Below are 70,936 nucleotides of genomic sequence, written 5' to 3'. Positions count from 1 at the left end.
ACAGATGGGGAAACTGAGATTCAATTTGCCCCAGGCTTTAGCCTTAGCATGAGAAGGAGACAGAACCAGAACTCAAGTCCCAACTGTCTGAACTCAGAGCCACGGTGAACTGTTTCCACTGGTCCCCACAGCTGTCTCCATGGTGCCAGCACCAGCTCGGGAGCCTCTGGAGCCTAGCATGTGCTCAGGAGATATTGAACCACCAGATGCTTTGCATGAATGCCCTGATAAAAGCTCTGAATTACTTGTTTTTTTGGAACCAAATAAATGGTGAGACCTTGGAACACTTGCCCAAGTCCTCCGGATGCCTATCCCTACCCTAGCTGGGTTCACCCTCCCCTGAATCCTGCAGGTTCCAGACGAAGCCGGCATCTGGCTCCTTGGTCTCCGTGTGTCCATCTTGGCTCTGGGGGAAAAGAGTTGGGGAGAAGGATGAGGTCTGGCCCAGACTCTGGGGCATCTGTAAAGGTAGCAGACCAAGGTCAGCATCTGGTGGCCTTCCCCTCACCTCCTGGGTTTTTGGGGGAACTTGACCCTACCCTGGAACATACCCAGGAGGACAGATCATCTAGGAACAGAGCCCTGAGAGATGGAACCAGTTGCACCCAGCCTAGCTGACCCAACGGCATCAGAAAGACAACCATGGCCACAGGTCTGCTCATGGAGTTGGACTAAACCCTTTCTTACTTCATTGAGTCCTCCCTGTGTGGCCCCAGGTGGGACCTGGACCAGCCCTGGCCTGACACTCGACCCAGAGGACCGAGGAACGAGAGCCCCAGGATGGGTAGTGGCTCATCCCCTGTTAGTCCCCTTGTCCCTGGGCTGCTAATCCACCTTGGGCCCTGAATGGGGCTTCTGGAATCCCACTGGAGCTGGGGGCGATGGGCTTGGCTTCAGGGCAAAGTGGGAAATAAGGGGGAGGCGATGGGCACGCTGCCAGACCCCACACCAGCCTCTTCTCTTCCTTCCCCCCCCTTTTTCATTCTTCCTTTGTTTCTGTCCTCCACCCACATCGCCTTCCTCTGAGTGAGATCCTTCTCTCCTGCTCTTGCCAAATCCTGCCCCTCAATCCCTGTGAGTCTGCCACTTGAGCTCAGGACCTGAGAGAGCTCAGGGAGGGGGCTGGGTCCCTTTGGGACAGTCGGAGAGGTCATCTGGGAGGAGACTATGGGTTCTAGGCTTCTGGAGTTAAGGAGGTATCTGTCAGATGCAAAACGGGGAGAAGATCTGAAAGGCAGGAATAGGGTGTGGGCCACCTGGGGGGACATCTGTGGGAAACAAGAATAGGAAGCTGAGAAAGAGGCTCCAGAAATGGAAGCCTTGAGTGCCAGAGTAAGGGGCTTGGCTCCCTTCCCCTGGAAGGTGGCTCTCAAACTAGATGGAACCCAGAGGGTGTAAGAAGGAACCCTGGAATTCCTTGATGGGGCAAATAAAAGGGTGGGAAGAAGAGACCCAAGAGTGGAATTCTGGGCCTCTGGTGCTGCTCCAGCAGAATGACTCTAATCTCACATTTATGGACCATGCTGCCATAAACTGTGGGTGAGCAATGGGGAACCGGGAAGGGTATTCAGTAGGGACAAGGGAATGGCCCAAATCGGGCTTTGGGAACCAGGCTGACTGCGGGAGAGGGAGAACTGAACTCCGGGAGTCAAGTGACCCACCAGGCCTTTGTGCAGAGGTCCTCTGGCCCCCTGATCTTTTTTCCTCAGGCCATCAGGAGGCAATGATAATGGTCACAACCCAACCATCACAGCGCGAGCAGGCGCCATGCTCTGCAGACCACATTACATTTTCACACCAGGCAAATGCGTCTGCAGCCGGGGACATCGAGGGCCTGGCAGAGGAAGAGACTCAAAACCAGTATCACCAACCAGCCTCAGTGGCAGAGTCAGGATGCCACCCCAGGGGCTGGTCGGCCACAGAGCATCGGGCCCCTTGGGCAGCCTGGAGCAGCTGCTGTGGTGTCCAGTCCGGCTACAGCCCTCTCTGCCCACCTGCCCTCCCAGCTGTCTCAGCCACACCTGGCACCCACATGCCCCGTGGCAATCTGACCGGCCTTGTGCTGCCTTCCGGGGAGACAGCTGGGAGATGGGGGATGGGAGACAGGGGTAGGGTGGGAAACAGAGCCCCTGCCAGCAAGCAGGAGCCAGCAGGGCAAGGAAAGACCAGCGGCCCCCATTCGCTGTGTGACCGTGAGCTCCTTGGGCTAGGGCTGCTCTGAGCCACCTGGAGCTAGGGCTCTAGTGTTGACTATAGGCAGCTTGTGGCCTCCTGGGCTCGTCTCTTCGTGCCTGGAACAGCGAGCGCACCGACCCTCATGGGGCAACCACCCAGCCCTCCGCCCCCCTCCAGAGTGAAGCAGTGGAACTGACCAGCCGTGTGATCCCAGGCCAGTGTCTTAGCTTCCTTGTCCTCCAGTTGAGAGGGCTGGTGACTGGGATGCCCTGCAGGCAGCCCCTCCCTCCTCCACTTGGGAGCTGGTCACAGCAGCCCCACCCCTCCCCCAGGCCCCCGATCTTCCTCAATGGCCATTTTGTGTCGTTGCCAGGGGACTGCTGTTTGCTCAGCTGCCCCAACCCTGAGACCTCACGATAATGGACGCCTGTCAGCCTTGGGGCCCCTGTGTCTGGGGCCTGGGGGGTGAGAAGCCCTCTCCTTCAGTCTGTCTGGGGCATTGTCCTTCCCTTCCTGTCTGGGTGGGGGTGGGAGGCATTTGTGGTCATTTCCTCTCAGACTTGTTTCCCTTTCTAGAAGCTCAGGCCTGAATCTCAGCCTCCTGCCACCCCCATCTGTGTGTTCCCATTCAAGTCCCAGCAGCCCTCAGCCTCAGTTTCCCACTCTGTAAAGTCTTGACACTCTAGACCTGTGCTCTAATCCCCAGTTTAAATCTATCCCTTATTGGCCTTGTGCCATATGCCTCTGTTTAGTCATCTGAAAAATGGGGTTTTAATTCTACCAGCCTCAGAGGTAATTAAAATCATGGAATCTTACAGCCCTGGGCTGCTTTATACTTGGGTGATTTTGGGCAAGTCGCTTGAGCTCTCTAACCCCAACTTTGTCCTCTATGGAGTGGAGATGATAACGGGACCTACCACATTCTGGAGGGAAGTCACAAGAGAGCGCACAGACCTGGCACACAGGAGATGCTCAAAAAATGCTGGCTTTGAAAAACAACTCAGCAACAATGAGGCAAGATGGCCACACATCCCATTGTTCCCACAACCAAGACTGATGGGGTGCCTGGGCGGCTGCCCTCCCCCAGGCCCCGAGTGGGTCTCTTTATTTCCAGATTGAATGCATGTGGTCACACCACACTCAGAATGATTTCACCCCCTTGCTTTATTTCCCAGTATGTGGTCACTTGTTGCAAACGCTGCACTGTCCTTGGAATGGCTGTGCCTTCTGCAAATGTGGGCTGCAGGGTCCTGGATTTGTGTTATACCGTAGATCCCTTATCTGAGGTTTTGCTTTCCCGGTGATCAACGCAGTCTGGAAGCTGATGATTCTCCTTCCGATCTACCATCAGAAGGTCAGTAGAAGTCCAATGCAGTGTCACAATACCTATGTCTTTTTACATAGGCATTTTATCAGCTCACATCAGGGTTCCTGCAGCTGGAGATCACGGTCCCAGTGCTAGGAAAGGAATATGCTTTAATACCGGCAGATTTTAATACTGGCAGAACTCCCAGCACTGCAGACCTGGAGTCTGGATCCTGAGGAGGAGCCTGTGATAATCCTGATGCTAGCTGGATGGACGAAGGGCCCATGGCAAGTCTCAGGAAGAAGTAGTTTGCAGAGCCTGGGGGTGGGGGTCCAGAAAGCACCTGGGAAGGCAGCCTCACCCACCGAGTCCCTCGCCAGTGCCCACTGGCATCACCAGGCCCACCCGTAGCCAGGAGTATCTGCCACCAGCTTCTCCTCCACACGGGTCTAGGCTTCCAGGTTGTATTAACAGCCCTGTTATGGAGCACCTACCATGCACCTGGCCTGGGGGCACATATGTTCTTTGAGTCATGGAATGCATCCTTGGCCCCACTTAACAGATGAGGAAAGTGCCGCTCACAGGGGCAGGGACTCGTCTGAGCTCCCAGCCAGTTTGGAATCCTGCTCCTTGTCCCACCCATAGGCTTAGATTCCAGGCTGCCCCACCCCGCCCCACCCTTGGCCTCAGCATTCTGCCCTCCCCCAGCCCAGTCCCCCAGCCCCACAGCTGACATCCTCCCCCACTCAACCCCCACCCCCACTTCCGCTCCCAGAATTCCCTGCTGCCAGCTGCCAGCCTCTGCATCAGGACACGTTGCTTTCCAGCCTCTTCACGTCCCACATCCCTGTGCCCACCGTGTTCCACTTGCCAAGGGGCTTACAGCACCTCAGGGCTGCTAGAAATTGTTCAACGGCATGGCTTTGCCTCTCTTCTCACTAATTGAATCCTTTAATCTTCTTGGGCAGCTTTTCCAGAGTGTGCACTTCCCAGAAGGGCTTTGGGAGAATAAAAATAATTGCTAGTAATTTGTTGAACATTCACTAGTTGCCAGGTACCGTGCTAAATGTTTAATTTACATCTTGTCATCCGATCGTTTTATTAGTGTTCTGAGGGAGGGGCAGGTATCATTCCCATTTTCCCGTGGGGAAACTGAGGCTCAGGTAGCTGAAGGAGACACTGCTCAAAGGCACAGTAACAGTAGTATCCCCACATTTACTGGGCACTTTGTGTCAGACACTGTTCCAAGCACTTTTATACATACTGGGTCACTGAATGTTCTCCATAAGCCTGTGAGGTCATTAGTATTCTACTCCCCTGTGTGAGGAGAGGAAACAATGAGTTGCCCAAGTCTGGGAAGTGGGCAAATCTGGGTTCTAATCCAGAGTCTGGGTCCATAGGCCACAGTCAGGTCTTGTGGACCTCTAGGAGGTAGCAGCGAGATTGGAACTCAGGACTCGCTGCCTACAAGCCCCAGTTCTCCCCCAGCCTCCCCTGGGAGGCAAGCAATTAGCCAAAGCCAGGCCTTAGACCGTGGGACAGCTCCCAGTACAAACCACAAGCTGGGAAGCAGGCCAGCTTCCAGGCGGGCTGAGCTGGGGCCTGGTCCACGGAAGTGGCTTTGGCCGGGACCCCTGAGGGGGTGGGGGGGGGGATCCCTAAGGGCTGCTCTGGGGCAGGGCCTGGGCTCCCCAGATGGCCCAGGAATTGGCAGGCATTTGTGCCAACTGAGTGCTTTGCAGTAATTACAGTTTCCTGCCTCTAAAGGCTTCCAAATTCTTACTTTAAATATTTTTAGCAGATGAGCCTTGAAACCTCCTTCAAAACAAAACAAAAACAAAACACATTTCTTAACCATAAAATCCAGAAATACATGTTAAGAGATGACCTCTCTTTACATAATTGCCATGCTCTCTAGAAGTTACTGTCAAAGGCTGATGTGGATTGCCCAAGTCCACTTTGAGGGAAACCTGGAATGTCAGAGCTCTTAAGAGCATGGACTCCAGGGTGTGACAGAACCATGTGACCCTCTAGACAAGGCCCTTCACCTCTCTGAGCCTGGGAGACATGTAACACCTGGGTAGCAGTCACTCTTAGTATCACCAAGAGTGAAAGCCCAATGTGCCCAAGCCAACTGTGACTTGGGCTGGGCCAGCTGCAAGGTGACATATCCAAGGTGACATACGACACACAAGTTGTATCCTGGTGACCAGACTGTTTTCCCGGAAGGATGGGCGCCCTTGGCCCTATCTCTGAGGCCTGTGCCTCAGCTGGCCCGCCCTTCCTTCCCCTTCTGCAAGCTGAGGCAAGGCCCAGCTGGCAGCACCCCACCCAGGCTGCGCTAGGGCTGAGTGTGACAGCATCTGTCACCACTGTGTGGACCTGGCAAGCCCAGAGCATCTGGTAGAGCTGTTAGAGCCATGGCAGGCCTGGGGCCAGGATACCCAGAGCCCAAGATGCGCGGGGCCCCGGCCCGCATTTCCTTCCCCGGCATATTTCATTTCGTGGCTGTCTCTCACAAGCATGAAACACAATTCACCCCTTTTGCCCTCTCCCCTGTCCCATCTCAGTGACAGCACCTCCTTCTACCTCTTGTGTCAGCCGGAATCCACAGGCTGTCTCCTCTGTCCCTTAGCTCCCGCATCTAGTCAACACCCGAATCCCTCCACTGCGCCGTTGGACTCTGTATTGGTCTGGTAGAGCAGTCATAACAAAGTACCACCACAGACTGGGTGGCTTGAACTGCAGAAATCTGTTTTCTTACAGTTCTGGCGACTGGGAGTTGGAGAGAAGGGTGTTGTTCGGTTGATTCCTTCTGAGGCGTCTCTCCTCAGCTTGTAGACAGCCACTGTCTCCCTGGCCCTCCTGTGCTCCTGCCTGTGAGCATATCTTGTCCTAATCTCTTCTTATGGGGACACCCGTCAAACTGGACTAGGGCCCATTCTAATGACCTCATTTTACCTTAGTTGCCTCTTTAAAGGCCCTGTCTCCAAATGCAGTCACTTTCTAAGGCACTGGGGATTAGGACTTCAGCATATGAACTTTGAGGGGACAGAAATTCAGCCCCTAAGAGACTCTGTCTTGCGTGCTCCACCTTCCCTGTGCACACAGCGCCTGCCAGGTCCCGCATGACCATTGTTCTCTGACCACTGTGTTGACCCTCTCTACTCACGCCGCCAGCCCAACCTCCCCCTGCAGGCACCCTGATCTGATCATGTCATTCTCTGGTTGAAAACTTGCCCAGGCCCCCACCAGCTTCCCCAGCATCAGAGCAAAGTTGCCTAAGACCCATCGCACCAAAACCAGGAGCTAGCGATGTTACCAAAGTCTTCCCTGCACAGGAGGAAGGTCTTTCAGTGGTTTGTCTGAGTTAGTCCTCATCAACTCTATGGGGTAGGTCCTGTCATTAGTTCTATTTAATAGAAGAAGAAACTGAGGCACAAAGAGAGTGAAAAGCTTGCTCAAGATCACACAGCTAAGAGATGGGGAACCCAGGCGTTTGCATGCATACCCTTGACCACTGCACTCAGTGCTTTGGTTTGGCTGTTCCCTCTGCCTGAAATGCTTTCCATCCCTTCTCTTGCTGACAAACTTCCATATGTTCTTCAAAACCCATTTCAAATGCCCGTTCCCTGGGATGATAGCCTCTGCTATATGTCCTGCCCATTCAGTAATCATTCATTAAAGCTCCAGCCACACTTTGAAGTGATTGTGTGACAGTCTCCCTGGGGACAGGCACCAGATCTGATCCATCTCTCTGTTCCCCCCACACTTAGGATGGGTCAGGCAAGGAGGCAGACACCAGACATCACATACAAATTATTAACATGGGTGTAACTTTAAGAGTAAATTCCAGTTCTTTATTAAAAGAGCCAAGTGTTTCAGACCCCCCAAATTCCTGCTTTTGGAGAAAAAGAAAAGTAAAACACAAACACCTATATCATTTTTCTCATGCAAATTTACCTTTTTGCCTCATTTTAATCCTGAGCCTGGCACAGCCTTTGTGCCTTTGTTGCAGCTCACACCTACCCCCTGGAGGCAGGCGGAGGTCATCTAAAACTCCAGGAGGGTTTTCCCGCTGGGGGATTGGGAAGGAAGGGAAAATAAAACAAGGGAAGGAAGAAATTCTTAGCGCCCCATGGGTTCCTTCTACATCCCCAAATAGTTGAAAATGACATTTTCTTTGTTTAAAATAATAATAATAATAAAGGCTTTGTTTTTGTAAAAATGACTCAGTCCCTTGTAAGATTGAAAAGGTTGGAAACCTCCCAGGAAAGGACAGAGAGGAAAATAAAATGACTCCGTGTCATACCTCCCAGCTGCTTACACATTTATATAGTCATCGAGCTGCGAGCTACGCCTAAGATGTGAGCACTCTGCCGTGTGTTATATTTTAATAAAAAATCTCACCACCCAGAGAAAGCCCTTGATAGCATCTTCCAGACTTCACATCTGCCTCTTGAAACATACAACGCATTTGTCTAACCAATAGCTGTTTATTGAGTACCTACTCTGTGCAGGCTTTGACCGGGTCCTGGGGGTAAAGGGTATATCTGCCTCCATGGGACAGACTTTCATCAAAGAATGACGTATGTAATTATTTAGTTGCACCAGTGGCCAGGGCTGTGAAGAAGGTACTGGTTCAGTGAGGACAGGGAGGGCTTTCTGGAGGAGGTGACAGGTTGCTGTAAGGGTAGAGGAGATGTTAACCCGGAGAGATTGGGAAAGAGCACATCAGGTAGAGGGCAAACTGCTCGAGGAGGAATTCCAATGTGATCACCATGGCTGGCAGCCAGCTCCCCTTCTGCCGTTGCTGCAGAGACCAGATGTTGTTCTGGTGTCTACCCCTCCAGCCATTAACTTGCTACCGCGTAAATCCTGACAAGTCTAAGTGAGTCATGGTGGTCCTCATCCCTTTGCCAGTGGTTGGGGACAGGGGAGGGCATGTGGCCCAGTTCTGACTCTGAGAAGGGGAAAAACAGTCTGCAGGAGGACTTCTGGGAAGGTCCGGCCAAACTCTTTTCTGCCTCTGGGCACCGATGGTGAAGATGTGATATCCAGAACTGCTGCAGCCATCCTGCAGCCCTGAGGATGAGACCGACATGTAAGGGCGGCTGAGCCAAAAAAAAAAAAAAAAAAAAAAAAAAAAAGCAAGAACCTGAGTCCTCAATGATATCCTCAAGCCTTTGGATAAACTATTCTGTACTGCCTTGCCTGGGACTTCGTGTTATGCAAGGAAAACACGGAAGAAGTCAGTCCAGTTGGAGGTGGGGGCTGAGGGTTTGTCCTGCAGTGATCGCACATTGTTTTTACCTGGATTGTGGGCTGGAGTGGGGGCTGGTGAAGATCATGACCGTCATCCCCCAAACTGTCCTTTGGCTCCACTAAAGCACATTAAAGGGAATAACTTCTAATCCAAAAGGCTCTTGAGGCCCGAACACAGAGCAATGGGAGAGTGCCACGAGGGGTGGCAGAAGTGAGTACCCATCTGTGTGCGTGGAAGCCATGCGTCAGCTCTGGCTGTCCCCGTGTTGTCCAGGTACTCTTTGATGGTCAACTAACTTTACCTCCTCTTCCCATTCACTGTGGGAAATGGGCCTCCCAGAGTCCCACAGGGACTGGGGGACTGGCCAGACTCTCTATTGTGTCGATGGCTTCCCAATCATTGTTTGGATGGGTCAGTTACTCCTTGCATTTCTGTCAGAATTTGCTTTACTGAAACATTAGTCAGATACTATAAAATCCATCCTTTAAAAGTATACAATTCAGCGAATTTTAGTATATTCACAAGGTTATGTAGCCGTCAGCACTATTTTATTCCAGCATATATTCGTCACCCCATAAAAAATCCTCATACTCGTTGGCAGTGACTCCCAGTCCCCACTCCCCCAGCCCCTGGCAATTGCTAATCTTTCTGCCTGTATGGATCTGCCCATTCCAATATTTCGCATAAATGGAACCACACACTATGTGGCCTTTTGTGACTGGCCCTCCTTTACCGCTCATCCCATCAGGTAACATTCTCAACAAGTGCACGAAGTACTGTAATCACCTCTACCTACAAATAGCACTTTCCCCCCTTGCTGTATGTACATACAAATTTTCTAGAAATGAAACCATACGATGCATGTGGTTTTCTGATCCTTCTGTTTGTATTCAGTAAAATATTGAGGAACTTTTTCTGTCAGTACTGTATAACCCTTTTTGTTAAAGTTTTTTGTTTATTTTTGAGAGAGAGACAGGGCAGAGAGAGGGAGGCAGAGGATCCCAAGCAGGCTCTGCACTGACAGCAGAAAGCCCAAAGTGGGGCTCGAACTCACAAACCACATGAGATCATGACCTGAGCCGAAGTAGGACGCTTAACCAACTGAGCCACACAAGTGCCCCTGTATAACCCTTTTTTAATGTCTGTAGAATAATTTAAGAGGTTAAAAAAATGATTTTGGTTTGAGCTCGGTGCTTAAGCACTCAGGCCCAGAAGGAAGACTGATCCCCTCTGGATGGGCCTTTACTGCCCTTCCAGCTTTTCGTGAGTGTAAACAACGAGATGAGTATCCTGTGTGCACATTTCCATAAAGTTCTAGACATGGGACTGTGGCCCAAATGGCATACATGTTTACTTCTTTTTATATTTTCCCAAATTGTTCTAGGGAAAGATTAGATCAGAAAGGCTGTCTGCTACAATGAAGCATTGTGACCTCTGGACTCTGACTGCCTGGGTTTTAATCCCTTTTCTGCTTCTCCTTAAAGGTAGGACCTTAACCTATCTGTGCCTAGTTTCCTTATCTGTAGAATGGGGATAACGAAAGTACCAACTTCTTAGGATTGTTGTGAGGGTTACATTAGTCTTATACATGTAAGCAGTGGTTTCTGACTGGGGGTGACTTTACCCCTTCAGCAGACATTTGGTGATGTCTGGAGACATTTTTGGTTGTCATAACTGCGGTGTGGTGGCACTAACATCTGATGAGAAAAGACCAGAGAGGCTGTTAAATATTCGACAATGCACAGGACAGCTCCCCTCCAACAACAAAGAAGGATCCAGTTCCAAATGTCAACAGTGCTGAGGTTGAGAAACCCCGGTGTAAAGGGCCTGGCCCAGAAGCTCTCATCAATGTTGGCTGTGACTATTTACACTCCCACCAGCAGAGCACAAGAATGTTCGTTTCCCTGTACTTTGGCCAAGTCTTTCAAATCCAGGTTAATTTTGATGGGGGGATCATTGTATGCTGGTACATTTCTAAGCCATCAGTGGAGCCTTTCCTTATTCCTTCATGGGCCTGACTACATGGGATTGATTAGCCTCCTTTCTGGCCATGGGTTTCCTTGGCTGACAGTTGGGTCCAGCTAAGGAAACTTTGACCTTGTGAGCAAGAACTTCGGAGTTCCTGGGATTACCTGTGTCTGTGTTTGTCTCTGAATATCTCAGATGCAGGAACATGTTGTGGGTAAAGTGTGGATTTTGAAGTCAGATCTGGATTCAGATCCCAACTCTACTGCTTCCTAGTTGTGAAGGCAAATTACTTCTCTAAACCCCAGGTATCCTCATCTGTAAAATAGGATTATTGTGAGGATCAAATAAGATAATATAGCTCCATGCCGGCTTCTTAGTCAACGTTCAAAAACAGCAGGTACGATTTATTCAGTGATTACGACACTCAGGCCCTTTGCTAAGACTTTCCACATAGTTTTTCAGCTTGATGGCAACTCCTGTTCATCCGAATAAGGTCAAGACTCCATGTCTGTCTGTCGAGGTACAAGGGAAAGCCACTTGCTGAGCTCTCAGTCTGCATTCCACAACTGTTTGCTGAGCATTACCATGTGCCAGACCAGATGCTGGGCGCAGGCAGAGAGACAGGGCTGCTAAACTCTCTCCCATTCGTATGAAAGAGGTAAACAAAAGACACAAACAAAATGTCAGGGGAAAAGACCAGACATATTAGCCTTTCACTATACCTGTGAATGGGTTAATTTCCTTTATTAAAGCAAAAACAGCAAGAAGACAAGTGAAAAAGCAGAAGAAGAAAGTTTAGTTATGTGTTACTTTTTTTAATGTGTTATTTACAAGGGAACTAAAACAAGCCATGGAAAGAAATAATCTCTAATGAAACAGCTCTATATTTATAAATGATTGCATTGTATTTCAAATGAATAACAAACCACACTGAAGGGGGCGGGGGCGGGGGGCGGGGGCGGGGGCGGGGGCGGGGGCGGGGGGAGAACTAACCCGAGTGAAAAAAAACTTTTTTTTTTTGAGACAGATAGAGAGAGACAGAGTGTGTGAGCGGGGGAGAGGGAGAGAGAATCTGAAGCAGGCTCCATGGCGCCTGACGCCAGGCTCTATCCCATGACCTTCGGGTCATGACCTGAGCCAAAACCAAGAGTCGGATGCTCAACCGACTAAGCCGCCCAGGAGGCCCCTGGGTAAGTTGAATATAGAACTTCAATCTATACTCTCAGTCTGAAGATAAAAAGAGTTGTGTGCTTGTTTCGAGAGCACATATACTAAAAGTGGACGACACAGAGAAGATCAGCATGGCCCCTGAGCAAGGGTGACACACAAATTCGATTAAGGGGTGCCCGGCAGGCTCAGTTCGTAGAGCATACAACTCTTTTTTTTTTTAATGTTTGTTTATTTTTTGAGATAGAGAGAGACAGAGACAGAGCACGAGCGGGGGAGGGGCAGAGAGAGAGGGAGACACAGAATCCAAAGCAGGCTCCAGGCTCTGAGTCAGCAGCACAGAGCCCGACACGGGGCTCGAACTCACAGACCGCGAGATCATGACCTGAGCTGAAGTCAGACACTTAACGGACTGAGCCACCCAGGCGCCCCTAGAGCATGCAACTCTTCATCTCAGGGTTGTGAGTTCAAGTCCCACATTGGGCGTGGAGTTTACTTAAAAAAAAAATTGCAAAATTGCGAATAAATATTGAAAACTCTACCTAATAGGTTTGTTTTTCATAGTGGCATGGATTAGCAATTCTAATCCGTGTGTATTGGAGGATTGAGTAAAAGATGAAATACACTGAGGCTATTGAGAGCCAGGTTTCTCACTGATATGGAAGGGACACAAGTATGGCCTGGGGAAGGCCAGGAAGGACTGGAGATGCAGTATGAACTCTTGGATTTGTATTTCGGTATGCGTCTACTTCCTAGTCCTGTCCATTGAGAGGACCTAGAAACATGAGTGCACCTAGTGCCCAGCTCCTTGCTTCTAAATACCATCCTCTACTGGAGGAACCAGGGCTCCATGGAGAAATGGCTGATTTCTTTTTTTTTCAATTTTTTTTTTTAACATTTATTTATTTTTGAGAGAGAGAGAGTAAGAGCACGAGCAGGGGAGGGGCAGAGAGAGGGAGGCAGAGGATCCAAAGCAGGCTCCTCACTGTCAGCGCAGAGCCTGATGCGGGGCTCGAACTCACAAATTGCAAGATCATGACCTGAGCAGAGATTGGATGCTTAACTGACTGAGCCACCAAAGGGGCTGGTTTCTGGGCTAGGCCAGCAAGAGTATAAGATGAGCCTGGAGCATCTTTTTGGCCTCGAAAGTAAGCAAGTACTCGATGAATAGGAGAGACACAGCAAAAGGCCATAGCAGCCAGCTTGCATGAGCTCTCCCTGGCCAAATCTGGAACAGTTAGGTTATCAAGTAAATAATGATAGTAATGAATTATAACTCATCGAATAAGATCCGAGTTCGTGGGTCCGTCATCCATATAATATATGCACATGTACTAAAAGCTCTTCTTTACAGTAGAACGCTAAAAACAATAGAAATTTTAAGTCACAATTTTGCAGTCATCAGAGTAATAATTGGTATAGATAGGAATCATCAAGATTGAAACAAGGATGAAAGTTGACGAGAAGTAAGATATCTGTATAGTCTTTAAATTTTCTTTTTATGTTTATTCATTTTTGAGAGAGAGACACAGAGTGTGAGTGGGGGAGGAGCAGAGAGAGACACACACACAGAATCTGAAGCAGGCTCTAGGCTCTGAGCTGTCAGCACAGAGCCCGATGCAGGACTCGAATGCACGAATCGCGAGATCGTGACATGAGCCGAAGTCAGTCACTCAACCAACTGAGCCACCCAGGTGCCCCAAATATCCATATAGTCTTAAAGTACTCCCCTAGAAATTATTTATGAACTATAAAGAGAAAATAGTAATTGTATAGGAGATATAACTGGGAGCCACATGCTTTAACCAAGTGACCAAAATAACTATCACCAGTAATGGGGCAACTTGACATCAAGTGCTCCTTTTTCTTTTCTTTGCTTTTTTTTTTTTAAGATGTTATTTTTTTAAGTAATCTCCACACCTGACATTGGGCTCGAACTCACAACCCGGAGATCAAGAGTCACATGCTTTACCAACTGAGCCAGCCAGGCACCCCGGCAAGTGCTTCTTTTTTTAAAAAATTTTTTTTTTTTTTAACGTTTATTTATTTTTGGGACAGAGAGAGACAGAGCATGAACGGGGGAGGGGCAGAGAGAGAGGGAGACACAGAATCGGAAACAGGCTCCAGGCTCCGAGCCATCAGCCCAGAGCCTGACGCGGGGCTCGAACTCACGGACCGCGAGATCGTGACCTGGCTGAAGTCGGACGCTTAACCGACTGCGCCACCCAGGCGCCCCGGCAAGTGCTTCTTAATAGGATGCACTGAGGGGCGCCTGGGTGGCTCAGTCGGTTAAGCGGCCAACTTCGGCTCAGGTCATGATCTCGCGGTCCGTGAGTTCGAGCCCCGCGTCGGGCTCTGTGCTGACAGCTCAGAGCCTGGAGCCTGTTTCAGATTCTGTGTCTCCCTCTCGCTGACCCTCCCCTGTTCATGCTCTGTCTCTCTCTGTCTCAAAAATAAATAAAACGCTAAAAAAAATTAAAAAAAAAATAGGATGCACTGAGAAAGACAATGATCATTTCTGTGATATCCCTGCCCCAAATGCATAGCCTGATCTAATCATGAAGAAATATCCAACAAATGAAAAGTGAGGAATATTCCATAGAATAAATGACCTGTACTCCTCAAAAATGGCAATGTCACGAAAGGCAAAAAGGCTGAGGGACTGTTCCCAGGTTGGAGGAGACCAAAGAGACGTGATGATTAGATGTGATCTATTATTCTGGATTGGATCATGAACCAGAAAACAAATTGCCCTGAAATGGCATCATTGGGAAGGTTAGCCCAATTTGCATAAGACCTGTAGATTAGATATCATGTTATGTCAAGGCTAAATGTCCTGATTTTGCTAATTGCACTGTGGTTATGTGCATGCCTATGTTGTCAGGAAATACACACTAAAGTATTTAGGAGGAAAGGGGCATCATATCTGCAACTTACTCTCAGTGGGTCAGAAAAAAGATATACCTAGAGAGAGAGAATGATAAAGTAATAGTCACGAATGTGAACAATCAGCGAACCTAGGGCAAGAGTATGTGCAAATCCCTTGTGCTAGTCTTGTAACTTAGAACTTTGACATTATTTCAAAGTAAAAAGTTGAATAGAAAAAAAGAAAGAAAAAGCCTGTTTGGATTCTTTTCTTTAAAGAAGGTATTTTCCCTCAAGACACTTATTCGTGTGGTTGCCTCTTCAGCAAGCCTAAACCCTTGTTTAATGATTTCAGTAAACATCCCGGTCTCAAAAGCGAACTGTGATTTGTTTATGAGGTCCTCATTCCCCAGCCATGCAACATAGGTCGCACTTCCAGAGTATCAACCCTTCCGGTCAGGTTAATTAACAATATCCACTGAATGACTGGGCATTCTCTGGATTGTGCAATTACTGTGCAATCTCTGAGTCCCCAGTGCTCATCCCTGAGCCTGGCCAGAGCAGGTGCTCAGGGTAAAGGTTGTGAAATTGAAAGATTGAATTATCTGATTGCCTTTAGGGGAATAGCAAGAATTAAGACTGAGAAGGTATGGAGAGGAACCCCATGGGTGTCTGGGGGGGGCAGGGACTCTTATGCGTGTCTGGACCCTGGACAAGAAAACTTTGGACACAGCAGTGCCTGAAAGCCTCCATCCTGTGTCTTGTTGACGAGGGAATTGTCTTGGAAGGGGCAATCAGGAGAGAGAGCAGGGGCCACTCATGACTAATCCCATCAGCGCGGTCAGGGGGGAGCAGGATGACAGCCTTGGTAAACTGCGCTGCAGGGGTCATTGGAAGTTTACCAGTCCCCTCTGGTTTGTTAAACTCACTGGTGGCAAAGGCTGAGAGGTCCCTGGGCTGCTCCTCTGATCTTGATTTGGTTTTGGTTTTCAATTTGACTTTCCAAGCTGCCTTCAATCCTCGTGCTTCGGCTCTTAAAGATGCTCAGATTGATGAAGCTGAAGGTGGGTGTGTTTGGAAATGAGTGGCCATGGAAAAGACTGGGGAGGCCAGTGGAGGCCTTGAATGTCAACACTGGAGTGTGGTTTGATCTTCAGAGCAATAGGAAGAGCCATGGAGCAGTGATAGATTTTCATCTTAGGAGATTCACTCTAGCAGCTGAAGTTGAAGATCAGAGAGTGGGAAAAGACAAGAAGCAGAAAGATCAGTGTGGAGGCCGCCACACAAATCTGGGCAAAAACTAGAGCAAGAAGTATTTTTAGACCTTGCTCTGTAAGAGGAATGGTAAGATGTAGCATACATAACACCACCCTAACTTTTCATTCTCATGGCAGACATTGCTAATCACTCGGTGTTCTCCCTTACACAGCCTAGGTGGGCTGCTCCCACAGACAGCCATTACCAATCGATCTGAGAAGGCACACTGGATGAAAGAAATTTGCCCTCTGGGCTCTGTTATATAAGGCAAGGAGAAGTCATCAGTTTTGAGAATATGCTTACAGTTGCTACTTTGGGTCTGCCCCAACCTGAGGCTCAGGAAGTACGACCAAAGTGATGCCGTAAGTCAGTCTTTGAGGCCCCTTACCGGAATTGTGCCTCGCCTTGCTGTGTGCCCTCTGTGTTCCCACTTAGAGCTTTTCCACATCCGTGATCTTATTTCAACCTCACAACATTCCTGGAAGGCCAAGGTTGTCATCCCCATTTTACAGATGAGGAAACTGAGGTAAGAAACTTCAAGTAGAGGGCTCAAGCTCCACAGGTGGTAGGTGGCAGAGCCGGGATTCAAACAGGGCCGTCTCGTTCCAAAATCCCTGGCTCCTTCCACGTAAGCTTGTCCCGGCTGCAGCAGCTGCTTGCATCTGTCAGGGCCTCAAGCAGAAAAGCCAGAACAGGTTGGGGCTGACATCTTGGCAACAGTGACTTTCCCTGTCAAAAAATCCTTGGCTTAAAAAGACCTGGGAAACTTGACTTTTGAGTCAGCCTCATCTAATCCGCTCTGTGCTGAGCCATGGAGAAGGAAGGTTCTGGCCCCTGGGTGGGGGTGGAGGGGGATCGCTGAGGGGGTGCAGCACAGATGGTGAGGGGCGGAGGCCTCTTGCTGTGGAAGAGAATAAGGTTTCTGTCCTTGCACAGTCGGAATGAGGGCCCTGGAGCCAAGCAGCCAGGGCCAGGGCGGGGCCAGCCAACCTTTGGCACGTGAAATGCCACCCCGTACTCATGGCAGATAATTCTCGGTAATAATTCATCCCCCCCTGGCAGGCATGCATCCTGAAAGCCCTGTCTGTCCCTCCCTCATGGGGTCCCTGCTGGAATGTGGGGGGTCAAGGGGCTGGTCCCAGACGTGGGCAGAGTTCAGACTGGGCTGGGTAGGCGGGGCAGCGTCTGGGCACCGCCTGGGGGCAGAGAGAGCCTTTGTGCTCTGTGCCCTGGAACCCCACCCCCCAGCTGCAGCCGCCCCAGAGGGGAGAAATGGCCGATGCGCCCGGCTGAGGCCTGCTCTCTCCGTTCCCTCTTCTAGGGCAGCCAGGGCAGAGGGTGTTAACTTGGGTGCAACCTGGCATCTGACAGATCCACCCCATTGCGCTCAGGGGGCTCTTTGTGAGCGGCAGGAGGGTGAGGGCCTCACGTCTCCTGTGGAGCTTTTATTTTACTTTTTAAAATTTTTATTCATTTATTTTGAGAGAGAGAGCAGGGGAGGGGCAGAGAGAGAAAGAATCCCAAGCAGGCTCCATGCTGCCAGCACAGAGCCTGACGCAGGGCTCGAACCCAGGAACCGAGAGATTATGACCTGAGTCGAAATCAAGGGTGGGACGCTTAACCCACTGAGCCACCCAGGCACCCCTCCTGTGGAACTTTTAAAACACACTGAATCTCAGTCCTCGACCCCAGATACTATGGTATATCGTGTGGGGGTACCTGGGCATGGGCCCCTTTAAAACTCCCCGGTGGTTCTGCAATGAGCTGAGGCCGGTGCCTATTTTGAGAGGGTAGCACCACAAGCCCGGCCACCACCAGCCGTGTGACCTTGAACACGTGAGGTGGCAGTTGGCGGCTCAGTTTCCTCATTTGTGAAATACGAACAGCCATAGTACTGACTCTGTGGGGTCCCTGGAAAGACTGAAGGAGACAGTGCCGTGTAGACTGAGCACCACCCCCAGCACAGAGCACACACTCGGATGTTTAGCTCCTGTGGGTGGTTAGCTATTTTTATTATTTCTTCCTTTCCACGCCAGCCAGGGGGAGATTTTAAGAGCTTGCAGCCAGGGAGAAAGTGGAAAGGGCAGAGAGAGGTCCCCTCCGAGGACGACATCATTAGAGTGACCAGGGGAGGCTCTGCTTTGACGTGGAGGCGGGTTGGGAGGCATTGGTCCCTCCATGGCTCCAGGAGGAGCCCACGCTCCTTAGCAAGGCACGCGGAGCCCCTCTGGGCTGCCCGGGGTTGGAGCACCAGGCGCACCGCCTCTGGCTCCCCCGCCTCCCAGCAAGCTCTCAAGGGCAGAGATAAGACTTGCTCAGCTGGGTGCCCCCGAGGCCAGCACACAGGTGTCAGTCATGCTGGATAGCCCACGGGGCGTGGCGTGGAGAGCTGGCAGACCCTCTGAGCAGGGCATTGACTGGTCACAAGGGCAACAGGAGCTGCCACTTCCCGAGCGCCCACCGTGTGCTGGGCATCGTGATTAGGGCTGACAAAATCACACTAAGCTTGCCACCGCTCCCTCTGGCAGGAGCTGCCGTCGACCATGCCCGGGAGGGTCAGAAATCAGTCAGTTCAGCACGCCCCACCACCCCCCCCCCCCCCAGCCCACTGAACTCTACAGCCTCTGGCCTCTGTTGGCCACCCAGCTGCCTTGAACCCTGAATTGGGGCCCAGAGCCGACTGCCTGTCACCCGCAGCACCACGGCGCTATGGCTTTCTTGGCTGCCTAAGTGCCGGGCTGTGGAGCAGAGCAGAGAGTTTAGAAGATGGGTTTTCTCATTTTCATCCGACTGCAGGATGGAGGGAGTCCCTGGGAATATCCTGTCTGCTTTCCAACCTTAATGATCCGAGATTGCATTCCAGAGATTTCTGTGTGGAACCTGACTTATGCTGCACAAATAAATGAAAGATGCATGACCTCTCCAGTGGCCACATATCTGGGTCCTTGTTGAGCAGACGCTGTATGAACTTGCCCAAGGTTCTGACACAGATCACTGTGATCTGTGATTTGCGGCCATTTGTTGGGGGGGTCTCCTGAGTGCCGGTGACATGGCGGGAACAGGTTCTGCTTCCATGGAGCTCTGATCCCAGTGAGGGGAGACAGACCCTCAGCAAGTAAACTAATAGAAGTGCCCACCAGTGAAGAGACAAGAGAGCATGTGATTGGGGCCCACTTCAGACCCAGCCTTGAGGGATGGCTTCCCTGGGAAGGTGACATTTCAGCTGAGACCTGAATGCCCAGGAGCAGGTGCCAGTGTAGCAGGCAGAGGGAACAGCTGACACAGGGGCCAGAAAAGACCTGGGGACAGTGGGGGGAACAGGCATGGCTGGGGCTGGGGAAGGCCACCATCCAGATTACCCAAAGCCCTGCCGTGTTCGGCCTGCAGCGGCGTCTACAGGGTGAGAGGGACATGACCCATCAGCCCCCGCTGTGGCGGGAGTGGCACCGTGCTTCTGGCTGGCTGTCCTGTGGGGAGTGGGACCCTTGTTATTGCCAGGGGCCACAGGGACAGTGCCCAGCTCTGCCGAGCTAGGGAAGGCCTAGCTGAATATGTGTGTGTGTGTCTGTGTGTCTGCGTGTGTGTGTTTGGGGGAAGTTGGTCTAAATCCAAGTCACCATCAGTGGTTTGACAGCTCCTTGGAGGTATCTAAGTCACCAGGTGAAGTGCCTTTGAATCGGATGGGAGAATCTATTCCCTCCAGTCCCATCCCTCTGATTGCATCAAGGTCAATGTTCACTTGCTGTTGGTTTGCCCTTTATGCCCCCTGACATTTCCTAATCTTGCTTTTTACACAAAGAGCGACTGGACTGGGGCTCACAGGCACAGCATCTACCAGAAGACAATAGTGCTGTTCATTTTCAGTGTCCCATCCCAGCCACCTTGCATGATGGGTCACTGACTTTCTTTTTACTATTATAACATTCCTCCTTTAAAAAATTATTTTTTTTTGTTTTTCCTAACAGCTTATTAAACTTCCCTTTGAAATAAAATTATTTTAGGAAAAAGAATGAAATCATCTGAAAGGGAAATAGTAAACCATTCTGAAGATGGTCAAGGGGGGGATGGTGAAAGTCACAAAAGTCTGTACACGAGTGACTCAAGTTTGGAAAACATGGAACTAAGATGCTTCAGGCCCACCTTCCCAGTTTCAGAATGCTCTTTTCCCCAGGAAAGCATTTCTTTTTGTTATTAAATGTCTGTGTTACAATAAGGAAGCAGACCATAGCATTTAGTTAAGACTTTCAAACGGAGCTTTTGATCATGTATTTATTTATTTAGTTATATGCCACCTTGTTGTACAAAAGGTATTGTGGCAGCTTACAAAAATAAAATACAATAAAGTAAAAAATAAACAGATCGGGGTAAAGATTAAAGCAGAAAGCTAGACTGAAGTCAGAGTCAAGTAGTTGACTCAGTACAATTGTTAAAAGTAATCTCAAATTTGACTTTGAGGTTCCCAGCGGCCAAAGCAAAAAAGAAAACACGACTCGTTACAAGATTCCTAACAGTTAGTTTGGGGCCTTGGTACAAAACAGACCTGGTGCAAATCTTGACTCTACTACTTGACAGACTCACGACCCTGAGCAGGTTGCTTAACGTTTCTGAACTTGAGGTTCATCACCTGTAACGGGGAAAAGTAGTGCCAACCTTGGGGGTTCCTAGTTACATCGGGAATAATGCGTGTCAAGGTGCCTTCTAGCTCTAGGAGGGTGCTGCTTGGGTCCTCAGCCGCCCTTAGTCCTCACTAAGCTGAAAGTTTTCAGCCACAAAAGGGAGTTGACATCTGTCCCCTCTGTCAGTCCCTACCCTGCTCAAGCATGCAGCATATAAGGGGTAGAGCCAGATCCCAACCCAGGGCTCCCTAACTCCTACCCAGGCTCCCTGATAACCCTATCTGGTGCTGTGTGTTCCTGTCACCGGAGTGGCCTCCAATGCTGTCAGGGAGAAAATGCTTTGGAACACATGGGCTTTCAGGAACCCTCAAATAATTCCCAGGAAAACCCCAGCCTCACTTTTAGGGCTGCCCTGTGAGGCAGAGGCCCCCTTCTCTCCTCCGTAGACACAGCAGATTAAATGTCAAGGCCCAGAAATCTCTAGGGGGGAGTCAAAGGCGGCAGCCAAAGCCCCTTCACGGGCTCAGAACACCGGAGACAGCTTCCTTTGCCTTCACAGCCAAGGTCAGTAAGAAACACTGACCCTCCCCAGTCCAGGTCCTCTCTTATTTGAAGTACTGTTGCCAAATGTAATAAAGCCCACAACAAAAACCTGTCCCTGCCTCCCATCAGCAACAGAACAAATTCCACTTGTCTCAGAATTTTCTTTTCTCTATTAATTTATATATGACTCTGTTCCAAATGTGATTGGAGACGGTTCTTGGCTTGGCATTCAAGGTTCTTTACAAGCTGACCCCATCCTCCTTCTTGGGTCTCCAGTGTGGATGCAGTTTGTGGCCTGGTCGCACAGAGTAAAAGCCATCACTTCTGGAGCTACCCCTAGAGTGTCATGCATTTGGCCAACAGCATGTACTGACCAGCCCTGAAACCCCGATCTGCCACAGACTAAGCTGCTGTGTGACCTAGGGTGAGTCCCTTCACCTCAGTTTTCCTCGTCGGTAAAATGGGCACATTCTGAGTACATACCTTGCCCTGTGGGGAAGATGAAAGAATGTGCACATGGCATGCCGGGCACACTTGATGCTCAGTCAGTGATGATGGTTAGATGACCTGAATTTGAGACCCGGCCTTTCACTTAACTGCTTACATGACAAGTGACTCGTCTGGGTTCTAGTTCGACTATCTGTGAAGCGAGGAAAATAACTCTATCATCACCTAACCCCCACACAAAGGCCTGAAAACAGAAGGGACTTAGTGAATGTTTGGAGGCTGCAGCCAGCATCATCTCCCCCAGAAAACAATCTTGCTTGCCTTTTAACTTTCCCAAACCAGTCCTCTGTAACTTTCCTTTTTCTCAGACTAATGAGCAAGAGGAGTCTGAACACTTTTCGCATGGTTAGGCTGTGATATCATGAAAGACACAGTCTTGTAAAACCCACACCCAGGGCCAAGGGAAACGCAGCCCCCTGAAGAGACTGTTGAGTGCAGCCCGCCGTCGATTGGGTGGGGGAGGCTGGATGTGTCCACCACTATGAGTCAGGCCTTGCTTGGCTGGCTATCATCATTCCCCTTTATTTTAGGGGTGAGTTAGAGCTTAAACAAAACATCACCTGACAATGCCTGACAGAAATGCCTTCTGCACAAAATGCATTTCCTTACACTCTTGGGTATGCAGCTGAATTTTCTAACATGGCACCTGGGCGTTCAAATATACAGATATTCAGGAGCTGGCATGGGAACAGAATGAGGAGAGCAGGGTCGGGGGTGGTGCAGGGATCAGCAGTAAATACTCTTTAAAGGTGTTGGGATGGATTGGGTGCCCGATAGTCTATGGCCTTCCCAGGCAGAGCTGCCTCCAAACCGGGAGAATAAAGGGTATAGACAAAGCCCTTCTGGAAGATCAGCTGTGTCCTGTTCCCCAGTGTGGTCCCGAGCCACTCTCTAAACCTCTCTGGGCATATTTCTCCTCTGGTGAAACAGGGAGTTGGACTGGTGAACTTCTTCCTAGCTCACGGCAGATGAGGGGCAGGCTTGAAGGTCTTGTCCTGTGGGCTGTCTGGGTCTGAGGCTCAGGGAAGCCACCAGCAGCTCCAGGAGAGATGGCCCACCTGTGCACCAATAATTCTGAAGCCAGGAAAAGCCTGGTCCACAGACCCCCTTCTCCTTCCCTCCCAGCTTTTACCCTCTAGCACTTGCCTGCAACCATAAGGTCACGTGCCTCCCCTGGACCCAACTGCTCCGATCTCAGCCTCCCCCCGGTGTCCCACCCCCACCACCCCCCCACCCCCGCTGCTGGGCCATTCCACTAAATGATCAGGTCAGGAGTGACGAGGAAGAGGGAATCTGTGTCATCCTGGCACCACCCCAGCCTCGGGTCTAGGGTCTTGCTCATGGCAGTCCTGGAGGTATCCCTGAGTGCATACAGGTTGTGGGTTCAAAGGTCCAGAGAGAAACGACAACATGGACCGCAGGCCCAAAGGCTCTGGGAAGGGCTGAGGAGAGGTCCCATGGCCTGTGGTATGTGGCCAAAGCCAGCCGTTCTGGGTGGAGAGGGAGCCTCAGGGCCTGGCCCAGCTGCCCACCCTGGTAGAGTCGGGGCTGGCAGACAGCTGTCTGCAGCCTTCTCAGCTGCTGCTGCGGAAACAGATGACGGCACTGAGGCGGAATAAGAGAAAATAAAAATGAGTACAGAGGGAGGGGGAGCTTGGAACAGGGGCTGGTATTTTTCCTCGGGGTGTGGTTTCTGCTCAGTGGCTGGGTGACCATGGAGGTTTGGAATGTGGTTGGACAGAACGGTGAGGAGGGGTGGCAGGGGCGGGGGGGGGGTGGCTAGAGGCAAGGAGCAGGAACATTAGCCAAGGGGCCTGAAGCCCAGGGCCACCAACAGTTCGGCCAGAACGGGCGCCTGGGGTGGTACACGGAGCGGAGCCTCCAACCAACACTAGTGCATGGGTCCCAGAGGCCTCTGGTTTAGAGCGGCCCCAGGAAGGGAGACAGAGTTGAGAGAGCAAGAGAAACTATAGGAGTAGGGAGAGGCCTGGAGGTGTAGGGGAGTGTGGTCAGGTCTCCTCATCTGTAAAGCATGGCCTGCCTGATCCAAAGTGAGGCTATTTAGGCAAGGGAACGGTCTCTCTGAGCCTCAGTGTCCTCATCTGTTAAATGGGCTGAATCATCTCTACCTCCAAGGGTGTGCCAGTGGGAGGACTGAGTGGGATTGAGTGCACACGAAGCTCTTGGCAGGGTGCTCTGTGAGTGGAAGGGATTACTAACCCACTGGGGCCAAGGGAGCTTTGACCTGGCTGTGCCACATGCCCAGCACCTGCCCCGGGACCTGGCCCCCCCAAAATATTTGCTGATGGAGCCCCTTGCAGGAGTTGCTGTGGGGAGCCCCCATGCCCACTGCCCCTCCTCTCCTGTGAGCACAGGTCCATGTTCAGACCACGAAGTGGAGGGTGTAGGTGAGCTGGTGGCCATTGTCCCAGGCATACAGCACCCGCTCCTTGGGGTTATAGTCGATCTGGGTGGTGTAGGCGTGCTTGTTGAGGAAGGGCAGCTGCGGGCGCGCGTCGGTGCCCGTGTGCGTGTCGAAGGCGTAGGCCACCTGGCCCTCCTGCTGGTCGTATGTGTCCACGGCGTACAGGATGCCGCACACCAGGAAGCAGTTCCCGTAGGAGTTCCGCCGCAGCCGCGTCTTCCACGTGGTCTCGCGGTGCATGGAGAGGTCGCCGGGGTCCAGGCGGCTCAGCACGATCACCTCGGGCTGGGCCTCGTCGCGATCATCCACCGCGGGGTAGATGACCCACAGGCCGCTCTCGTCCACGGCGAAGTCGATGTCCGAGTGGCCGCGCCACTTCCAGGGCGTGGTGTCCTCGTACACCACGTCTGGCAGCAGCGCCCAGGAGGCCACGAAGCGCTGCCTCAGGTCGTACTTGATGATGTTCTTGGTGAAGGCGCGGTTGTAGTAGAAGGCGCCCTGGTACACCACGTGGCCCGTGCCGATCCAGTTGTAGGGCAGCTTGTACATGTTACTCCAGCGGCCTGTGTGTGGAGGGCTGAGGGTCACACCTGAGCCTCCCGGACAGCCTCCCCGCTCACCCCAGGACTGGCGAGGCCACCCAGGGCTCTTGAGTGGCCCTGCAAGCAAGGGACACTGAGTGTGCTATGGGCCTGGAGCTGGGCCAACCATCCCACCCCACCGCGCCCACCGAGGAGGTACTGTTATCATCCCCGTTTGCCAAGGAGGAAACAGGGGCAGAGGGTTCAAGGTCGCACAGTTATGGAATGGGGCAGCCAGGATTTAGACAGCCTCTATGCTTTGTCTCAGCGTCTTTGCCCATGCTGTTCTTTTCGTCTGGACTTCCATTCCCCATCCTGTCTGCCTGAGGAAGGTCTCCTCCTTATCTTTCAGAGCCCTTAGCCAACGTTACCTCCTCCAGGAAGCCTCCCACGACGACCCCGGGATTGAGTGAGGGCCTCTCCTCTGACCTACCATAATCCTTGCCTTGGCACTTTTCATTGGCTTCCTCCACACCAGCCTGTGAGCTACCTGAGGCAGGGATCAGGCCAATTTTGACCTGGCAGAGGAAGGACTTTGGCTGTTCCAGGCTCTGTGACTCCACAGCTATCAGGATAAACCCAAACTTTGATGTGGATCACGAGGGCCACCTCAGCCTACTCTCTCATTCTGCTTCCCCCACCTCTCCTCTATGCCACCCTGCCTCTCATCGCCAGGCCTTGGCCCACACAGGGCCTTTGCTGCGTGGAATACCTGTCCCTTTCACTTTTGCATGGCTATCCCTGCTCTTCCTCCAGAGCTCAGCTCAGCATTGCCTCCTCCTCTGGGAAGTTTGATTTCCACTGTCCCTTGAGCTCTCCCACAAACACTACACTGAAATTATTTCTTTTAAGTGTTTGCCTCTCACATCAGACTGTGCATTTCTGGAGGGTGGGTCCTGTCTAAGTGTCTCCTCCCCCATCACGCACCAGATCTGATAACCAAAATTCTGCCTTTCCCTGCCCAGACTTGCAACTCTTCTAAGCTCGGCTCACCTGCAAAACAGAGTGACAACCCCCACCTCATAGAATTTTGAAGATACCATGAGCTGACGCACACAGGATGATTAGCACATAATAAGTGCTCAAGAAGAGGAAACTCTAAGTATTGTTCCTCTTGACAGTAAGGTACACTTAGGAGGGCAGGACCACATCCCTCTTGTTTGTTGCTGTGTTCCAGCTCCTGGCTGGGTGCCAGCGCATAGGGGGTGCCCTCAGACGCCCCTCCTTGGGGTGGCCGATCATTTGGAGCTGGGCCAGGCTGGGGAAGTCTGGACCACAGGAAACCACAGGCAAAAGAGGGCTCAGTCTCCATAGGAGGCCCTCCCCAGGCCACCCGCACCCTGCCCCCCTTCCCATCTCCGGGCTCCCCAACCTTGCTTGAAGTTTTCCAGGTTGCGGAACTCTGCCAGGCTGTTCCCGTAGTAGTAGTTGGTGACATAGATCCTGTCATCTTTCGCGGCGGGGTCCTTCATCCAGGCTCCCTCATGGCGCCCGTAGCTGTGGTGCCTCACGGGGGGGTCCACAGCCCGGAGGGTGCCCTCACAGCTTATCTCTCTGCCTATGGGGAGTGAGGGGTACAGCGTCTGATACTCAGACCCACAGGCCCCGAGCCGAGCTGGGGCAGCAGCCCAGGGAGCGTTATCTGGGCCATACTTAAATCCCTCCTGATCTTTTTGTTCGCAGCCCTTTTCCCCCTTTCCTCCTAATCAAAGCAATGTCTGATCAACAGAGAAAACACAGAACATTCAGTAAAGGAGAATGAGGAAAATAAAAATGATTCAGAATGTCATTATCCAAAGAAAATTTTAAACATGTTGTATTTCCTTCTGTTTCTTTTTTAACTTTGCATGTCCAGTCATGCAGACATACGGTAAAAAACCGTGGTTCTTCTGAAGATTCAGTTTTATGTATCCTGTTTTTTCCCTCCACTGGGCGATTTCTCACATCATTAAATGGCTTTTTAATGATGTGATTTCAAGGTTCTACCAGGCCACCAGACAGCTGTGCCCCAGTCCCCTTGGTGTGAGACCTTCAGATTATTTCCAGTTTTCTGATGTTGGAAATAGGCTGGGAGGGAACCAGTTAAGCTGCAGCTGTTGTCCACATTGCCGATGGACCCTTCAGGAAAGATTCCTGGAAGTGGAATGCACTCAGGCCAAAGTAGGCAATGGGTTTAACAATACCTTGTTATCACAGGTAGCCAAGAGGCCCTCCAGAAAGATGGGCTCAATGATTTAATAGGAAACACTTCTACCGAAAGACACAAGCCAAATCTACAAAAAAGCTACATAAAAAAAAGATATGAAAATCATTGCTGGATTTGATGATGGGATCCTAGGTGATATGTTAAGAAGGATTTGTTGAAAATACTACCTGTTTCACTGTAAATGTCCATCAAACTTTCTATAAAGGATCAGATAGGTAACATTTTAGGCTTTCCAGACCACATACTTCTGTATTCTTTTTTTTTTTTGCAACCCTTTAAAAATGTAAAAAAACCATTCTTAGCTGGAGGGCCATACAAAAACAGGCTGCAGGCTGGATTTGGCCCATGGGCTTTACCCTGCTGACCCCTGCGAGGCTTACTCACCTGGGTTGGGGACGTCTGGGCGTGAAGGTGGCTCGGTGGGCAGGGGACGGGTGGTGGGAGTCGGGGTGGAGGTGACGGAGGGGTCCGAGCCGGGGGTGCCGGAGGCCAAGTCCGCTCCCTCTGAGGCCCTGGGCCCAGCCTCGTCTTGTTCTGCTGAGTTGGGCTCTGGTGATCTGCCCTCGGCCCTGGGCGGCTGCTGTTCCAGCCAGGAAGTGCCCTTGAGGGCGTTGTCTGCGGGGAGAAGACCCTGTGCTCTATCCTGAGCTGCTGCCCAGTGTCTTCCCCAGGCCCACCTGGCTCCCAGCTCTGGGGCCATGGCGGAGAGAAGCGGGGAGGCCCTGAGGAGATAAAGGCGGAGGGGGAGGTGGGGAGGCTTTGCGGTCAGCAGACCAGCTCCGAGCACCCCAGCTGAGTGAGCTCAGCCAAGTCGCCTGCCTTGGTGGACCTCAGCTTCCCCTTCTATGAAACGAGAATCACAAGGCTCACCACGTGCGGCTGCTGTGTTGATCAGAGGAAAACGTATACAAATCATTTGCACAGGGCCTGGCAAGTACGAGGTGCCAAATATGAGACCCCTTCCCTCCTAAGTGTCAAACGCTTTGTACCAATTCTTTCATGTCCTCGATTCAACCCCAGGAGGCAGAAACCCTTGCTCCCAAATTGCAGACTTTTTCCTTATCCTTTCCCCTGGAACCCAGACTGTTCCTCTCACCCAGTATTTGCCACTTCAAGCAGGGAGGGGCAGGTGCAGCCAGCCTCCCATCACCTCTGGACTCCAGGTCTCTGTCTCTGTCTCTGTCCCCCCACTCATCTCCTATCTCTCGTTTCGTGGCTTTCTCGGAAACCATCCTCCCTTTTTCCCACCCCTGCTGGTAAGGCATTTGCTGACAGGATGACTTTTTCTGCTCCCGTGGGACCTGTGTGGGGCCATGTCTGGGTCATCCCTGACCCACACACTTCTCTGGGCTGGGATGGATGGGGCCTGCAGAGGGAAAGCAGGAAGATTCAGTGCCACATAGCAGAGGACAGAGCTGTGAAGGGGTCTAAGGCAGGCTTTGCAGCCCGCTGACCTGGGTTCCAGTCCCACCACTCACTGTGAAACCTGGAGCCAGTCTCTTCACCTCTCTGAACTTGTTTCCTCACCTGGATCAAGTGCAACAGCATGTGTGAAAGCACACAGAAAACCGAGAAGCCAGGGACAAAGGAAAAGTGATGGTGTGGCCCCCAGGGGACGAGGCCCCTTGACTCTAGGACAATTACCCGACTTCTTCCTTTTCTCTCCCTGCCAGGCTTGCTCTCTGCATAGGGTTTAGCCAGGCCCCATTGTGGGGCAGCCCCTGGAGTCTCTCGGGAATGGGGCACACCCTCTTTCAGGGGAATCTGGCCTTGGCAGCCTGCCAGGGCAAGAGGCTTGTTCCCACGGGCCTCGCTGGCAGAGCCAGATGCTTGCAGCTGTTCTTGGGCAGTGCCCAGCCAGGGGTCAGAGGCTCTGTACTGTGGCCAGGCTGAGCTGGCAGGACTCAGAGCCAGTCAGCAGCTAGCACCAGGGGCTTGGGGAAGAGGCCCCTGAGCCTTGAGAGACCACAAATTTAGGGGGCTCTTGAAGGAGACTGGTCCCTCACATTTCTACCTTCCGGTCCCTTGGACGTGTGGGCAGAGGTCCTCACAGAAGGAGGTGGTCAACAGGACCCGGGAAGGGGGAGCAGGCTTGGGATGCCCCTCAGGCATTTGGGGAGGGTTTCAGAGGAAGAATCAGGAGCCACATCAGTGAGGATGGCCCAGAAATTTGGGTACTCTTGGAACTTTGGTCTCTTGTGTTTTTGGTTAATTACTTGGTTGCCCTTCACTGTGATCCCCCGTGGATCGAAGGAAAAATATAGGAGTCTGTGGGCTCTTCTTTGGGGAAATAAGAAGTGGGGGGTGCTGGAGAGGCCATCCATTCCAAAGCCACTTGGGAAACAAGAGGTGCCCAGAAGGCTCCATGTCATTTCCCAGAATGCTGGCTACAGGTCTGGGGACTCCTACCCCACCTCTGGCTGTTGCCTGGCCACGGGTACGTTTTTTCCCACTGGACTGTGAAGTCCACGTTAGGCAGAATCTCTGGGAGATACAGCAAGTACATGGTGGACCTTCAGCAACTTTTTGAATGAAGAAGGAAAAGTCCAGTGAGATGGGGTATCATCTCATTGTGTGGATGAACAAAGGGCACCAACAGGTAACCAGCGGAGGTGACATCTGGGCAGTTTGTAGAGAAGACACTGGATCTGTGTAGGTGATCTTTGGGGTGCCATCTATCAGCAAGCCCCCAGTCCCCAAGGGTCCAACCCTCCTCCAACTCACCAGCCACAGCTTCGGCCACCTCCTTCCTGCCCGCCTTGTAGTAGGTGATGCCTCGGATCACAGCCTGCTGCTGGGCCAGGGTTCGGGGCTTGGCTGTGGGCTGGGGAAATCTGCCCTTGCCGCCCTCCTTCCTCAGCTTCTCCACCTTCAGCAGCTTCTCCTTAGGAGGTTTTGGGAGGCCCCTGTCTACAAAGCTCTTCTGCGTGTTGCTGTATTTGTTGTTGTCTTTGCCTTTCCCTCCAGCTGTGTCCTGAGGGAGAAGTGAAATCTCGGACTTAGGGGAGGTAGAAGAGGTGTTGTGGGAGGTCACGGAGGCTCAGCTTATGGGGACTGGAAGCGGTCATGCCACTCCAGGACCTACGCCTCAGGTGCTCGTGAAGTCACAGCTTTCCCCCAGAATGGCGAAGTCCATGACTGGGGTGTGCCTTGGTTTCCCCACTCAGCAATAGCTCCCAAGCCCAGCCTCATAGGTTAGATTCCTGTCTCATTTCCAACCACCTGCATCCTCGCCCCCAGGGGGTAGATTATAATGATCAACTCCCTAGGGAGGTAACTGGTCACCAGGTCAGCTTCCTATCCCTGTCTCTCTCTCACTCATGGGTCTTTGTTAGTGGGCAGGGGAGAGGTTCTCAGGCTCCGAGGCAAGATGACCAATGTCATCTCAGTGTGCCGGGAACTGTCCCAGTTTTAGCACTGTAAGTCCTGCATCCTGGGAAACCCTTCAGTCTCAGGCAAACTTGGATGGGTTGGTCATCAAGGGCATTGCCCTTTGTGCATGCAGTTTCCAACGTTTTGTAAATTTTATTTTCACTTCCCTTTAAATGCCTCTGATGCTGGCTTGGCACAAGATCACAGGCCCTGTGACATCACCTATTGTTAGGCAGAATCTCCAGGAGATACAGCAAGTACAGTATCTAGACCTTCCGTGTCGTGGCCAAAACAGCACTCATTCGCACCTGTGGACTTGACATGGGAATGAGCAGGAAGCCTGCCCTGGGCTAAGGCACCAGGCTTCCTCCACGTTTTATCAGCAACTAGGCGGTCCCGGCTGCAGACACAGATGGCCCCATCATCACAATGTCAGCACAGGAGGCCAAGAGGCGGAGAGGAAGAGCATGGGCTCGCCAGTCACACAGATGCGCGTTCAAGTCCTGGCGCAGCCGCCCTCTCTCCATGTGACCTCGCTCTGCGTTTCCTCATCTGCCAAATGGTCAATGATGCTCCCTCCTCATGGGTGGTTATGAGAATAACTGAGATCCTGTCTGTGAGGAAGTCAGGTTTAGACTTTAGAAGTCAGGTTTAGAGGATGTCAGGATTCCACAACGTCGGCTCCTTTCTTCCCTACTCCAAAACACAAGGCCGCTGTGCAGAATGGAGCGGTTGTGCCCTACACATGGGTGACAGGCCAAAGGGGCATGAGGGCACTGAAATTGAGCCTGTACTTCCATTTGCCAAGCCACACACCCTAGTGTATATCTATCATAGGAGGGAGCCTCTGTACAATTTGCCCACCCACAAGGGGCTCCTTTTTATTTGCCCAGAAGGAGAGCCTTTTTGGCAATTTGTCTGCTTAGAGGAGGGCCTTTTCTTTTCTTTCTTTCTTTCTTTCTTTCTTTCTTTCTTTCTTTCTTTCTCTTCTTTCTTTCTTTTTTTCTTTCTTTCATTTTATTTTTAAATTTATTTATTTTGAGAAAGAGAGAGAGGGTGCAGGAGGGGCAGAGAGACCACAAGAGAGAAAGAGAATCCCAAGCAGGCTCTGCACTGTCAGTACAAAGCCCGATGTGGGGCTTAAACCCATGAACTGTGAGATCATGACCTGAGCTGAAACCAAGAGTCGGACGCTCAACCAGCTGAGCCACCCAGACACCCCAAGAAGGGCCTTTTTCTTTTTCTTTTTTTTTTTTTTTTTAATTTTTTTTCAACGTTTTTTATTTATTTTGGGACAGAGAGAGACAGAGCATGAACGGGGGAGGGGCAGAGAGAGAGGGAGACACAGAATCGGAAACAGGCTCCAGGCTCCGAGCCATCAGCCCAGAGCCTGACGCGGGGCTCGAACTCACGGACCGCGAGATCGTGACCTGGCTGAAGTCGGACGCTTAACCGACTGCGCCACCCAGGCGCCCCAAGAAGGGCCTTTTTCAAATGCACATAAAGGTGTGTTATATGTCTTGGATGGCTCTGTCTGTTGTCTCTGCTCACTTTCTGCTGAGCTTGAGTATGGAACGCCTGGGTACTTGCTGTAGGAATTCTCCACTCCAGACTGGGTTGATGAAGTGGTGTTAGTCTGCAGGGTTCCCCGAGGCATTGCCCATCTTCCCCCGAGCAGGCCTGACCCAGCCAGGGGTCCAGCCACAGCAAGGGAGGCTAAAAGTGGTTTTGCTGCAGCCCATCCCCAGGACCAGGCAGGGAGGGTCCTCTCTACAGCCTTGTCCCCACTCGTTTGGAAACGGAAATGCCTTGGATGCCGCCAAACACCTGTCTCAGCAAACACACCCCTCGGCTGGATCCCCACATCTGCTCCCAGCTTACCTCTGTCAACCGTGCTCGCTGTATGCCAGCAACCCCTGCCCCCAACCCTGCCGTGGACTCTCTAGCTGTGCTAACCCTCAGCCCTCTCCTATGATCTCAAACCCCCATCCAGCTGGTTCCTGGGACTGAGGTTCTTGGCACACTGTGTTCCCAAGTCCACCCACCTTCTGGCCCCATCACCAGAGCCATGGCCTCACCTGAGCCTTGCTAGCAGGGCCGGGGGCTGGGGCAGCATCTGGGACCGTGGCGGCGTCCTTCTGCAGCAGCTGGAGGCCCAGGCTGGAGAGCTCCTTCTTGATGCCCATCATGATGGCCGAGTGATTCTCATAGCGCTTCAGCTGCTCACTGAGATGGCGCATGCCCTCCTTCACCACCTCGTTCTCCCGGCTCAGGTTCACCTTGACGCTCTGTGGGGCAGGACCTTAATCAAGGTCTTTCTAGCCTCCTCTGAGAGCCACTCCCCACCCCCCGCCTCCCTGGAAGGGACACCCCAGCTTCACTGCCCGTCTCCTGAGCAGGGCCCAAGGGTACAGACAGTGGCACCAGCAGGCCTGGGTGGATAAAGCATGCTGCCCAGAGGCCATGTGATCATTCATGTCTTATTTAAAAAGTGAATGAGTGATGTTTTTCCTTTGGGCAGAGGGAGCCAGTTCCTCCCAAGTGAGGCTGTTTTCTCCACTTCCACTCAGAGTTAGCAATAAGGGGTTTTTTTTGTTTGCTTTTTTTTTTTTTTTTTTTTTTTTTAGTTATCGCCTAGTGAACAGAAGCAAAGCGCAGATAATGCGAAACAGAAGACAATTAAAAAATCATTTCTTTGTGGCTACGGAAACCATTTCTGATTTGTTCCAGCCACAGCAGATACACTCTCCAGATCGCCTGGCTCCTAGTTCCACGAAGCGAGTTAACATTTCCTAAGATTACGGGAGGAAAGGCCAAAGAAGGATAACCATGGAGCTGGCATCAGGAGAGCCTGGCATGTACGAGGGGCACAGAAAACACCGGCGCACGGTAGCAGTCCAACAACCATTACCTGACTCCCATGCCGGCAAGGGCCTGGCACACGGTAGATACACACCAAACACTTTTTGGATAATTGAAGCCACTGTGACCCCAGCTTTGGGGAGACCAAGGGGTTAATCTCTCACCCGGGGGCACAGGATGCCCAGGTGCCCCCTCCCTCTGGAAAGGAAGCTGGGAAAGGAAGCCCCCACACCCGCTCCTGGCAGCTGCATGGCCCCAGGCTCCCGGCAGCCCAGCAGGGGCCGGATGCAGGAAACAGGCGGAGGCCGGGCTGTGCCAGCAGAGATGTGTGCCAGTAAACCTTGAACCTGCAGCGTGGACGCCCCAGGATTGTCCAGCTCTGTCGCTGTCCTCAGGGGGCAGTCCTGGCCACCTGCCTAGCCCAGCCCTCCAGCACATTTGCACTTGACCAGAAGATGCGTCTGCTGCAAGTGGGTACTGGGACCGCCATGCTGTCCTAATAAGCCCTACCCTGGTGGGCTTGGCCAGTCCTGTACTTTTATGTGGCATTTTATGCGACAAGTAGCCCTGGACTTGTGTAATGTATGAGTCTTGGTCTTGGTGAACTGAGGGCAACTGCAAGTTCCAACCAGCCCTACTCCACATCCCTTTCATGTAGTCAGCCAGTGCCTCAGTTTCTCCACCCAGCCTTCCAGCTTCCTGTAGGCCCACGAGCCCAGTCAGACTGCTTTTCCGAAGTCTGGACCCAGAGGCCTACAGCTCCCTCTCCCAGCTGCCTGCTGGAGTCCAGTTTTCAACAGCCACCAGGGTCAAGGCAGAATTGCCCAGGCCCCTTCAGACACTACCCTTGGCGTCCAGTGTTGACCCAGCCTGGCTCCTGGGTAGAGCTCTGCCCTTACCTCTTCCAGCGTGTTCATCTGGGAGGCCACCTTGTGGACATAGGCGTGCACTTTCATCAGGTCCATGCTGTACAAGGTGCCCTCCAGGAGATCCACCATGGACTGTAGCTGCCCAGGAAAGGGTGAGAGGGTTAGGGTAAGGGCAGAACACAGGATCAGGCACATATGGTGCAAGAGGAGCTCTACCACTTGGAATGGCCTCATGGGGCCTCAGCACCCATTGGACCCAGCTTGCTAATAATAATGAGAAAAGCAGTGGATTCCATTCTTGAACTCTTATCACAAGGCAGGTACGGTGTTAGGGGCTTTAACGAGCTGTTTCACTTAGTCCTCAGGACAACCCCACGGGGTGTGTGGACACTGGAGATCAATGTACATGCCCTGGGATCCCTCTTACCTATTTCTTGTGCCCATACCTGGCTTCCACGTGCCTCCTTTTTAACAGCCTGCATCTGTGACCCTCTTCAAAGAGCTTCTGTGTCCCCAAAGTGCCTGGGAGCGTATGTCCTCCCGGGGCAGTCCTTAGGCAATGCCTGGCAGGTATGGGCATTGAAAAGCCCAGCTCCCTAGCCCCAGTGGGGGACAACTGGGCTGTCATTCACACTCCAGCATCCCCTGGGGCTGAAGCTGATGCTTGGCCTGAGACCACACCCTACTGGGCTTCCTTCTCTTCCCTCCTCCACCTCTACTACTTTGGTACCAGCTTCTCCTGGGCTTTTCAGAATAAATCACCAGCACACGAATCACTTGCCTCAGAGTCTGCACCTTGGGACCCAAAGACAAGGTCTGGACAACTTTTCCTTCCTTCCTTCCTTCCTTCCTTCCTTCCTTCCTTCCTTCCTTCCTTCCTTTTCATAATCTCTGTGCCCAACATGGGGCTCAAACTCATGACCTGAGGTCAAGAGTCCCATGCCCTACGGACCGAACCAGTTGGGCACTCTGACAAAGTCTGGAAAACTTTTATTTTCATCTTACAGAGTAGGACATTGAAGCTTAGGTGAAGTGACTTGTCCAAAGCCACCCAGTTGTTAAATGGTGGGGCCGGCAGCAGATCCCAGATTGATATACACCAAAACCTCTCTCCTATCATGCTTTACCATTCCTTCTTGTGTTCAGATGGGGAAACGGAGGCCAAGAGAAGGGAGGAGCTTGCACAACAAACAGGCCAGTGGCAGATTCTGTGTCACCTGTGTCCAACGCAGGGCTCCTCTCTGCAGATGTCCCTCCCCTTCCTATCTCCATCACGCGTCATCAGGATATGACCTTTCCAGATGGCCAAGATGCCAGTGAGTGTCAGGGAAACCAGGGCACAAGGGGCTGGCTGGAAATCAGCTTCCCCTGGCTTCTTGAGGAGGGCTGTTTCTTCAGCCCACCCTCTCACATGGCCCTACGCTGAGTCCTGCAGCATTTCTCAGGGTCTGAGCAAGCCAGCGCTCCTGTCTGACCCTGGCCAGCTGTTTCCAAAACAGTTTTACTCCCACTCTCCCAGGGGTGTTCAAGTTGTTTTAAGCCAGAGATCTTTTCTTTGAGTAGGCATTGATCTCTAAAATGGAAAAAGGGAGTGGAGAAGTCTTACGGAAGCAAGGGTTGGGCCTTGAGTCTTGTCTGCTCCCCTGTAACCTAGCTCAGACCCTGAAGCGTTGCTCGGTACCCCTTGGGCTCAGGGGAGCACAGTCTGAGAACCATGCACATAGACTCGTGTGTGCTTTGGCGTCCTTCTCTGTGAAATGGGGCAATAGGGCTGTGGTCAGGAGCAGTAGTGTCTGGACAGGGCTCTGCAGAGTGGGCATGCTGCTTAGGGCTTCATGAATACCAGCAATAGTGATACTATTCCAGGATACTAAAGGGGATCCTCCCAGCTTCAGTCTACTGCCTTCATGGTGACCCAAACTAGCTTTCCAAAACACAGCTTTGACCTTGGGTCTCTCTGCTGCTAGATAGCTTGTCATGGCTCCCCAGTGCTCATGTATGACTTTTTACTTCTTAAGCCTGGCATTCGAGCCCTCTATGCTCTGCCCATGTAACCTCAATGGCCTCAGCAAATGTTTCCTGTGGGCCAGGAACTAAGAACAGTGATGAGTAAGATAGACACAAGCCTTCATGGTCCTTCACAGGCTGTCAAAGAACAGAGTGTAACAGAGAGGTGCCCAGATCATTAATGTGAGGACGCTGACCTTGTCTAGGAGCAGATGTGGATTAGTAAAGTATGCCGGGAGGGAGTTTTGTTTGAGCTGAGCTCCGCAGGAGGAGCCCAAATTAGGCAAAGAAGGCAGGAGAAGGGCAATCCAGGCCAAGGGAACAGTTTGTATAAAGAGCGGGAGGGAAGAAGAAACACGGTGTGTTTGGGCCATGCTACCGAAGTGTGGTCTGCAGACCAGCACTGGCCCAAGCTATTTGTCGCTCATCTATGATAAGGTAATGACAAAAAAGTGGGAGTAGACTTTTACAAACTTTCAGATCCCTTTGACAAAGAAATTTTTAATCTGTTGACTCTACTAGTAAAACACTGGATTTGTATTTTGCATGTCTGTTTTCTGTTTCATTTTTCGAATAATTCATTTTTATGGCATTTTCCAAAAGTATTGGTTCTTGTTTTTATTTTTTTATTTAAAAAAATTTTAAAGGCTGCCTTTTTTGAAAAAAAAAAAAAAACACTTAAGTTTATTTATTTATTTTGAGAGACTCAGAAAGCATGAGTGGGGAGGGGCAAAGAGAGAGAGAATCCCAAGGAGGCTCTGCACTGATGCGGGGCTCAAACTCATGAACCCTGAGATCATGACCTGAGCCAAAATCAAGAGTCGGATGCTTAACTGACTGAGCCACCCAGGCACCCTGGTTCTTATTTTTTAAAAATTTGTCTTGGGGCACCTGGGTGGCTCAGTCAGTCAAGCATCCGACTTCAGCTCAGGTCATGATCTCACAGTCCGTGAGTTCAAGCCCCGTGTCAGGTTCTGTGCTGACAGCTCAGAGCCTGGAGCCTGCTTTGGATTCTGTGTCTCCCTCTCTCTCTGCCCCTCCCCTGCTCATGCTCTGTCTCTCTCTGTCTCAAAAATAAATAAAAACATTAAAAAAATTAAAAAAGAAAAGAAAACTGGTAATAAATAACAAGAGCCATAAATCTGTTCATGCTTTCGGCACAGTAATGCATCTTCTGGGTATATAACTTTAAAAAAAAATTGTCTTTCACCACAGATAGTTTGAGAAACCCTATGCTAGAGGAATTGACAGGTGGCTAGTGGGGCTGGAGCAGAGACAGTGCAGAGAGCCATCCTGGGCCACATCCACTCCACCTGCTCTCACCCATAATACCCTCATTTCTTCTCTGCCTGAGGGACTCCTACCAAGCCCTCAAAGCCCAGCTCTAATGTTACCTCCTCTTCTGGGTTCCCACAGTCCTGGGACATCCGGTGGCCCAGAACCAATGACACTGACATTGTTGGAGTCAGGAGCTGTGTCCCCATAGGACTGGGGATTCCTCAAGGGTGGGCCCATGTCTAGTTCATGTCCAGAAGGAAAGGGAGTGAAGAGGTAAAAGGTATGCACCTGTCACTAACCTCCCCAAGAAAGGGAATCTAAAAATCCTCTCCCTCCTACTCAGAGTCATGCAACAAAGACCAAATCACAGCCGAAGTTCTTAGCTTGAAAGGGCTGGGGTAGAGACAGGGGAGGATATAACATGGGTGTGCCCTGCTTCCCCTCCTCCATGGGCTTCCCTTAACCTCCTCTCCTGGGGGGCTTCCCATAGACAGGCTTCTGCTGAAGGACAAGTTGCCGAGCCTAATGGGAGAGGCCTCAGCCCTGTCTCATACTGCCTCTGCACCTCTCTCTTGGGGTTTTCTGGGTACCTCTCAGGTACCTGCCCCTGCACCTACAGTGTGAATGAGACACAGTATTTTCTCCTCTCCTCCTCCTACAATACCACCTACTGGATCAATCTCACCGCTACCCTACTCTGGTCCTACAAGACTGAATGAAAACCATAATGGCTGCTGTGTACTGAAAAGACCTAAGGGACAATGGGCTCCTGGCTGAGAGCAAGTCACAATCCCTCTCTGGGCCTCAGATTCCTCCACAAGTAAAGCTAGGACCATAAGTTTGCTCTCCAAAGGGCTGTGGCAAGGATTAAATTAGCCAGAATGTATGAAAAGGTTTTGTGTATCCTCATGTAAAGTATGCTTACAATTTAGTTAATGAGAAGTGGGCTTGAACAGAAGTTGGGGTTTGTCCCTATGGCCTCAGTGCCTCAAGTCTGTAGAACCCTAGTGAAGCCTCAGGGAGACAGTGCATTCCGGGGACTGACAAGTTGTTAAGAGGTAACTTGTCCTCAAATTCAATCCTATCCCAGCTTTGAGAGTTTTGGTATCCATTTAGTTGTTACAAAAATAAAACTAAAGTTAAATTTAAAGAAAATATTTTTAGCCAAATGTGGGAGACCATTTTTCACGGGTCTCTTGCTTTTTTCTGCATGTCTTGCATGCAGCGGTGCTGCCTGTCTTTGTTCCAGGACATCTTATTGTATGGTGAGCAATCTTGGAACATAGAGTGTTTCCCTCCAGAGTCGGGAAGGTGTGCTCAGTGCCCATTATAAAAGTTTTGGATTTTTTAAGCTTGGGGCTCCACTCTTGAGAAATACCCCACTGTGTGTGCAGGTGTTATCTGGTCTTCACTGTATCACCCCATGGGAACTGGAGCTGGAAGAATCAGTTCAAGAAAATGTAGATACTCTGGCTGCTGTGAGTAATAAAGTCCTTAGTCTCTGACCCAGGAGGCTTGTGTCTTCTGCCAGCATCCATGAAATGGGCAGGCTGACTTGTTATCTTAGAAGTATGGTAACATCTCAGTCAATTTCACAGTTCTTGATACCAAAAAAGGCAACATAGATACTCATATGTTTGGAAGAAATTGTAAAAGAAAAAGATACTCTCAAAAGACAGCAAGTTTATCTGGTCCATTACAGAAAGGAAAACAGGAGAGTAACGTTGTTTAGAACACATGCTTTGGATACAGCAGGAAGTCGTTCAAATCCCAGCCCCACCAAGCACAGAGCTGGGTGTGTTATGAATGCCACAAAGGTGCCTGGCTGGCTGTGGGGACTGTGATCTAGCCTGCACATGCCTATTCAAGCCATGTGTCCTGGTGGTAGGCCCTGGCATGGGGCGGTGTCCCTGGAGGTGGGGCTTCTTTGTGATCTGCCTATGGAGGTGGCTGGAGGGAGGTAAGCATAAAATTTATATAAAAGTATGGTTTAGACCTCGAAGCTACCTGCCATTATGTGAGAGCTTGGGCCACACATAACTTGTGTCACCTAACTTCCCAAACCTCAGTATAAAACGAGGACAGTGATTCCATATTTCCCAGAATGGTTCAAGAATTTAGAGGAAAAAAAATGTGTAAAATGAGCTTAGCACAACATCTGGTATGCAGGTGGTGCCTGAATATGGGAAGTGGTATCATTACATTAAAAACAATAAAATGCCACAAAACTTAAAATTTAAAATACTATATTCTAAGGTGCTTACAGATGAACTGGTTTGGGTAAAATATAGGACACCGAACTAGGTGATAAAGTATATATCTGTTTGCTTATTTTCTGTCTCCCTTACTCAAGGCACGATGAGTTCCCCCCTTTATCCCCAGAACAGTGCCGCCTGGCCGGTGGTAGGTGCTCTGTAAATATCTGTTGCATAAAGGAGCCTGCATTGTGCACACCTGCTAGAACACAGGGTAAACTGTGTAAATGCCGCCTCCATCACTTACTGGCAAATAGTATTGGGCAAGAAGTGGCTTTCCCTTCAGGGAACCTCGGTTTCCTCCCCTGTGAAATGGGGTAACAAGAGCAGCCACCCAGAGCGTGTGGACTTTTCACTGAAAGGACAGCCCACGCTAGATACTCACCCAGGAGGCGTTCCCTGCCCCCCCGCCCCAGAAAGTCTACCTTGAGGAGCTCCGGTGCCTGCTTCTTGAGCTTCTCCATCTTCCACTCGTTCTCGCAGGGGTTGAGTGAGGAGGGTGGCGCCGTGCAAGAGCAGCGGCAGTCGGTCCCTGAGCTCACGGTCTCCACAGTGTAGAAGTCCTCCACCCGTGCCCGCCCGCTGCGCACCCGGCTGCACGCGTCCTTGCTCAGCGGCCGCATGATGCACTTGCAGCGGCAGTCAGAGCCCTCTGAGGTCATTCGCACCTGGTCCATGTCACCAAACACCTGCAAGAGGGGCTCCGGTGAGCCGTAGGCCAGTGCTGGGGGGGAGAAGGAGGAGGGAGGAGGAGCCAGGAGGAGGCACTTGGGACAGGTAGCACAATCCAGTGCCCTTGGCCTTTGGGGTGCCTGGCTGGCTCACGCAGTTGAGCCCGTGATTCTTGATCTCGGGGTTGTGAGTTCAAGCCCCACACTAGTTGTAGAGATTACTCTAAAAAAAAATTTTTTTTAACTCTTAAAAAAAACAAAACAAAACATGGAATTACCACAGGACCCAATAATTCTGCTTCTAGATAGAATTATTATCTAAAGATGACTTCCCCAAAGAACAGAAGACAGGTATTCAAACAAAGACTTGTGCATAAATGTTCACAGCTGCATGATTCACAATACTTACGAGGTGGAACCAATCAAAATGTCCATCCGCTGATGGGTAAACAAAAGTGGTGCGTCTATACGGTGGAATATTACTGAGTCAAAAAACGAATGAAGTATGGATGCATGCTACAACTTGGATGAACCTTGCCAACATGCTGCTAAGTGATAGAAGCCAGACGCAAAAGGCCACATATTGTATGACTCCATTTATTAATATCCAGGCTAGGCAGATCCACAGACACAAAGCAGATTAGTGGTTGCCAGGACTTGGGAGAGGGGAAATGGGGAAAGACTGCTCAATAGGCACGGAGTTTCCTTTTGGAGTAATTGAAAATGTTCTGGAACTAAGTAGTGGTGATGGTTGCACAACATTGTGCATATACTAAATGCCACTGAATCGTACACTTTAAAATGGTAAATATCATGTGTATTTTATCACAACAGTAAAAGATATGAAGAACTTTTATCGGGCACTTACTACACCCCAGTTTTCATGTGCATCACATCCTTCAATAATATCTGTGTATGGGGGGGGGCTAGTTACCTCCAAAGTCCTTACCATGGTCTTCAAGGCCTACTTGAACTGACAGCCTCTTCTCAGCCCTTCCTCTTGTCACCCTTTCCTTCCTTTGGGTTACTCCATTCCAGCCTTCGCAGATGTGATACCCTCATCCTGAAACCCTTATTCCCCTGATACTCCCTTGGCTTATTCCCTCATGTTACTTACACATCACCTCCTCGGAGAAGCCTTCCAGACTAACCCACCTCCCCTTACTCTGTCCCCTTATCTAGTGGCTTTGTTTTTCTTTATTATACCTATTACCATCTGAAGTATTATATTTGTGTTTGCTTGTTTTTTTCTTACTCTACTGAAGGAACCATTAGAGAAAGGGACTTTGTTCAGTTCTCTCCTATACCACAGAATAGTGCCTGCATGGCCTATAGTAGATGCTCTGTAAATATCTGTTGGATAAATAAGCCTGCATTTTGCAGAAATGCTAGAGCACAGGGCTAAGACCGTGGTGTCTGCAACCTGGGTTAGTAGCTGTGAGATGGTGAGCAGCTCAGCCTTTCTGGCCACTCCCTATTTGGCTCAGCCAGCCTACTCTGGGCTCCAGGCTCTTGGAACACAGCTCCCCAAGGCTCAACCAACAAACACCCCAGGCCTCGTGGCTACTTAGCTCTCACTGAAGTAACCGGGACTCAGTTTATGGCTCCCTTGGGCTTCCTGCCAACTCCAGTGCCCTTGAATGTCGCAGGGCCCTTGGAGGAAGGGCCAAAGGCACCCCATATCTGTTCTGAGCTGTCAGACACCTGTTTGGGCCTCTGGCCTCTGTTGGACCCTGGGTGACAGCTGGAGGTGCAGAAGAAATAGGTTGAGATACATTCTTGAGCTTTCCTGCTATATGAGAAGCTGGCAGAGTAGGCTCTGAGAACACAGAGGAAGACACCCATGAAGACTGCTCAGAGGAGGGCACCCTTGGGGGGCATCTTTAAGGAGGAGAAGGGCATTCGAGGGACAGCAAATCAGATATGTAAAGATGAGAAATGGCCTGGCACTTGGGGATCTGAGGGAGAATCATTTTGGCTGGTACTTGCAGGAACCCGGGGATGGCAGAGACCAGCTTGTGGAGGGCCCTGAAAGCTGGTTGAGGATCTTGGTTTCTTCCTGAAAACACTGGGGAGTCACGGAAAGATTTTAAGCAGGGGAGAGCCAGGTTCAGATCTGCATTATGAAAAGTTGTATTATTATTATTATTATTATTATTATTATCGGGCTGCCTTGTGGAGAGATGGTGGATGAACCATCCTGGGTCACAGACCTCGGAGGTGACATTTACTAAGAACTCACTAAGTGCTGGGGAAGCGTGGGGGCAGTGGTTAGGCAACAACCATGGGCCACCTACAGCTGTGTGTTCTTGGGTAGATTACTTAATCTCTCTGTGCCTCAGTTTCCTCATCTGTAAAATGAGGGTACTACTAGTGTCTGCCCAACAAAGGACTGAGAGATGGAATGCCAGGATTATGCTCAGTCCAGTGCCAGGAGCCCACAGTACAGTCTGTTTACTGTAGCTGTTGTTATTACTACCAATAATCCTGAAAGGGGGTCGTTTTCCTGCTTGTTTCTGTCCTACAGATGCCCTGGAGCCATCAAATGACTTGTTCAAGGGGATTAGAGCCCAGTGTGGGTAGACTTCCAGTCCCCTGGGGGACAAGGAGGGTGGGGAAGGAGGAAGCTACCAGTAGCTTTGTCCTGGGCCCTCTGTGGGCAGAGTGTAGCCTGGGCACTTTGGGGCAATTCTCCCCTGCCTGTGAATGCTGACAGCCAGGCTAGGGGTCCTGCACATTCCTTAAATCTCGGCCAGTGCCTTAAGCCTGCCTTCCGTTCGAGACTCCTGGGCCCCCTTCCCAGATCTGCTGGGACCTCCAGCCACCCCCAGCCACTTTCCAGTGGGTGGATATGGATGTGCTCTGTGTGGCCAGGCCAGAGAGGCTTCCTCCTGGGGACCCACTCATAATCTCAACGTCCACCCCCACCAGCCTCCACATCAGATTGCAATATTCCTTGTCTCCTCAGATGAGGTGCTACATCCTGAGGGGGGCGGCCAAAGCCCTGATACCGGCCAGGAGTCGGAAGAAGGCCTCTGCTCCCAGCCCCAGCTGCCAGGAACCTAGGCAAGGCCCTCCCTTCGGTGATTACTGGGGCCGGCGGTGCTTGATTGGAGGCAGCAAGGCACCATGGTGAGGAGCCAAGCCCAGACTCAAATCCCAGCTCCTCCATTTCCCTGCATGGCCTTGACCCCTCTAAGTCTCTGCATCCTCCTCCATAAAACGGGGAGGATAATAATCTCTGCCTCGTAAGCTTGACCTGAGGCTGAAATGAGTCAAAATGCATGCAAAGCGCCTGGCACCAAGCCTGGCACAGAGTAACTGCTCTTTAAGGGGTGCGTGCTATTCAAGTAGCCGCCAACAACCCTCCCTCATGTTTGCACGTCATTTTCTACCTCTCTTTGCTCTCATCACAGCCCCCTCTTACAGAGGAGAAATCTGAGCATCAGAGAAGACTAGAGGCTTGTCCAGGGTCACTAAGAACAGCCTGACTCTAAAACTTTGGTTTACTTGCTGTTCCTCCCATGACCACCCATAGTCAACAGGCAAGGGCTTCTCCAACAACAATTGAGCTGGGACAGAAAAGGGGGCCCTGGGTTGGGTCACAGGGGATGGTATAGGACCTGGCCCACCCTGCCCTTGGCACGAGGGCTGGAGCTGTTGTGAAGCAGCAAAGTCCCTGCATCACATCGCATCTCTTTCTACGGCCTCACTCAGCACACACCTGCTGCCAGAGACCCCAGAAGTGTGTGGGTGGCTCAGGCTGAAAAACATCCCTAGGTATTTGGGGGTGCCTGGGTGTCTCAGTCGGTTAAGCGTTCAACTCTTGATTTCAGCTCAGGTTGTGATCTCACAGTTCATGGGATCAAGCCCTGCATTTGGGCCCTGCACTGACAGTGCAGAGCCTGCTTGGGATTCTCTCTCTCCTTCTCTTTTTGCCCTTCTCTCGCTCTCCTTCTCTGTCTCACTCTCAATCCCTGCCCCTCCCTTTTCCTTTCTCTCAAAATAAAACAAACAAACCAAAAAACATCCCTAGGTATTTGTAAGGAAATCCTCCAATGAGATGGTGAGAAGGCGTACTTGAGATTTTTCTGAAGAAAGATGGATAAATCTGGCCACAGTGGGAAGAGGAGGGTTTACACTTCTAGAATGTTATAGAAATGAACAGATTCACATTGTGTTACCTTGAGGTGGAGTCTTCCTTCTTTTCACATGACCACCCCAGACTCACTGGGAGCCAGTCTCCATGTCCCCCTCAAAGCCCTCCCCTAGGGCCCAGTGCCAGCTGGACACTCCCTAGATGGCATAGGACCCCCAAACTTAAGCCATCCAAAACTGAACCCAGCATCTTTTCTCAACTGATGTCCAACTACCCTCCCACCCAACCCAGATATCTGAGCCTCCTTTTTACACTGGACAAGCCATCAGTCATGTTCTTCCAATTCTTTATCCTAATTATCTCCCATCTCTATCCCTGGTTCTCCATTCCATGATGATAGCCCAAGTTCAGACCACATTAACTGCTACCTAGGAACACAGCAGCCTCCTCTCTGCCAGCATAATCTTCCAGAAGCTCCCCTTTGATGATCTTTACTCTCTTGCTCCACAAACCTTCATGGCTCCCTATATCTCCATGAGTTTTCAACTGGAAGGATGTGCCTTGGAATGACCTGGAGTACACTTGGAAAATGCAGGTGCCCTGGCCTGAGTCCACACTTCTTAACTCAGACTCTGAGGCTCCCCAGGCCATCTGGATGCCCACTGAAGGCTGAGAATCCTGTAACCCCAGGATTCTCCAAACTCCTCAACCTGACTCTTTTGACCCTCAGTGTTCCAACCTGTCAAATAGAGGTTGGCAGCAGGGTTGTGTAAGATTCTGAATTGAAGTGCTGGGCGTGGGGCTTGGCACACAGGATGTTTCTCAGTACTTTCTTCTGGGTGTCCCAGCCAACAGGAATGTTGGGGCAAGAATTTCCCTGTGGAGAGACCCTGTGGGGCCTGACCTGGCCCCACACTCTTTGTGTACAGGAGGAGGACTTCATCATTTGTATCCCTTGTCTGCCCTGAGGCTGTTTTCAATTACACCCACAGGCAGAAACTCCCCGAGCAGAGGCGCAATAGCACCGAAGCCCCCGGAGACCAGCCTGGCCTAGAACATCTGATCCAGCCTGCACCACCACAGCCTGCCTGTGTCACCACAGCCTGCCTGTGCCAGCCCCTCCTGCTCTCCTGGCCCAGTCCCTACAAGCCTTGGCCTACCCTCCGTCCTTGGGCCCCTGGTCAGCAGCAGGGATGACCAAAGACCCCCATCCCCTTGTCACCGCCTGGATGCATGGCAGTGAGGCACGCTTCACAAATGGGGCAACTGAAGTAGCAAAGGGGAAATCCTCAGCCACATTGCAAGGGCATACAGCAGAACCAAGTGCCATGCCTGGCTTTCATGTGGTTACCTGTCTGTCCCTCCAAGCTGGGCAGCCCCTCAGAAATGCCAGGGAATCTGTGAAGCCCTTCTCCCACTCCCGTGCTGGACAAAGCACCTCCTTAGATGAAAATTCCAAGTCCTGTTTAGGAGAGACCTTGCTATAAACACTTGCTATAAATTAAAACACCCTGAGTAAGGAGCTCCCTGAGACCACAGAGTTCTGTGGTGAGTACTGGGGTTGAGCTGCCCCTGCACCCCTGAGAGTGGGGGGCAGGAGTGGGGGGGCTGGACTCCCCCAGGAGCAGGAAGCCTAAGGTGGGGGGCAATTTAACCCTTTAGGGCCCTAGATAGGCTTCAAGTCCCAGGCTGGCCCTCGAAGGGCTCCCCCCTCTCCAAAATAGGACAGGCTTGGAGAGGAAGGATGGTTATGGGGGAGGGAAAGGGTGATAATGAAAACAGCTCTCTCTGTAGGGCCAGCAGGAGACCGGCTGTGCTGAGGAATGCAGAGTAAATTCACCCATCACTTGATTTTTATTTTTCCCAGCTGGCTGAAGTGGTGTGGGGTGGGAGGTGTCTGAGGAGGGCTGTGCTGCATCCTGCAGGCTCTAGGGTGCACCTCCCTACCCACCAGCCTCAGCTTGCCCTGGAACAGCTACACACACACACACACACACACACACACACACACACACACACACACACACACACAACCTAGCAAGTGTTTGGCTGACTCACTACATAAACAACATGTTGGGTTTTCTTTGTCTTTGCTTTGTTTTGAATGTTAGCCCTCCCCCACAAGCTCTACAGTCCTCTGCATGGCTCAGAGGATGCCCTGGACCAAATATTCCTCCCAGCCAGAGATGGGAGGGGCAAAGCATTGATCAGGTTATGTGGAGTTTTTTTTTTTTTTTTTTTTGCTTACTGTTCCCCTACCTGAGCCAGGTCAGGGAATGCGAGAGATCCTAAAGGAAGTTGGACAGAGATTGTTTGTCAGATGGGGAAACTGAAGCCCAGAGTCAGGCAGTGACTTGCCCAAGGTCACACGATCAAAGAACAACAAAGGGCCAGAACCTAGGTCTTTGGGTTCACAAGCTGGCCCCTTCTCTATACACCCGAGTTTCCCATCTGTAAAATAGGAATGATATGCATTCCCTTCTTATCTTTGGAGTGCATGGTCAGGACTGCAGCTCCCTTGTTTTCGTACCCTGAGCTGAACCTTCAGGGTGAGGGTCTGCTAGTGCCCAGTGCTCATAAACTTAACCTGTGGCTAGTGGCTTTTGCCTTTTACCTTGCTTGTGGGCAGTGCAGCCTCACCTTCTACCCAGGAAAGAGGCTGGAGAGACACCAAAGAAGTCACTCCTTTGCTCTCCTGCTGTATGAGTAAGGGCCCTACTTCCTTCCCACCCCTCATTCATTCCCAGTCCCCTTCTCCTTCCTGGGTCATTTCCAGAACACCCTCAAGGGGTCCCTGCTCTCACTGATTCTGAGTGCTTGCTCTCTCAACATTCTGGATCTCACCTCCTTTTGGGTTCCCCTGATAAGATTTCTTAATCACGGTATGATTTATTGGGCACCTACTAGGTACCAGGTGTGGTGCTAAACATTTTACAGGCATGACCTCACTAAAGAACACCAACTGCAGGAAGTGGGGACTATTATTATTTCCATATTTACAAGCGAGGAAACGGAGGCTCAGGGAGGTAAAGGCCCAATGTCACCCAGATGAGAGATGGAGTGGGATTTGAACTCAGGTCTGTTTGACACCAGGGCAGATCCTTTCAGCCACAACAGAGAACAAAAGCTCAGGTCCCTTAGGGAAACACGGTGTCCTCCAGAAGGCGCATTAGATCCCTAGCAGGACTACCAGAGGCCAGGCAAGTGGCCAGCCCACTAGGTTTATTGGGTAGGGACTCTGGATGCCCAGCATGGCCTGAAAGCCTTGACTCCGGCTCTGTTGCAAATCCTGGAGTCCCTGGGTAGTTAGTAGTTACCCAGGGGTCTACCCCACCTGGTTAGCCTGTCGCGGAAACTTTCAGCCAGATTTCCAGACTGCCCCTGCCCAGCGCTCCTAGGAATCCCCTTCCTGGGCTGGGGACTGCATCTCTTGTCTGAGCCCCCTCTAAACTCCCAGGGTCCCCTCTCCCTGGCCCTGGGTTTCAGTGCTGACCTTCTCCCCGCATTGGACTGGGTCCCGGAGCCCCTTCCTCAGGCCCCAGGTCCCAAGTACTCCTACCATCTTCAGCGCTTCTTCCCCCACGCGCTCCTCTCCCTGGGTCCTGGCCCCAGCGGCTTCCTTGCTGAGCCGGCCGGGTCTCCCACTCCTGGTCCTCCGCTCCTGGCCCGGACACCCTCCTCGGTCGGCACCCTAGCCACAGCGCCCCCTCGCGCCCGGCTCCCCGCGGAGCTGAGCCCCGATCAGAGGGCCGCGCCGTACCTTACTGTCAGCGCGCACCCGGCCGGCGCGCAGCAGCAGCAGCAACAGCAGCAGCAGCGGCGGCAGCAGGAGCAGGGGCAGTGGCCGGGACCGGGTTAGGAGGGCGGCCGCGGCCATGGCGGGATGGGCACGGTGGGCACGGACGGCCGAGTGCGGACGCTGGGAAGCGCGGGCCGCACTGTGAGCTCTGTGCAGCCGCCAGCGAAGCCCGCGCGGCGCGCCCCCCGCCCCACGCCCCCTCCCGCGCTGCCGGGGGCGGAGCTAGGGTGGAGGGGGCACCCCGCCCTGCCCGGCCCTCTCTCTGCGGGGCCTCTTCGCCATTGGGCGGCTCTCCAAAGGGCATCCCTGCCAGGACACAAAAAAGGGTCTTGTTCGGAGTCCCCAGGAGCCTCGGGGCCAAAACGCGGAGCGCGGGGTCGACACACGGAGGAAGGTCCTGTTCTGTGAGATGTGGGACCGTGGGCGTGTCCCTCCACCTCTTTGAGCCTCAGTTTCCTAATCTGTAAAATGGAGAAAATAGTGCTTTCCTTTTGGAGTGGTTGTGAAGTTCAGATGAGTGATGTTTCCAGAGCAGGTGAGCTTTTCAGCTCTCCAAATACCCAGACCCCGCCACCTCTACCCATCTCACGACTCAGACCTCTCTCTCCCGTTGTTTCTTTTCCTTTTCCCTCCGTGATCCCTCCCGTAGACCCCTAATTAAACTCCAGTAGCTCCTGCCTTTTAAACAGGCTTCCTCTTCCCCATCCTCAAGAGGGAGTGCTCATTTCTCTGATTCCTAGGCAGCAAAACTCCCAAGGAGCCGCCTCTGGTCGCCCCGCCTCAGGTTCCCTGCCCTCCTCTCGCTCCAGCGCTTGTCGGTCTGGCTCGGGAGATGGCTAGTTGAGGTCCTCGGACCTCCTGTCACCGCACCTAAGGCGGCACCTCTAACCTCCCAGGATCGATGGCTCTTGATCATGCCTCCTTCCCAAACTCTCTCCTCTCTCGGTTTCTTTCGGATTCCCCGTATAACCTCGCACGGGGCTCTTTCTCAGACACTTTTGTTTGTCCTTGCACCTCTGCGCATTCCGGGATACCAGACACCTCTTTCCTCTCCACGCTGCCTCCGTAGGTGACCCTCCCCTGATCCAAGACAGTTCCACTTGCGTGTCTATTTATCTGCCCTTGTAAACTTTAACTGCTCAAAAAGGAACCCTTATATGCACCCCAAATGCTACTCTCAAGCACTTCTCCCTGATGCATAACCCTTCCCCCTCTTCATTTTCTTCATAGAATTTATCCCACATGAAACGTTCTAGTTGATGTGTCTGTTTCCTTGTGTCCTTTACACCTTCCCTTGTGGGAGAGAAGTCAACTGTGCACATACCTTGTGCATGAGTAGCTAGTTGAGTGGTCTCAAAGTGTGGTTCCAGGACTAGCAGCCTCAACATCACCTGGGAACTTAGAAATGCAAATTCTCAGGCCCTACCCCAGATCTAAGGAAGCAGAAACTCTAGGGATCTGTGCAATCTGTGTTTTAACAAGCCCTCTAAGGGACTTATAGTTTGAAGAACAACTGACCTAGCACAAGGTCTGGTGCTCCCTAACTCTGAGCTGCATTAACGAGTCACATGCTTCAGGTGTTCAGTACAAATTAGCCTCTTTCATAACTAGAGATCTGGGGACATGTCAAAATCAGGGCTAGATTAGTATAAAAAAATAAATGTGGTATGTGCGTTCTTATGTGCATAGACTGTGAATGGACACACAATAAATCATTATGGTGGTTATTGCTCAGGAGGGAAAACAGTTGTTGGGAATCAGTAAGGAGAAAGGTTTACTTTTCATTGAATACTTCTTTGCATCTGGGATTTTTGTAATGTGTGTCCTATCTATTCAAATAATAGACAAAATATACTTAAACAGAACCAGGCAGGGGTTCCCTTTCTCAGACCTTTCTCCCCATGCAGCCTGGCTCTGACTCTGGCTAGGCTCTGGAAGAAAAAGGACACTGTCCACCTCCCCCAACTCTGCCCCCTGCTGGCTGTCCCACAGTATGGCCCCATGGTCTCTGTTTCCTCTTTTTCACCCTTTTGGTCCTACCCCCTGTCCCCCAGCAGGCTCCAGTCACAATAGATTCTCTAAGTTCTCACTTGGCCTTGGGGCCTTTGCATATGCTCTTTCCTCCTGAAACTCTGCTCAATCTCACTCACTCTTCCTCATTCCTCTTATTTCAATGCTTCTTATCCCAGAAAGCCTCCCCTGATCATCACCACCAACCAAAATGAACCCTGCCACGTATTCCCACAGCACAAGGAACTTCTAAGTGTGTTCTCAGTTGTAGAACTTATGTGCACATGTGGGTTTGTGTGGTTACTTGATCTGATTAGTCTCCACCAGCACAGGGTGGAGGTGAAAGCGCCCACAATGGGGCTCATACCTGCCTTGTCCTTAGCTCTATCCTTGTCTTATCCTGTTAATCCTGTTTGTCTGTCTGCCTCTGGCCTCAGGACCACTCTCCTGAAGATCCTTCCTTATCCTTGGATACTTTCCTTTCTAGCTCTTCTGTCAGGAGGCCTGTGGTGATGGGAGTTTTTTCCATGTCTTTCTGAGCCTGTTTTGTCACTTGTAAACTGAGGGAAAGTACTGACTTCCCAGGATTGTTGGGGGGAGAGGGCAGACACTGTAGGGAAAGCATCCCATACAGGTCCTACCTCATAGGACTCTGTATGTTTAGGACAGTGGCTGCATCTCAGTACATTGTCATTTCCCTCACCTTTCTCAGTTTCATGGTAGCTGACTCTTCCCAAGGAGTATTTTCAGAAGACAGGTAACTGGGAATTAGGATAGCTCTTTTTAAAAAAAAAATTAAAAAATGTTTTTATTTATTGAGAGAGAAACAGAGCATGAGTGGGGAAGGGGCAGAGAGAGAGAGAGAGAGAGAGAGAGAGAGAGAGAATCTGAAACAGGTTCCAGGCCCTGAGCTGTCAGCACAGAGTCCGATGCAGGGCTCAAACTCAGGAACAAGATCATGACCTAGGCTGAAGTTGGACGCTCAACCAACTGAGCCATGCAGAGCCCCAGGATAGCTCTTTAACAGTAGTAACAGGTTCCATTTATTAGGTTAGGCCTAATATTAATTGCTTTGCATGCCTCATATTACTTTTATTAAAAAAAATTTTAAATGTTTATTTTTGAGAGAGAGAGAGTGCCAGAGTGCGAGTGGGGGGGTGGGGTGGGCAGGAAGCAGAGAGAGAGGGAGATACAGAATCTGAAGCAGGCTCCAGGCTCTGAGCTGGCAGCACAGAGCTGGATGTGGGGCTCAAACTCACGAATGGTGAGATCATGACCTGAGTTGAAGTTGGACACTTAACCGACTGAGCCATCCAGGCACCCCATATATTTTTGTAAGTAGGCTTTACGCCCAGGAGAGTCCAACGTGGGGCTTGAATTCAAGACCCTGAGATCAAGACCTGATCTCAGATCAAGAGTTGGACGCTTAACTCTCAGAGCCACCCAGGCGCCCCTGCATGCATCATATTATTTAATTCTCATAACAATCCTGTGAGGTAGCAACTATGTCTATTCCCTCCCTCCCCCTGAGAAACCAGGACTTTGAGGATTAGATGTAACACACCCAAGGTCACAGTTACTAAGTAGAAAAGTCAGATTTGTCTTATTCATCCTTTTACCCAGTCAGCAATTATTTATTCAGTGTCTACTATGTCTAGGCTCTGTGCTTAGCAGCTGGGGTTATAATGATGACAGAATAAAGGGATTTGACTAGTCATATCTAGAAAAGCTTTTAGGAGGAAGTGATAACAAAGCTGGAGTCTGAAGGAGGAGGATGTTGCTTCCAAGGGCTAAGTTTTTGGCTGAAGTTTTTCTCCATCTTTGAGGGTCAACTTAGAATCTGTCCACCACTGAAACCCCTGGCTTTCAGGAGGTTTCTGCAGTGCCACTTAGCCTCTGATTGGATCTCCAGGGAAGGTGAACTCACTATCTCCAGAGGACTGTGATAGAAAGGGAAGTTCTGGAAGGCCTAGGAAAACCATGTGGTCCTGACACATTTTAGAACCCAGAGCTGAGGGTATGACCCAGAGGACCTCTGCCCCCCCTCCCTCACACCACCACCACACTAAGGCTTTGCTCTCCCTCTGGGGCTGGGGAATGGTGGTAGGAAAGCAATTAGCTCAATAAAGCTGTAAGGAAACACAGAGGAGATCTAAATGTCTCCTGGTGGGAAGTATTTTAAAAAGTGTCCCTGAGGATATATTTGAACAGGATCTTGAAAGATGAATAGGAGTTTGGGACCGCGTTGGGTGAAGCCAGCTTGAAGGAGCCAAGTTTGGGTTTGGAATCCCCATCACTGCTGGGTGACTTCAACATTGTATCATAGGGACAATATCAGAGCTACCTCATAGAGCAGGTGTAAGGTTTAGACAACACAGTGTTAACGTAAACTAAACAGTGGCCAGCACAGATTAAAGATACAATACAATTAACCAATGTTGGTAAGGAACAGCCACCTTCAAATTGCAAGGAAGCCTTGCAAAGCTTCCTGTGTAGCAGGTGAGGGAAGGTGTGTGATGAGAAATGTGGGCAGGGGTCAGACCAGGCAGGGGTGCAAATGCCAGGATAAGGATTCAGAAAAAAAAAAAAAAATTAAGCAAGGATTGACAGATGAGCCAGGATTGGTAGGGCGGGACTAGGGGAGTGATGAGGAAGAGGCAGCCATGAGGAAGCTGTGGCATGACCCGGCAGAGTGGAGGCGGGCAAAGCACCAGAGTTCTCGTTCTTTGTCTTCAAGCAGGTCAGGTAGGGCTTAGACCTGGGGCGGCAGCCACGATGAGTCCTTCCCTGACAGGGTCGCTGAAGGTCGACGCCTGGGCAGGCCTAGAGGCTGGTGGCCTCGCGCCACCTGGTGGCTGCAGAAGGTACTCAGCCGAGAGCAGGGAGACCGCAAAATCCGGCATTTTGCTCTGGGAAACTGAGGCAGGAAGCCGGTGGGGGTGGGGGCTTAGGACCTTCCGATTGGGCCTCGTCCCTCTTCTAACCCCATTTTACAGACAGGGTAACCGAGGAGAAGGGAAGGCGAACAACGTTGGGTAAGGAGTTTCTCAAACGGAGGGCTTCAAGACACTAGGAGTCAAGAGTCTGAGAGTTTCTTTAATGGCATCAATGGTGTGGAGCTTCGTTTGCCATTCGGTTGGGCAGGGAGAAAATTAGAGAGGAGGAAGAGAAACCGTAGTCCTTCCCGCCCACCCGGAGGTAAAGGCTTTTAAGAGTACCCCGGAAAGCAGAGTTTTATAGATCCTATTTGCATACGAACGTAGTCACCTGGAGTTAAACTCCATCCCTTTAATCTCTGGTCCAATTTGTCCAGAAGCCGCGAAGGAAGTCCCTCGTGAATACCTCTAAATTCCGCCCCCTCTAAGCCCCGCCCACAGGGCTGGGCTTCATTGCACGTGCTCGCCCAGCTCCTTCGCGATCCGCCCCTTGGGAAGACTCATTGTCGAGGCGGGGGGAGACAGGGAATCGTAGGGATCGTTAATCATGGAAAAATCAAATAAAGAGAAGGCCCTGAAGTAGTGTTTGTTAAATTTTTACCGGAAGTTTTTATCACAGTTCGAGATATTGACAGGCCTTGGCCTTCACTTCTCAGAGCTGCTTATCCTTACTCCCACCCCTTTAGTTGGTGGGGTCCCGCGTGGCCGGCCTCGCCCGGCGGACTTCAATTCCCAGCGTGCTCCGCAGGACCGTGCGTGGCAGCGGCGCGTGACGTCGGGGGAGGGAGCTGGCCAGTGCTGAGGGGGCGCGGCGCGGAGGGGCGCGGAGCCGGGCGGCTCGGGGCCCAGAGAGCGCCGCGGCCGGGAGCCCTGCGGCCCCTGACAGCCCCCTCCCCCCGGCGGACGACGACGACGAGAACGAGGGCGCCGGTCATGGCGGAGCAGCGAACCGAGCGCGGGCCCTGAGCACCACCGCATGGAGCGGGACGAACGGCCGCCTAGCGGAGGGGGAGGCGGCGGGGGCTCGGCGGGGTTCCTGGAGCCGCCCGCCGCGCTCCCTCCGCCGCCGCGCAACGGTGGGTGAGGGGCGTGTGGAGCCTGGGCCCAGGAAGAACCGACTGCCTGTCCCTTAGCCCCGGGGGTTTCCCCGCCTCTCGGCCGACTTTTTGGGAAGCCGCAGCGGCTCTGGGTCTCCTCGGCGTGGACCTTCACCCCGGTCCCCTCAGCGCGGACCCTCCCTCTCCTCCCCCGTCCTACTCAGTGTGGACCCTCCCCCTCCTTCCCCGTTCCCCTCAGCGCGGACCCTCCCCCTGCCCGGTTCCTTCAACCTGGACCTTCGTTTCCCCCTCCCTTCTGTCCCCTCAGCACAGGCCTCCCCTCCCCCCGTCCCCTGTGCGCGAATCCTCCTCCCTCCCCCCAGGTCCCCTCAGCTCCGAGCCCTCCCCTTCCCTGGGTCCCTACATTGCAGAGCCTCCCTGGCCCCCCACCTCGCGTCTCGTCAGTGGGGGCTTCCCCTCCCCCTCGGGTCCCCTATGCTCAGAGCCTCCCCTTCCTCCCCCCAGAGGGTCCCTTCAGCGCGCTCCCCTCCCCCCCCGCCCCGGCCTTCTCCCACGCGGGTGCCCCCTCCCTCCGCGGACGCCACACCCTCGTCCCCGTCGTTCTCTGTGCCCTCACCTTTCTGGAAGCCGCTTTCCTGCTCCTATGTTGTCCCGGGCCTCCCGTGCCACCCCCGTAAGCTCCGCGAGCCTCCACCTCTGCCCCGACCCCCCAGTTCGTTAGCTACCCGCTCAGCGGTTCCTTTTTCGGACCTCTCGGTGCCTGCTCCACACCCCATTCCTCCGCTCCTGCTCAGCCCTTTTCTCTGCTGGTTTAGATCTGTGGCCCGGCCAGGCGCTCGGGACACCTGCCTCTTTCCTCTCTTCCACCGGCCCGTCCCGGTCCGCGCCTGCCCGAGCTCAGCTCTCCTTTTCCCTTTCGCGGTCCCGGACCCAGGCGCTGAGAATTCCTCACCTGGCCCGGCCCTTCCTCCCGCTCTCCCCTGCCCCCACGTCCGGGCCAAGTCCTTGGGTTCCTCCCGGCTGACTCGCCCTCCTCCCCCCCGGCTCCCTCCTTCCTCAGGGTGTTTTATTTGTATCTGTTTGATATTTTCCCCTTCGGTGTTTGCCGCGGAATGTTTTTATTGGTAACGTGTAAGGAGCTTTTGTGAGGTCGTAAAAGGTGAACTTTTGAACTTGGAAAGCGCCCTGGAGCAATTAGCGCAGGCGATAGCCCCGGGAGGCCTGCATTACAAAGGGTGCTCGTACCGGCCGGCAAACGCTCCGGCTGCAAACCCGATTTATTTATTTATTTGCCCTGCCTTCCACCTTTCACATCTTCCTCATTTCCGAATAAAGGGCGCCTCCTCCCCTCTCTGCGCCATAAACTCGCAATTCTCTGAAAGATCTAGGACCGAACAGTGTCTAACAAGTAACAGATTTCAAATTGAATGCAAACACCCGGGACAGTTAGGAGGCACTAAAAATTAATTGCTTCAGCAAGAAGCTTCTCAATCAGGACAGTGACCTGGCAGGTGTGAGGAAAGTATCCCGAAAATAGGTCAGTTAGGCGAATGAATGAGGAACTGCAGAAGGAGAGATTTTTGGGGTGAATCTGCGCGTTCATGTATTTATTGACTCATCAAGCATTTGCTACTGCCAGTTTAGTAGATCTGGTGTTTTTACCAGTTAAAAGTCTGTTTAGAAAAGAGCCTGGTTAACTTCACTTGATGTGCTGACCAAATAGTGGTATGTTTTAAGAACTCTTGTCCTTTTTTAGGCTGTATGTGATGTGTGCCATCTAGGTGGCTGGCAGTCCCATGAGGTGTCTTTGGAGAATAATTTCTGAATGTGAACATGTTTTGAGATCAATAAAATCCCGTGTCACAAAGGAGGAGGCTGGAATCCATTGAGGGTAGAAGACGACAGTATCATAGGAACAAAGGATTTCTTTAATGCTTTTGATTTTTTTAAGCTTTTAAAGTGGAGATTTGTTTTGGTATTTATGTATGGATGTTGTAAATCCTGATCTAAAATTTACCACGCTGCACTTTTACCTAAGCTACATCTATCTTATAGCCCGTATTAAGTGTATCCATTTTCATAATGTCTTTGTATGTGTGTGTACTTCCTGTACCCACCTGTGCGTTAACATGTAGATGATTGATTTTACTACAGACATTACTTTCAATTCTGCTTGAGAATGTTGTAAGGGAAACCTAGGAACTGCATTTGCTATTAATTATTCATTAGTACATTTTAAAGAACTCATTGGTAATTTTAACTCTTAATCAGATTTCCCATTCATAGTCTCATTTCCTCAATTGGTCAGAACCATTTTAAAGACTGTTATCGAGCATTCCATTTAGGCCAAGGTGGCTTTAATATTTTACATCAGTTCGATTTAGTGCTATAAATATTTCCTTTTTGTTGAAAACACAGTGGGGACTTTGGACAGTTTGGGCTTAAAATACATGAAATGTTGACTGTTGTGGGATATTTTAGTGTAAAAACCAGCATTGTGTACTGTTTTACAATTTATGTTCATTATCTCTTGCGATTATAATTTAACATGCTCCCAGAAGAATTACCAAAATAGAAAAAATAAAAAAGAAAGTTTATCTTTGGCATGGTGGGAACTTGTTTCTTCCTTTTATACTTCCTAATATTTTTCTCCAAAAGTAAGTGAAACTGCTTAAGTTCTAAGCAGAGAAAATGAATTCTTCTGGCTCTGTATCCTAATGACTGATTTACATTTTGTATGAAATATCTGTAATAGATCGCTGTTTAGATAGGAGGTCTTTTGGTTTGTGTCCTGAAGAACTAAACTGGAGGTGGAATTTTAGAAATGCTTTCCTGCCGGAAACGCCATTGATGCTGAATTTACAGTCCTTTAGATGTTTTTTATTATTCTATCGGAACAGAGTTGCTAGCCTTTTGATGCACCATCACCCTTTCAGGAATTTCATGTGCTGACTGCGCTAGATATTTTCAGTTGTTGCTGTAGGTTTTTATAACAAACATGAACTCGTTCAGTCATGATAGAGGGACTCTCCTTTTGGGGTTTCAAAGGGAGACAAAAGATTTGGGGAAGTATGTGCTGAATATTTGTTATATTTTAACAGAATGAGGTAGTAATCTTTTAGATATTCCAAGTAAAGGAAGGTTATAAGCCATTAATCAGTAATTAAAAGCATGTTTTCTGTAACTACACTTCAGAGGAAATGGGGAGAATTTCGCTAAATAACTTAATGCCTTTTTCCTGGTATGACCATGCCATGCAAATGTTTATCCCTGAAAATATCAGATTTTTTCCATGACAGTTTAACTTTTCAGTTCTGTGACTTTAGAAGTTAATTAGGAGTCCCCTCCGAATTTTCTACTTTCATTAAAAAAAAAAAAAAAGCAACAACATACTCTGGTACTGTTGCTTAGTACAAGTGGCACACAGGTATTTTGTATTAAGTTCGTGACCTCCAAAGAACGCTGAAAGGCAACAATGAACAGATTCACTGGTGATTTTGAGCAGCTGAGGTGTGAGATGACCACATTTCTGATCTCATATTTACCACCCATCAAATTCTTTGTGAGCATTTCTGCTCCTTGTAATGAAAATACGATCGTGACATGCTTCCTAATTTGTAAATTATTCTGAATTCCATAGGAAAAAGGTATGTGGTGTGTGTGTATGGCATGTGTTAGCATGTGAAAGGGAGTTAGATGGAGAGGATAATGAAAGAAAAAAAAAAACCTGGTAGATTTCCTCAACTACGCCCAAATCCTACATTTCCATATTTTATTCATAATTTCTTAGTTTATAATTTTCCTCCTTTTTCCTGGCGTTGTGGGGCTAAGGTGAAAAATAAGCCTTAGGTTAAAATGACCTATTTTTAGGTTAGTGGAGGGTAGAAATGCCAACTGCTACTATACTGATAAAAAGAAGTTTCTTATAACACTTGTAGTGCTTGTTGTGCAAGTTCGCTTTAAATTGCTAATGATGTTTGGGAGTTTGGGGGCCTGGGGCTGTGTATGTTTCATCTTGTATTAAGATACCGTCACTTGGTTTTTATAACTAGGTAGATATTTATTGGTTTTTGTTGAATAAGTTGGTCCATTAATGAATTGTGTTGAGATCACAACTTCTGGCTTCAGAATTTCAAAAGCCAGGATAGCTTCTTCCAGATCCAGACTTCGTTTTCAACAAGCTCATCTAGATCTTGGGGGCCTTCTCATAATTTTTGGCTATTTACTTTTGTGTTGTAGCCAAGTTAAAGGATACTTTCTAAGTATTTACATGTATATAATTAGGTTGAAAGTTTTTGAGAAGATAGCTTTTAAGAGCAAATTCTACGTTGTTGGTCAAATCTATTCTTTTAAAGTAGTACCATAAAAATGCTTTATTTTGTGTGAACCAATCACTTTATATGAAAAAGGGTCATAGAAAAATTAAAATTCTGAATCAACAGATAAACAAAACTTGCATTACTACAAAACGTCCTTGAAACAGTTTTGAACAGAAGGTAGCTACTGAATATGCCCGTACAAGTAAAGATTTAAAATACTTAAATTTTCATTGCTTTGAAAGTATTTCCCAAACCAAGACATTATAAAAGAAAGCATTTTGTTTCAAACTTTTACATTTTTAAGGACAACGTTTTTTTAGCTCAGGTAATTTCTTAAGGGTTTATGGATGCCTCTGATTGATAGCTAGAGTTCAGAAATACCAGAATTATTAAAGTCAGCAAGAAGTGCTGAGCAGGTGATTTTTTTTTCTTTCGGGTGTTCAGCCCCTCTTAGAGCCATAGTTTCAGATTTATCTGAGTTTAATCTTAAAAAAAAAAAAAAAAACCTTTGGATATAACTTTGATAACACAGTATTCCGAGAATCAAGCCCAGTGTTCTATTTATTACTTGTTTTCCAACATGGCTTGTCTGTATGAAAAGGATAAGGCTATTAGACTATAGATCATGGAAAATTAGAAGAAAGACATTGTGAGATGTCTAACTTGCTTTTCAGTGTGATTTAAAATTAATTGTAAACGAGAGAACTTCGAGAGAATAAAATGCTTCCGACTTTATTTTGTCCTTATTACCTGCTGTTCAACAGCAGCCTGTGTAGAACAGCTTCTCAAGAAAACTTTTTTTTTTTTTTTGCTAGTTATGACTATTTAAATAAGACTTTACTGTGTAACCTGGTAATTCTAATTAACAGTGATTTAGTTGGGGAGCAAACCAGGATTTCCTCAGCTGGCTGCTGGGGAGCTGAATTGCTTTTTTCCCCACCCCCAGCTGCACCAAATCTTTTGATCCCTAAGCTACAGTGGTTGTCATTTGAGAAAGCAAACTGAGAGAAAATAAGTCGTGAAAATAGCCTACTTTGAGGCTTCACTTGCATTTTTGAATTTTTGTTCTTAAAAAAAATTACAGGAATAATCGAATCTTCAAAATTTATATTGAATGGAGCAAACTCATGTCTAATAGAAAATTCTTGGATTTTCTTAATGAATACACTTCTTTAAAAATTTTGGGGTTGTTTTAATACTGATAATCACTATTTCAGAAGGGAAATTATCCTAATTATAAATTCACAGGAGGCATTCCAGTGCTTTGAATTTTGTTAGGAATGGATGTTTGGGGGAAAGGAGCCTTTATGCAATGGAAAAATTTTCATTCAAGGTAGTTTGTGGTTTCTAAACCATCAGAATTATATAATTCCAAATAACGAATCAGAAATTCTTCAGTCATATACTAAATAAACCCTACAATGTGTTATAATAAGAGTTAACTTTAAAAAATATATTCAAATAAAGAGATTTTTGGATCCTAATTGCAGATTGTACACCCTTCAGTTTGTTTATACCAGAGAAGCTATTCAAGCATAAACCACAGATGGCAGTAGTAGCATATTTTTCTATTTTCTAGAGGGATTCTTGCCTTTAAATTGGTGTCAATTCAATGGGCACTGTTGATAAGTCAGCTGGCAAGTGTAATGTTTCCAAAACCAATTCCCTAGGCAGTGACATGTAATGTATTCCGGAAACAAATCCGAGCATTTGATTTGAAGATACACTCTGTGGGTGGTTTGGACCAGAATAGTGACTTTGTCAAAGGGAAAATTATAAAGAGAACTTCTTAATAGTGATAGAGGGTATTGAGTAATAAACACACTGGAACTGTAGCTGTGATATTAGCATAGGATGTATTTGTATTAACCATAGATATTTGCTTGAACAATGGTTTGTGTTGGAAACAATTTATAATTCATTTTAAAATATACTTAAGAATCATTATTTTGAGAGAAGTACACAACTAAATTCGTCCCGTGGAAGAGGTGGATAGCCTCCACTTTTATTTGCAACTTTTTACATTTCATAGTATGGAATTTTAGATCTGTCTGTAAAAATACTTCAGGGTGGGTTCTGCTTGCTCTTTGTCATCACTGTAGTGTCAAAATTTCTGTGTTCTTAATTTTCTCCTTTAAAAACACTGATTGAAAAAAGGACATAATTCATTAAACAAATTTTTAAACTTCTTATGATATTTCCTTTGAGTTCAAAGGAAACAGAGGTGTTATCATCTAGTTTAATACTCGGGCACATATCTGTAACAAATTTGTGCCAAAATGAAGAATGGGCTGATTGAGTGAAGGGAACTGCCTTAACCTATATCTAGTTTTCATTTAAAAAATTAATTTTCTGTAACTCATGCACTCATTTCAGTCTTGAAGCTGTGTCATTTTGGAAGGATTAACCATTCAATCTTGTTAACCATTTGTTAACTCCTTATAGGTCAAATGCAATGTTGTTTGTATCACAGCTCTAATTTATTCAATTTAGTTTTTCTCTCACAAAAGAAAAGACACAACACTTCTATGAAGTCTTACTCTCTATCCTGCTTTCTCATCTCTTGCCTTTTAAAATTTATAAATGATTAATGAAATGGTACTCAGATGGATTTATTGTTTTCTGTCATTCATCATTTGTTGATCATTCATTACTGGAATGTTTGTTTCAGACTTAATTTCTTCCCATTCATTGAGTCCTTAAATGTTATTACTATAATATCTAAACCATTGGTTTTCAAAGTGTGGTTCAAGAATCCCCGGGGAGAGTCCTTGAGACCCTTTCAGGAGGTTCTTGAAGTCAAAACTATTTTTATGATAATATGGACATTACTTGCTTTTTTCACCACATTAACATTTGTACTGATGTCGGAGAAACAATGGTGGGTAAAAACTGTTGGCGCCTTAGAAGAAATCAAGACACCAAACTGCACTAGTAGTTATTGTGTTTGTCCCCTCCGTGCACTTGTATTTTTTTTTAAAAAAGCCATTTCACCAAAGCTTGTCTTTGTTGAAGGGGTAAAAATTATTAATTTTATTAAATCTTGACCTTTGAGTACATATGTTTTTGATATTCCATTTGAGGAAATGACAAATAGGCAAGTACACACAAAGAATTTCTGTTGCATACCAAAATAGAGTAGTTGTTTTAAGGAAAAGTGCTTGTGCAGTTGTGAACTGAACTAGTAGCTGCTGTTTTTCATGGAACACCATTTTCACTTGAAAGAACAATTGATAAACCAAGGTTTATTCGGACCTACGTTTTTGGCATTCCATGTTTTTGGAAAATGAACAGTGAATTTGTTATGTCGAGGAAAACTGAGAGTATTTGTTGCTGGTGAGTAAAATTTGAACTTCCAGATGACAATTAGAATTTTGGAAAACTCATATCTGCCACTTTGAGCTTGACAGCTACCCAATACTTATGCCTTTTCTGATGAAATTGATGGTGATATTGTTAACATGTGAGGGTTTTTTTTTGATACTGTACAATGAAATTTGTTAACAATTTGAAGATCGTATTTCAGTGAAGGAATATTTTCCAAATCACTGATGTATCATGTTAAAAAAAAATTGTGCATGGGGTAAAAGTTCAGTTGAAAATGTCAAATAGACCAATGGATTTTAATGTGACAAAGTACACAGAGTTCATTGATACAGTTTTATATTTCACATTGAACTAACCATTAAGAATCTACCACTCACTGAGTCTTGGTGTATTATCAAAGAAAAATATCTATAGTTATTTTAATAAGCAAATACTTCTTCTTTTCCAATTATAAATCTATGAGAACAGATTTTCTGCCTATATTTCAACCAAAACAGCTTATCACAACATACTGAAAGTAGACACATACAGGAGAATCTAGCTGCCAGAATTAAGCCAGATGTTAAAAGGGATTACCGAAAATATAAAACAATGCTAATCTTACCAAATTTTTTGTTTTGTTGTAAAATAGTTATTTTTCGTAAAGACATTTATATAACATGTGACAAGTTTATTATTACTTTTAGATGAATAGATATTTTAAAAATTTCATGGTTTTACAGTATGATAAATATTGATAGATATAACTCATATAAATAATAGCTCTTTGAGGTCCTCGATAACTTTTAAGAATATAAAAGGGGTCCTAATCTCTCAGACCAAAATATGAGAACCTTATTCTAAGTGAATGAATTTAATGTGTAAGAAAATGATGACTTCACAAGATACTATTGTTAGTACTTTGTTACTTTGGGTTGTCCTTTCCTCTCCCCCTCCCGCCTCCAAAGGGACTACAGAAGAAAAAAAATGGAAAGAGTTCCTATCATTTTAAATTTTCTTTGCTTGACTAAATGAAGTGTGTCCTAGTTCACCCTGAGTTCTCTGACAGGCTTTTGTTACCTGCTACATGAAACCTGTTGCTTAACTGTTAATTTGTGGTAGAAAATTTCCAACAGAACCTGTTTCCTCATGAAAGGGAGATTTATAATTGTGGAAATAAATCTTACAACACAAAAATACTTAATAAGAGTCATTGCTGTAAAAATAATGGCATATTTATATGGGATAAAAAAGATCCTATCTTGCTTTTTAAAACTTCCAAGAATAACTTGCTTGTTTGTTTTCAGATAAATTTGGCTTTCACAGAGTCTTCTAAAATTGTGGTTTTGGTAATGTTATTTTGTAGATTGGTTTGCCTTTTAACCTGGTTTTCACTGAGGGATGTGGTAATAAAGCCGGTATAGAAGAAGCATCTCCTCTTCTGGTCTAAGAATACCCTTTCCTAGTGTGAGTAACATTTTAGTGTAAGTCAATTGCTATGTTGTTAAAGAGTTAGGGATTTACTCCTAAGGGTAGTTGCTATGTAGAACTCATTCTGTAGTGAGTTTGCTGGCAGAAGAAATGTCACATAACAATGTGAATAACAATAAGGAGTTACTGGATCAGAACTTAAGATGAAGCTTGATGGGTAATGAAAGATCAGTGAGATATTTAGGTTTCCTTCCTTGAGAGCTCTGTAATTATCTTGGTGTTCTTGGAGTTTCACATAGTGTGCCTTTTAAAGCATTTTTGTATTCTTTGGGGGTTGCAGCTTAGTCATAAGATACAAGTCTTTTTTATTTTAATACTTGGATTTTATTTCAAGTTTCAGATGGAATTTTAAAATGCATTCTTCATCAATTGAGTTAAATTGTTTTAATTACTAAAATTAATAACTGAGACAGATTTTTTTTCTCCCATATTCTTGCTATACTCTTGAAATCCAACCTGTCAGGAGACTTCCTCTCTAGCCTTACAGTCCTTCCTCCAAAATCCCTTTTTACCAGGATAATAAACCACCTGGGGGAAACCCCCCACTGATATCTATTTAGAGGGCTTTGTTTTTTGGAAGTGGCAGTAGTAGTCTGACACAGAGGAAGGATTTTGGTTAGATGGTGTGAGAGGGAAAGAGCATGGACTCTGGAGTGTGGCAGAACAAAGATCACAGCTATGTGACTTTGTCACTTGACTTCTCTGAACTTTGGTATTCACATTTAATAATTATAGGAGCTAACATTTATGTATACTATTCTAAACACCTTACATATATTAACTCAGTTTATCCCCATAACCCTATGAATTAGGTGTTCTGTTATCCTCTCCATTTTGCAGATGTGAAAACTGAAGCCCATAGAGGTTAAGCCCCAAATTTCACGCTTAGTAACATTATAAATAATGTTTCCTAGATTTAATCTCTCCCCACTCCCATACTGTAACTTTGAAATTGACTGTAGGGTTATTAGGATTAGTGACAAGGTCTTTATAAAGTGCCAACCATATCTGTCCCAAAGCAGACACTTGTGAATCCAGACCATTTATAGTCGTTGAGGAGGCCCAGAACTCAGCTTTCTGTAGGTAGTCACAGAGATCCACTTTTAGAATTGCAGGTGACGTTTTTCTTTCTCTCATGTGGGCTTTAATAAGCCAACCAGGAAACAATTCTGTGGAGTCAGGGACAATCCTTGGTGACTCTGAGTGGTGCTAAGGAAAGAGGGGTTTTGAGGTACTCAAGGCAGGGATAACTCTCTCTCTTGTAGCTGTGTCCTCAACACTAAACACAAGGAATTGGTGTTTTATGAATGTTGAATGAATGAATGAAAAGTCAGGTCAGGAGTCTTGAGTCTTGATTTTATCAGGGTCCTTTGGATTTGAGTCCTTTGCTGGTAGTCAGAGAAAGTCTACAAAACGAAAGAATTTTCTTCTCAGTCACTTGGGAAAATTGACCAATATCTAAGTCAAGCAGTGTGTTTCAAGCTAAATCCAGAGTTTGATGGGCCCTGGAACCAGAATGTAGTTTCTCTTTGGAAATGTAGCTCTCCTTGTAACTGAAGTGACTAGATATACCAGATTAAGAAGAGATAGCCAGTAAACTCCTGGTTGTTTGCTTGACTGTTTTGGGGTATTCACTTTAGGAAAAGATGGCTTTGTCCTTTGTATCTTTTTTATTTCTGCCACACCAAAGCTGGCTGTATGGGAAGAGAGGAGAACCAATCCAAGAAAGTTGATGTAACTTTTTGAAAATGGAAATACAAGAGCCAGTTGTCCAAAGCTTGTAAAACATAGAACATGATTTCCCAGCAAAGAGAGATACAGTGAGAAAAATGTGGCAATGTGGGTTAATAGATTATGGTAGCAGTATAGTTTGAGTAGAGAAGGACTTGAGAGAGAAGGCCAACCACATTATTTGGGGAGGTAGGAGGCCTAGGAACTAATTGATAGGCCTGAGTTTTGCCTGGGTTCTGATTCTAACACTGTAACAAAGCTCTGAGGCTATATGGATCCACCTCTAAAATGAAGGAGCTAAATTAGATAATCCCTGAAGGAATTTTCCAGCTTCATGATGGAATGAATTGGGTAAAACAGGAAGTTGCAATTTAGGAAAGCCCTGCCTAAAGCAAATAGTTGTGATACAGCACAGATTCTCTGGGATGATTTTGATTTCAGATACCCTCAAAGAATGTTTGTATTTACCATACTTTGTTTCCCTGTTTTGATTTTAGAACACCTGGCTGCTTTCAAGTCTGTAGGATCACATAATTTACATGACAGATTCCATTCTGTGTGCACTTTTATAGAAATGTTTACAATTACAGTTCTAATGCTATCATTTGTGATGTAAACTTGAAATTAGATGTAGAGTTTTGTTTATTTTTTTCTTTTTAAAAATGATCACTTTCCCCCCATTTATAACCCCTCCGTGCTACACTTTCTCTTTCCTAAGTACAATTTCATTCATTGAGTCAAACCTATAATTTCAGTTTTTCTCTCATTCCTTGTAAAAGGATTTTATCTGCAAAATGCATTCAGCATTGAGAAGGGTTCTGTCCTCTTAAGATTAAATGCCCTGCATTTGAGAACTTGGATTCATTAAGGAAAATTGCAAAACTTCCTTAAATGCTGTAGGTCTGTAAAAAAGGGAACCCAGCAGGAAAGGGGCAGCAATGCATGGGGGAGGGGAGAAGTGGGGGGGGGGGCAGTAAGCAAGGGAGCTGCAGTTGAAATATTCATCAATCATTTTACTGGCACCAGGAAACCAATCAGCCTTTTAGAGGAGAGAACTTAATCAATCACCTAATGTGGGAAATTACAATTGCTTTCCCACACACAAAAATATTCTCTTACTTGCTGACAGATCAAATCTGAAAGATAGTTGGGCTGGCCAGTATCCAGAGCTAACTGATGGCAAGCAGTTACTGAAAGTACTACTGTGATGAAGAAATGCACATAGCATTTGAAGATAAAATTTCCTATCTGCTTTGAGCCTTTTCAAAATCTTTCATAGTGAGTTTGCTTTTCATAAAGTGTCTTCCATTAATAAGAAACCATTACAGAGCACATATGGGTCATACAAAGGGTGTGAAACACTGTAAATTTATTCTCCAAAGCTAGTTTAAGGAGCATAGATGGGGCTTCTGGCTGGAGAATACCCAGTGTTTTCCAGTGCCTCATTTGGAAAGCAACTTTAGAGCATTGTCTAAAGGGACATATCCTGGGGAACAAAGTTGGAAGTGCTTGCATATAAATAAAAGCAGGAGGGGGATTTAGCTGTATCTTGTATTTAGATTTTAAATGACGTGATCTCTGAGCTGTGTTCTTGAATTGCCTATGGCCCTTAGATACTTAGGTGTGAGCTGCCTAAGAATCCAGTATTTTTAAAGTTAGAAATGCACGATCATTGTGGAAAATACAGAAAATGAAGGAAAAGGAAAATTACATATATTAATCTTGCCTTCAAGCAACTTGCATTAACATTTTCTGATTTTTTTCTTCTAGACTTTTTACAAATCCTAGTTTTTTGCTTGTGATTGTACAGTATATGCCATTGTTTTATGCTTTTTTTTTAAAGTTTAAGCTTTTTTCTCAAACTTTATACAATCAACCTGAATTCATTTAAAACTGTTAATAGTATATCACAATCCATCGTTCTTAATTGTCGGACAGTTTTTAGTTTCTCATTTTATAACAGTACTGACCCCAGACCATTTTGTGCTTGCTTTTAATTTGGCTTATTTTGCAGGGTAGATTTTTAGAAGTATATATCTACCTATTGCACCTTCTTCAACAACCAGTTTAATTTACACTAAGATATTTTGTGTACTAACATCTAGGTCTGTTAGCAGTACTTTTTTTTTTTTTTTTTTAAATAAGTGCCTGATGCTCAAGATAGAATTGAGATGTGGTGATAGGCTATTCTGTTCTCATTTTTTAGAGAGAAAGTCATTCCTAATGCCTTTTGTCCCCTGAATCTTTTAGATTTCTGGCACCAGCCCTCCCATGCACATTGCATTCCACCCCCACCTCCATCCTACTATCTCTAGCCTGGTCAGAGCAGTGTTTAGGGACCCTTCTGAGGCTGCCGTCTTTCTCTTAAAGATTATTAGGGAATGGGTGGCAAAGACACTTTGGAGCCTTCTCTGGTTGCCTCTAAAAATCTCAGAAGGATGGATTGGTGGTGTGACTGTGTGTGTGTGTGTGTGTGTGTGTGTGTGTGCGCGTGCGTGTTTCTTCCAATACAAATATAATACCTTCCTCAATGTCTTGAATATATCCAGAAGCTTGTGACTGAATTTGGTTAGAAATTAAATACAGGGAGAGAGAAGTTAAACTTGCATTCCTTTAGAAATCTCTATAATCCCCCTCAGTTCTTCAGTGGCTGACTTTTATCCTAATCCTGCATGGGGTTTTATAGTGAAAAAGACCTAAATAAATCTTGTACTAATTTGAAAGGCATTGGCAGTTTTTAACAGGGCTGGTTTTAGAATGGAAGTTAGTAACATTTTGGGATTCTGGTGATCTACAAATTTTGAATTAAAACATAAATGATATTTGCTGAAATTAAAGAGTTTTCTAATAATTTGTAAAGTTTATGTTTGTTGATTGAGGAGGGTAAACACAAATGTTTGAAGATCATTTGCTCTCCTTCTTTGTTCTCACCACTGGTGGTCAGAGAACTTGCAATTTGCCAAAACACAGTCTTTATAATGCTCTTTAATAAGAAAGTAAATAAGCCAGCTGCTCTTTCCCATAACTATACCAGTTGCAAACTTCTTCAAATCCTGGTTAGTAATTAAAAGCCTTGAGATGACCTTGAATCTAACTGAAATACAAAAAGCTGTCCTGAGTTAAATTTATAGCTTTTGTTGATTGCAAAAGAGATTAGGAAGAATCACATTCTGTTTGCTAAAAACATTAAAGGTAGCCTTGTGTAGTGTACATTGAAGATGAGAAATATGAACCACTATTAAAGTGCAAAAAAGAGGCCTGGAATGGACTTGAAAAAAATTAAGTTTGTCATCTCTTCATTGAGCATTTAAAATATGTACTTGAAAAGATTGGAGGTAGGATGGCATTTTTCAAACTGTCAGTTTGTGATATTCAGATTTGTTAGAAGATCTGTTCCCGGGGCGCCTGGGTGGCTCAGTCGGTTGAGAGTCTGGCTTCGGCTCAGGTCATGATCTCGCAGTCTGTGAGTTCGAGCCCCACATCGGGCTCTGTGCTGACAGCTCGGAGCCTGGAGCCTGCTTCAGATTCTGTGTCTCTCTCTCCCTCTCTCTGCCCCTCCCCCACTCGTGCTCTCTCTGTCTCAGAAATAAACATTAAAAAAAATGAAAAAAGATCTGTTCCCCTACATCTTAATATCAAAGAGATGTTTGAACCCAATGGGAAATCAGAACAAGTGTTTAATGCTTTTTAGAAGTAACAGTGTAATTGGGTCTTGAAATATTTTACAGGAGTGGGAACTTTGTTAGTAAGTTTCTGATTATACTCAGGCAGTGTAAAAGTAAAAATATATTGATATTTTAAAAGTGCTTTATATAATGGGCCATATCATAAAATCTATGAATAGAGAATTTTTCTGCTAAATAAAAAGGGCAGAATACATTTTTAGTTGTTTAGAGAGCCTTGAACTACCATTTTATTGATAGAAGGAAACTTGAAATTGTTGCTGTTAAGTTTTATGCATCAATTGGTGGGGTGACATGTCTCCTGGCATCATAAATGTGATAAATCCCTGAAGAGTCCAGCCATAAGGGAAATAGTTTGAGCAAGCATTAATGTCTTATATAGATCTTACAGATTTTAGGATTATTTTTGTTCTTATATTTATTTAGGGAGACTAGCCTACATTTGTTCAGAATAATGATCATAGGGATACCTGGGTGGCTCCATCGGTTAAGTGTCCAACTTTTGGATTTGGCTCAGGTCATGATCTCACGGTTAGTGGATTTGAGCCCCTCATCGGGCTCTGCACTGACAGCACAGAGCCTGCTTGGGATTCTCTCTCTCCCTCTCTCTTTGCCACTACTTGTGCTGACACCCTTTCTAGGCTCTCCCTCTCTCTCAAAATAAATAAATGAACTTAAAAAATTCATCATAAAATTGTGTGTGTGTGTGTGTGTGAGAGAGAGAGAGAGAGAGAAAGAGAGGGAGGGAGAGAGAATGAAAGGAAAGGTTATAATGTACAGCAGGGATTGCCAGTCTGGGATCCCTAAAGATGGTAATGGGGATTCTCAAGGAATTGCCATTATTTAAAATTTTATCTGAAATCATATGAGTAATAAAGTTTTCCAGACTAAATAATAAGATCTCAAAACTTCTAACTTCTGCTTGAAATTATTCCAACTTAGTCTGGTAACACTGCCACTCAATCTCTGAATAGCAGATAGAAGTTCTTGCAGAAAAGGGTGGAGTAAGAATTATAGTATGGTAGACAAACTGCATTGGCAATTAAAAATGATTTCCGTGAACTTATTGTGATGTAGTGATAAGAGTAGGTGTGTTAGAGCATGAGCTTTGGAGTTAGACCTGGCTTTAAATCCTGTCTTAACTACTTTTGTGGGGATTTTGGAAGGTAATGGTGGTGAAAGAACGTTAGGATCACCACACACCAGATTACTGGTGAATGAAATGATGCAGTGTGTGAGAACCTAGAGTGTAGCTATGTTACTTCAGGGAAGTTATTTAACATTTCTCAATTTACTTATCTGTAAGTAAGGTTAAGACCATCTACTTCATAGGTAGGCAAGCTGGTTCACCAAAATCCAAGTGATTGAAACTTGTTTGCCAAATGTCCAATTCACCCAGTAGGTAATTCAATAAAAATCGATTTGCTGAATCTCATTTGTAGAACTTAAAGAACTTATCATCACTCTCCTTAATTGCTCTCCTACCATTTTCCCCCCTATCCTCCCCCTTTTCCTATACCTCCTCTCTTCCCCCATCACCTGCAGCCCAGACCAGGCTATATCTTTCCACCAGCAGAGGTCCCCTCTCTGCCCTAGTTTCTTTGTAGCCCCAGCAGCAGAGAGCTGGAGTAGAGACAGATTGAACATTCTTGAAAATGCTGCTATCCTGTCAATCTAAATTTGGTAAAAATATTTAAAAGCTAATTAAACTGTCCCATTTATATGAACTGTTATAAACTGTCTAAATGGTTAAAACAAATTTTGGGTAAATTTAGAGATTTGGCTATTGGGAGATTTGGCCATCTGGTAAATTGACTTGGAACTACCTACACAGGTATGTTTGGAGAAATTAGGCTATATATATATATATATATATATATATATATATATATAAAGTGTCTATTATATATATAATATTATATAATTATATAATTAAATATATAATTATATAATATATATAGGCTATATATATATAATATATATATATATATATAAAGTGTCTATTATTACACAGTGTGGTTTGACTTTAGCAGGTGCTCTGTTGGTATTCCTTTTCTCAAAGCACTTCTCAGAACTGGAATCCCTCCCCCCCCCCCATTTTCTCACCTGTGGGCTCTAGTTGGACACTAGCAAATGATGAAGTGATCAAATCTGGTTTATCAAGTCACTAGGACTACCTAGTGACTTCTCCTCCCATTATAGCATTGTTGAATTTGTCCAAGTGAAATACCTTCTTTTAGCTTGAACATCTGTTCTAAAATGGCCTTGCCTTTAGTACTCTTTGGGGTCTGACTTCTCATTGATTTAA

At 48.2% G+C, this 70,936-nt stretch overlaps 1 protein-coding gene and 1 pseudogene across 1 annotated transcript; one reads left to right on the top strand and one right to left on the bottom strand.

Moving 5' to 3' along the window:
• The first annotated feature begins 11,962 nt into the window (after positions 1–11,962).
• Positions 11,963–12,050, top strand: LOC124505282 (uncharacterized; annotated as a pseudogene).
• Positions 12,051–20,486: 8,436 nt separating this feature from the next.
• Positions 20,487–48,172, bottom strand: OLFML2A (olfactomedin like 2A). The gene is made up of 8 exons (XM_047069342.1): positions 48,056–48,172; positions 39,951–40,214; positions 34,016–34,123; positions 32,333–32,542; positions 29,607–29,856; positions 27,267–27,497; positions 26,049–26,234; positions 20,487–24,658 (listed from the first exon to the last, which is right to left on the bottom strand). Exons 1-8 carry the CDS (start codon positions 48,170–48,172, stop codon positions 24,054–24,056), a joined length of 1,971 nt encoding a protein of 656 aa, XP_046925298.1. The 3' UTR covers positions 20,487–24,053.
• Positions 48,173–70,936: the final 22,764 nt, after the last annotated feature.

The sequence above is a fragment of the Lynx rufus genome, unplaced genomic scaffold (assembly GCF_022079265.1).
Source record: "Lynx rufus isolate CCGP_SWC_20201006 ecotype Redwood Valley unplaced genomic scaffold, mLynRuf1.p SCAF_10, whole genome shotgun sequence".
In the NCBI taxonomy this organism is placed as follows: Eukaryota; Metazoa; Chordata; class Mammalia; order Carnivora; family Felidae; genus Lynx; species Lynx rufus.
This window is presented reverse-complemented; position numbering and strand designations above follow the sequence as displayed.

What these genes read in the sequence shown, in the direction of transcription:
- OLFML2A (XM_047069342.1), bottom strand. Translation starts at nt 48,172, where the DNA reads ATGGCCGCGGCCGCCCTCCTAACCCGGTCCCGGCCACTGCCCCTGCTC. An exon ending in GGGTGCGCGCTGACAGTAAG is followed by an intron (nt 40,215 to 48,055) that starts GTACGGCGCGGC and finishes CCCCTCTTGCAG; the next exon opens with GTGTTTGGTGACATGGACCA. An exon ending in AGATGAACACGCTGGAAGAG is followed by an intron (nt 32,543 to 34,015) that starts GTAAGGGCAGAG and finishes CCTGCCCCACAG; the next exon opens with AGCGTCAAGGTGAACCTGAG.